At 32.9% G+C, this 67,694-nt stretch overlaps 5 protein-coding genes across 8 annotated transcripts; 2 read left to right on the top strand and 3 right to left on the bottom strand.

Moving 5' to 3' along the window:
- Positions 1-20,227: 20,227 nt before the first annotated feature.
- LOC129295586 (F-box protein At2g26850-like) lies at positions 20,228-23,271 on the top strand. Of its 3 annotated transcripts, XM_054934124.1 has the most exons (6): positions 20,228-20,857; positions 21,000-21,557; positions 21,709-21,788; positions 21,869-22,038; positions 22,260-22,334; positions 22,843-23,271. In XM_054934124.1, exons 2-6 carry the CDS (start codon positions 21,120-21,122, stop codon positions 23,040-23,042), a joined length of 963 nt encoding a protein of 320 aa, XP_054790099.1. In that variant the 5' UTR covers positions 20,228-20,857; positions 21,000-21,119; the 3' UTR covers positions 23,043-23,271. The 3 variants fall into 3 exon arrangements, with proteins under 3 accessions (XP_054790099.1, XP_054790097.1, XP_054790098.1); XM_054934122.1 differs by having other exon boundaries at positions 20,228-21,557; XM_054934123.1 differs by having other exon boundaries at positions 20,232-21,557; positions 22,855-23,271.
- A 7,659-nt stretch (positions 23,272-30,930) lies between these two features.
- Positions 30,931-36,980, top strand: LOC129295589 (rhomboid-like protein 20). Its single transcript, XM_054934128.1, has 8 exons — positions 30,931-31,131; positions 31,241-31,341; positions 31,908-32,048; positions 32,438-32,504; positions 34,738-34,889; positions 34,992-35,093; positions 35,324-35,446; positions 36,312-36,980. The coding sequence occupies exons 1-8, from the start codon at positions 31,107-31,109 to the stop codon at positions 36,480-36,482; spliced, it is 882 nt and encodes a 293-aa protein (XP_054790103.1). The 5' UTR covers positions 30,931-31,106; the 3' UTR covers positions 36,483-36,980.
- A 596-nt stretch (positions 36,981-37,576) lies between these two features.
- LOC129295588 (uncharacterized) lies at positions 37,577-42,656 on the bottom strand. 2 transcript variants are annotated; one of them, XM_054934125.1, is made up of 7 exons: positions 42,520-42,656; positions 41,553-42,056; positions 40,482-40,534; positions 40,022-40,086; positions 39,840-39,918; positions 38,558-38,860; positions 37,577-38,206 (listed from the first exon to the last, which is right to left on the bottom strand). In XM_054934125.1, exons 2-7 carry the CDS (start codon positions 41,987-41,989, stop codon positions 38,052-38,054), a joined length of 1,092 nt encoding a protein of 363 aa, XP_054790100.1. In that variant the 5' UTR covers positions 41,990-42,056; positions 42,520-42,656; the 3' UTR covers positions 37,577-38,051. The 2 variants fall into 2 exon arrangements, with proteins under 2 accessions (XP_054790100.1, XP_054790101.1); XM_054934126.1 differs by having other exon boundaries at positions 38,615-38,860.
- A 3,233-nt stretch (positions 42,657-45,889) lies between these two features.
- On the bottom strand, positions 45,890-50,706 carry LOC129295590 (uncharacterized). The gene is made up of 6 exons (XM_054934129.1): positions 50,287-50,706; positions 49,655-49,747; positions 49,199-49,432; positions 48,564-48,666; positions 46,868-47,097; positions 45,890-46,433 (listed from the first exon to the last, which is right to left on the bottom strand). Exons 1-6 carry the CDS (start codon positions 50,664-50,666, stop codon positions 46,211-46,213), a joined length of 1,263 nt encoding a protein of 420 aa, XP_054790104.1. The 5' UTR covers positions 50,667-50,706; the 3' UTR covers positions 45,890-46,210.
- A 1,148-nt stretch (positions 50,707-51,854) lies between these two features.
- LOC129295585 (CDPK-related kinase 7-like) lies at positions 51,855-56,352 on the bottom strand. Its single transcript, XM_054934121.1, has 11 exons — positions 55,258-56,352; positions 54,655-54,785; positions 54,482-54,523; positions 54,233-54,341; positions 53,794-53,872; positions 53,410-53,706; positions 53,203-53,318; positions 52,911-53,018; positions 52,779-52,841; positions 52,518-52,685; positions 51,855-52,342 (listed from the first exon to the last, which is right to left on the bottom strand). Exons 1-11 carry the CDS (start codon positions 55,738-55,740, stop codon positions 52,205-52,207), a joined length of 1,734 nt encoding a protein of 577 aa, XP_054790096.1. The 5' UTR covers positions 55,741-56,352; the 3' UTR covers positions 51,855-52,204.
- Positions 56,353-67,694: the final 11,342 nt, after the last annotated feature.

The raw sequence follows: 67,694 nt of genomic DNA, 5'->3' as shown, positions 1-67,694 counted from the left end.
TTAATGGAGCCTGTACTTGTCTTTTTTACATTTAACCATATTAATATGTAGAGATCTAGAAATAATAAAACATGGGGAAAATTGTAAATAACCGTGGAAGTTCGATTATTCCAATGTGGGGGGAAAAAAGAACGGTCTGACATGAGCTAGCTGCAACGCTCATTTATATCCTGAGATTGCTGGGAAATATTTATATTTCATATTACTTCTTGATGCATGTCACAATTGAATGCATCGCATATTATAGCATAGTGAATTCTTAACAAGGAAGAATGCAAGGGCTAGCTTGCCCTCTTTGCATGTTAGAAACACGCATCTATGGCATGAAGAACAAACGACATTTAGTTTTTGCCTCCTAGATTTGCCAGAATCAGCTTAGACTGCATTCTAAAACATCTTTCACCATCGGAATTGTGTGTAACCTCGGAAGTATGCGTGATCCTGAGGAAGAGATGCTCAGCTGATGATTCTGGAAACAACACATCCAACGAAAATGGGGTCCACTATTAGGAGAGGCAATTTATAAGGAGTGGCAACGGCATATAACATCAGCAAAACAACATAAACCTCTGGGAAACGATCACAGTGGATCAGTGGGAACTATCAGTGGTGATTGGCCACGTCTCTCTCTCGGTTCATATTGGAAGACTCTGTCAGGCTTAGAGGTTCATTAATTATCAAGTCATTTCATGAAAGCTCTGTAAGTTCTCTCTCGAGAGTGGCAAGTTCTGGTTCCCGGCTCAATTTTACAGGGTAAGATTGCTTTATTTCTTAAAAACTCTTGATTTTTATTCTTTAAAAAGAATCAGCAGCAGCACAGTCTCTGTATGTATTTGATGTAAAATTAAGTGTTTCAGGGCACTGTTGTTTGTATCTTGTGGCCATGGCTTAATTAGTTACGACTCTGGATCAGATTCCTTTCACGTACGGTAAGGAACGAGCGCTTCTTCTCTGCCAGACTTCAATTGCTGTCGCAGAATTATATTACTAGTCATGGTTTAATTTGGTCTTTAAGATGAATATATACAGATATTGACTTCGGATCGATCGGTGCAGAAAAAAAGGTGGTGGCTGAGAGTTATTGGAGAAAAACATAGGACGGGATATGGTGAGAGCACCACCTATCGAAATTCCTCCAAATGCTCTTCATGTCTCTGATCTCAGCAATTTGAAACCTGGGGATCACATTGAAATCCAACGTAGAACATTTATACAAACATCTTATGGTACGCCTTCCTCTAAACTATTATGTTTGTTAATTAAAAAATAGATCATATAACTTGCAATATTGTTTTTGATGGGAGTCGAGTTAGTTGATAAGAGAATAAGTTAAACTGAGAAAGATTGTGGCATAAATAAACAGAGGTCCATGAACCTATTCTTTAATTTCTCAATTCAAGATCTAATATGTTTCAATCTATATATAAATTACTTTTATTGTCTTACCAGAACTAACGAGATGTAATTAATTGATGACATTCAAGAAAGAAATTCCCATAATTTATAACCCTTATTAAAATGCATAATCTTAAAATATTTTTACTCTCACAAGTAAACTTTTACTCTGGTCATGAAAAATTATGGATGAGTAAAATTGAAAAAAAAAAATAACACTCATTTTTTGTCATTAATAAAATGGACAATAAATTTGTCTTACATGACTTGTATATAGAACTGGAGGGAATATATGATTTACAACAGCTTTTCTGCAAATCCTGTTATGATAAGCAGATTGGGCGTATGCTACCATAGGACACCTGGAAACATGTGGTGATGAGAACGATAATCATTGTGGGTGCGACCGGAATGGTGAGATTATATAATGGTTTTGTGGTTTTTAAGGATTGCGTACTTGAAATGGTGCTTGGGCATTATTAATTACATAGTTAAGTGGGACAGACTTGGTGGTGGTGGAGTTCAAGCAGTACGCTCCCACGTCCTCGACTGAGACGCCGAGTGCTCAGCAGAAACAACCACCGGGAGCACGATGATGGATTGGGTTACTTGTATGGAGGAATCAGGAAGATTCATAGCCCAACAACACATTGATGCCTGGACAAAAATCTTTCCCCAACATCACGTACGTACAATGTAGAGTTTGACTTCATCCTTGCTTATCTCAAATTCCTAGCTGGATCTACTCCGGCAAATATGCTTCAAACGTGTGGTTTCAAAAGGAGGAAGAAATTCCATAGTCATGTTTAAATAATTTTTGTCGAGAATTATTTTTTGGGTGCTTATTGTATTAGTATATATACAGTATGATAGTGGCTAGATTTGATACAATGTTAATTCCTCGTTACTGATCTATTTGACAGGTGTCTGAGATTGTTTTTATAACGTGGGCCTCCATCGCCGCCGCGGTTAATGATGATCCCCTGAGCTAAATTATTTTTCCATTATTGTCGTTTTTTAAAATAGACATGATTTTTATTATCACATCATTTGCTTGCTTATTAGCTATTTTTTCCTTTTTCTTTTCATTACTTATAAGCATCTCTCTATTTAGAAAAATAATATTCAAGAAATAATTCAAACACTAAATATAGATACTTTTTTTTATAAAAATTTGAACTTGGTTCATCAAGATGATTGAGGGACTAAACCCAATCCCAATTAATTTTCATCGAATGTCAAGCACAAGAAATATCCATCACAGAGGAAGGTGGACTGCTTCTTCTTGCTGCTTCTAATCAATATTAGTTAAATTCCATTTCAACCAAATGTTAGCTCGATTCATGTGAATGTATCCTAGGCCTGTTTTTTTTGAGTGGAACTAGAAGAAAGGCGGCTGCATACACTTGTACCTGATTTCAGTAAACAACCGTACTATAGATTTAGCTATATTAATTTTTTTATAAAAAAGTCAAACACGTACAAATAGTTAAACATTAGAAATATAAGTTAGATGATAATAATATTCAAGAGAAAAAAGGAGCAGTGAAATATCCAATAAACACGTGTAGCTGCATCATGAAATAGATTTTTATGCGTAGCTATACTAAATAGGATGATTGATTTGAATTAATGCATCAAACTAATGATCAAATCTCATGTTTGGTTTCTGGGATAAGCAATGGGGTATTCTAATTAAAGTAACCGGTATCCTGTAGTACGTGTTTGTTTGAGCCCAGTAAATTTGGTCATCCAATACTCCCTCATTGAAAAAATAAAAAGTATTTTAAAAAAAATTAAATATTTAAAAATATTAAGTATTTTTAATCTTTTAAGTATAATTATTATTTTTAAAAACTATTAAATAAATTATTTTATATTTATTGTAGGGTGAAACATTCTATTAAATAGGATAAATATATAAAAATAAAATTAATTTAAAAATAAGTAATTATTTTATTGAAAGGAAGGGATTTGATTAAAAATGTTTTATATTTTTTAATAGAAGGAATATTAATATCAAAAAAATCACACACACACACTTAGAGCTTATTTTCAATTAAAATAAGACATAAACTCATATTATTAATATTATTAGTACATTAAAAGTTACTAATCTTGATTTGATCAGATAAAATATACTTCCTTTATTTAAAAATGTAAAATATTTTTAATTAATCTCACCCCATAAATAGTTACTTATTTTTAACTAACATTATCTTTTCATATTTACTTATATTAAAGACCCTATAATAATATAAATTTATTATTAATAGGGACACTTTTAGACAAAAAAAAAAGGTAATAATTACACCTCAAAAAACTAAAAATGTTTTATATTTTTGAACAATAAACTCTTCAAAAAATGTCCTACATTTTGAATGAAGGAAGTATTAAATATTCAAAACTAAAGACTTAAATCTTACTCCCTCTATTTCTATTTATAGGAGAAAAAATTATATTATAAAATTTTAAAAAATTAATTAACTATATTAATTAAGATTAAAAATAAAATAATTAAAACTGCAATACCTTTCATTAATTGTATTAATTAGTCTTTATTAATTATTTTTATAACTATAAATGAATAAAATTATGAGGGATAATTTAAAAATTTTATAATAATACTTATTAAAAAATATGATTTTATTTATATAAAAAAAACATGTTAAAAGTGATAGTTTTTTCATAAATAAAAATAAAGGAAGTATTATCTGGGTATTTTATTATTTTATGTACAACTCATATAATATAATTTGGAGCTAGGTATTAATATTTTGTTGTCCCAAATTATTAGCATTAAATATTCGAACAAAAATAAATTTTATTAATACTAATTTTTTGCTTGCATATTTAAAATTATATTAAATCAAAAATATTATTATAAATCTATATTTTTATTTTAAAAAAGTAAATTTATAAAGTGTGATTATTAAATTTTATTAATGTAAAAAAGGAAATATTTCTTAGCTTTTCTGGTAGGTCAACATAGCTGTAGTCATTAATTCCTAAAAAAAAAAAAAAACATAGCCGTAGTCATTTTCACAGCCTTGATAGGAATTGATTAAAAGCAACTTTCCGACTTATCCAAAAAAAAAAAGAATTAATGGAAAGCAGAAATTAATTCGATGTTTCCAGCGACGGACCGCACCAACCGAGGGAAGAGAACAATGATTTCATTGATATTCACGTTGCGATGATTAAGGGAAAACAATATTCGGTAGCTGATCAAATTTAAAAACAATTAATAAAAAAATGGAATACTGTCTTGGCTTACGGTAGTATATGATAAATTTTTCACAATTTATTTTTATTAAATGTATCGTTTTAAAAAAAATATTCTATCTTTTATATACAACATTTTATTTTATTTATACAAAATGTGAAAAAAATGAATTAAAAAATAATCAATGACCGTTCTTTTACATAAGTAACTAAAATTAAATAAAATGTAAGAAGACCAAAGTATGAATTTCTAGAGAAATCCTTAGCGTGACTTGATTTTTATTCTGTTTAATTAGAATACCCTCAAGTTATTTAAATGAAATTTATATGATATTATTTTAATTAATTTTTATTCTTAATAAAATATATATTTAATGTTTTTATTTTCTCTCTCTGTTGTCATTGATATCAAAAATTTATATTTAATATTTTTTAATGTCATTTTTTTGACCAATCACAAATGACATGATGTACCTAATTTATTTAAAAATTTCTTTCAGTTTCTATAATAACTTTTAATTGGCAGTGAGAATTATCATTGTTAGGAGTTTCTTACATCTTTTATTCTATTATTACCTACTAAAGTTAGCATGAATAATAGGAATCTTGTCATTAAAATAAGCAAATGGGATTGACAATTTGAAGTTTAGTTATTGTATATGTACCAATTTAATTGGAAGATGCTTAATCCTTGTCTTTAGCACCTTGTGGAGTTAATATCTATTATTGGCACAGCCTACTCAAAAGTTCCTGAATTTATAGGGATATGTAACAATGTATAAGTCATCATGCTTGTATACAACTATTATTATTTCAATAATTACATATCTAGTTTGATCTATAGACGAATATGCAAGCATACATTTTATGCTTTTTTGGATCGAAACAATAAGATTATCCAACATTAAGAATATAGTTAAAATTTTAGAAAAAGATACCATTTATTTGATGAGAAATAAAAAAAATCCAAAATTTAAGTGGCTAAAGTAGGAGCAACTACTTTTCAAGTAACATGAAAAGAAAAAAGCAATGATTGCAGTGAGAGAGTCAAAGTTGAAAAGAAGGTCCCTCATTTCTTTTTTCTGCTTATTTAAAAAAACTAATATATTCCATCTATTTTTAAATATAAACAAATTTTCATTTGGTTTTTTTTTACCAATGGTTTCGTGTTATTTTAATAAACAAAACTACAATTTTAACAGCATTTATAACATCTTTCCTAATTGTCTTTGACTAAATGATAGTGTTCCCTCTGTCTCAAATTATAAAATATTTTTTAAAAAAATTTGACAAATGCTTTGACAAAATTTTAAGTTTTATTGATTATGCTTTTCTAATATTATCCTTTTCATTAGTTTTTTTTAATATTCTTTCATAAATAAAGCATTAAATGAAGAATATTTTAAAAAGTTTATATTTTTATTTTGAAAAAAATAAGGTTATAAAATATAATTAATGAGCTCTATCAGTATGTGCAATTTTATCTAAAAATATCTTATAATTTAGACAGAGGTATTATTATTAAATTAGGAAAAAATGAAAGATTAATCACAGTAACATTTTAGTCCAAGTTTTTTTATTTCAGATATAATTATTAAAATTAATCAACTTTCTTAAATTGCATGAGTTGATTAAAATTTACTTATACTAAAAAATGTCATCAATGTATAGTGGAATCAATTTCGTTGAAAAAATAAAACGATCGAAGGAAAAAAGGACGTCCCTTGTCATATTTTGACAACCTTGCCATGATTGTTCCAAATGAAAACAATTAAAAAAGTGACCACTGGGGCTAAAAAAGAAACAGTGACAATATCATAAATCATACAATAGTATAATACCATGTCATTGCTGGTAGCGTACGTTGTAGAGTGAGACATGAGGATGGGGGAAAGCTGATGCAGGATTTGTCTGCCGGATTTGCCAAACTCAACCTTGTAACGTTCTCCAGCTCACGCTAAAATATGAATTTTCAATTTTTTATATGTTAATTTTTATTATTAATTAGCTAGATATTTTATTCCATGCCATTTAGTCGTATACGGCTACGGAAGTAATAATTTAAAAATTTCTTAGAGTCTGTAATTATCCTTCTAACAATTAAGCCACGTTAAAATATAGAGAGAAATTATTAAAAAATGAACACGAAAAAGTTGTATAAGCGAATATAGCTATTGCAAGAAAAAGTTAAAAGAATAGTCTAACATGAACTGCAACGTTCATTTATACCCTGAGAGGATTGGGACTCCTAATATTTTATATTTCATAAAACTTGATGATTACACTTCATAATTGAATGCGTTAGCAGTTGTGAATTCTAAATTAAGTTAAGACAAAAAATTTAAGGTACATTCTCTATTCGTTAAAAGCTTTGAAAGAATGCACGGGTTGTGATTCAATTCCCTGTTACGTTCGTTTTCCTCTTTACACGCTATAGTCTCTTAGAAACTCGCTTTGAGAGAAGTTGCATCTCATGAAGAATGAAAAGGCAAGCAATGTTTGCCTTCTGGATTTTCCAGAGTCAAGCTTAGACTGCATTTTAAAACACTTCATCACCATCAAAATTGTGTATAACATCAGAAGTATGTGTGATCCTGAGGAAGAGATGCTCAGATGATGATCTCTGGAAACAACACATCCAATGAAAATAGGGTCTACTGTTAGGAGAGGTGGTTTATGAGGAGTGGCAATGGCATATAACTTCAGCAAAAACAAGATAGCTCGTTACGGATTGATCAGAATGGATCGGTGGGAACTTTTAGTGGTGATTGGCCATTTCTTTCTCTGGGTTCATATTTGGAAGACTCTAAAAGCTTAGAGGTTCATTATCAAATTATTTCATGAAAACTCTATATTTTTCACTAGAGAGTGGCAAGTTCTGGTTCCTAGCCCAAATTTACAGGGTAGGACTGCGTTCTTTCTTAGAAACTCTCAAATTTTTTTTTAAAAAATTAAGAAACCTGCGCACGCTTCTATATTTGATGTAAAAGCGTTGCAGGGCCGTGGATTGCTATCTGTCTACCATGGCTTACTTAGTTACGACTCTGAAGCAGATTCCTTTCAAGCACGGTAAGGAATGGCAACCGCTTTCTCCGCCAAACTCCATGATCCATATACAAGAATTGCTCTTTATATGTTTTTAATGTTTGAGAATTATTAATTTCATGATTTGGTCTTTAAGATAAATAGTGAATATTAAATTTGGATACAGAAACAACATGGGGTTGGCAGTTAATGGGAAAAACATAGGGTGGGAGAAGGTGAGAGCCGCACCGGTTGAAACTCCTCCAAATGCTCTTCACATCTCTGATCTTAATAATTTGACACCTGGGGACCACATTGAAATTCAATTTAGAACAGCTAGACAAACATCTTATGGTACGCTCCTTTGAACTACTTAATGTTTATTAAATAAAAAGTTGATTAGAAACTTGTAATTGTTTTGCTGGTGTCAAATGTGAGTTATTATGAGAACTAGGTTCCATGTTAGATAATATTGAACTGGAAAAAGGCATAAAAATGAAAAGGGTCCGCCAATATATTCTTGATTCAATATCCATGATATGCGTGACATCAGATATCAGAGTTTTGATGCTAATTCTTAATGATATACAGATTGGTAGTATGCTACTATAGGACACATGGAAACATGTGATGAGAATGAGAATCATTGTCGGTGTGACCAGAGTGGTGAGACTATAGTCTGTCCTAGATTGTTTTTCTGTGTATATATTAACTGTTTAGTGTACATGTGACAGACATGGTGGTGGTAGAGTTTAAGCAATACTCTTTAGGATCTCAAATGAGACGCCTAGTGCTCAGAAAAAACAACAACTGGGAGCATGATGATGGAATAGGTCGCTTATATGGAGGAATCAAGAAGAATCATAGCCAACAACAGATCGACATGTGGAAAAGGCTCTTTCCTCAACATCACGTACATACAACTTATCAATTTTTTTTTTTTTGTGTACTTGTTGTATTAGTATTTAGTACATATCATACAAGATTTGATTGCATATAATTCTTTGTTATACTCTATTGATAGGTGCTTAACTTCGTTTTATCTATGCCCCCAGTTGTAGCAATGTTCCCGATCCCCTGAGGTAATGTTTTTTTCTCCATTGTTCTTTTTTCCTAAATAGATATGATTTTTGCTTCTTTACTCACTTACTATTTTATTTCTCTTTGTCCATGCATGTTCTGGTTTTCATCAGAGATATCAAACACAAAGAGTCAATCAAAGAGACAAGTGTGTCATCTTGCTTAGATCAATCACTATTAATTAGTTAAATTTATTGTAGTTTTGTGTGTGAATGTGTCAAAAAAAATTAAAATAAGTCCATGCATTGACACTTAAATGAAAGGATCTCCTAGTACATAAATACTATGGTGAAAATTGGGTCAATTAATAGGCCAAGAGGAGGAGAGGTTTCGCTAGTACAATAGCAAAACCATGTCTACTTACTTTGTTAAGATTAATTAATGGATACTTTTTTGCTGTTTTCATATTTAAAAAATACAAAATAATTTAATTTTAAATTTCTTACAAGAAAATCTTTATTTTTTCAGGAGTTGTGTGATCAAAAGGCTTCCATTTTTAAACATTGGTGCATGCCTTTGTCTTACTTTTTGATTAATCCTCCATTAATCATCATGTGCTACCCAACTTTTAGAAGCATCCTCTTAATTTCTTTTTAAGGTTTTACTACAGGGTAAGGTTTAGCAAAATGAGTCAATCCCTTATAATGTAGTGAATTAAGATTTGAATCCTCACTTAAAAAAATGCTCACATTTAATATCGTCTCTAATAAAAAAATACCTGTAAACAATAAAAAAAAATTTCATTAAGGCTTTGCACACTACCACCACATGCTTTCAAGCTTTCTTCCTCTCTCATGTTCTCCTAATTTTTTCTTTTCATTTGAATATTTTTGTTATTGTTTTTCTCCCTATTTCCAGTGAAAGGGTTTGTCGAATCTTTGGAAGATGTCACATTGAACTTATGCAGCGGAGTAACTTTTAAATATAGCATTTTGTACACAACTTCAACCATGACTTTCATTGCTATTACCAACAAAATTCCACTATTTCAACCAAATGTTAGCTTGGTTCATTTGAGTGTAATTCTTTGTTCATATGGCCTATTTTGCGAGAAGAAAGGAAGTTGTATGCAGCTGTATCCTCTTTTTTTCTTTTTTTTTTTAAACTACCTTAGCTAATCTTTTCCTATGGGGAAGGGGGGGTCCATATACAAGCACACAATACCCCACACGTACCTAATAATATTTCTCCTACATCAATTGGGTATTTGATTTGGGGACCCCTTGCTTGAAGCGGTATGCATGCAGTTGTACCTAATTTCAGTGAATAATATCACACACACATGTTTGGCTATGTTAAATAAGCTAGCATTCCATTTCATGCATGTTCGTCACACTTTGGATTTGACTGGTCATGTTAAATAGTTTCGTTTTAAATCATAAACAAGTCAAGTAAATTGTTCTCAAGTAAATAATAAACTAATAAACATCTTCTATTCACTCCCTCAAGGTTGCAAGATGTCACGGGCTGAGAGTCTGGCGCAGCACACGGCGCCCGTGCGGCGTCCTGGAGGACCCCATAATTCTCAGGACAAGCCTTACCACATACGAATCACACTGGTTTCGCCCTGCCATGGGCTCATCAGGGAGGCGGCACTAGCCCCCGACCAGTTGTGCACTCAGTCCGAAGACTGAGGCAGAACACCCCCAATGCCAATGTCGTCCCCTTTACCCATATTGTGCGAGGCTAACCAGCGGATCCTTCATTATCTTGGTCTTTACACGGTCACGGAGATATCATCCGTGACAAAGAGCCCGTGAATATCAATGATATTTCAGAGAAAATGTGATAAGGTTGGTTAAATATAGTACTTATATCTGAAATTAAAAAATTTGAACTAAATTATTCCCATAATTAATAAAATAATTTATCTAATGAAGATAAACATTGACTTTATGAGAGACAATTTAAAAAAAATATAATAAATTCTTTTAAAATTTATAATTTTATTTATAAATAGAGACAAAGGGATACATGAGTTTTTTTTTATATTTAAAAACAGAAAGAGTATTTTATTAATTGGAGTTATTTTAGGATCTGATGAGTACATCTTAATAGTAAGTCATAGCAATTTAACTATCCATCAGAGTTAATCCCCTTGCACTTAATAAAGTCATTAAGTAGAGTTAATCCCCTTGCACCTTGATTAAATAATGATAATTAAATGAAGGATAAAATGAGAAAGGTGCATTGATTACATTACTAGCTTTTTTCAATTGCCTTAAATGAGGGCAAAAGAATTATTCCTTTTGTTGAATATTATAAGTCATTTTCAATTAAACTCTAATAAATTAATTAATTATTTTTAAAATTATATATATTTTATATTTATTCTTATTTAATGAAATATTTAATTAAAAAATTTTATTAAATATAACATTTAATAAAATATATTTAAAAAATATTATTAATTATATATTAAAATTTAAGATATTTTATATATTTTTAATAATTTATTTATTAAAATATTTTATATTTTTTTAATGAAGTGAGTATGATTATAATTCAAAACCAAAGATATTCTCTTATTATTTTAGGTATGTTTTTCTCAACTTAGCCCGCACGTCAAGATAGCTGTTGTCCTTTTCAGCCATAATAAGGAGTTGAATATAGAAACCAGTTCGATGTTTGCGAGACCGTAGAGCAATGATTACATTGATATTCACGTCGGGATGATTTGGGGAAAACAAAAATAATAATGATAATAATAATAATAATTTTTTTAAATTATATAAATAATATTTGAGCCTTCCAAATATTATAATTCTCTTAAAATCTCAATAATTTTTTTATCATTAAAAAATTAATATAAATAATTAAATTATACTTAATTCAAACTTGTGAATTAGTATTGAATTACTATGATTTAAAAAAATTATAAATCTTAAAATAAAACTTGTGAATGATAATTGATATTTACAACACATGAGAAATATTAAAATTTTAAATATAAATTTAAAATTTTTTATTAAATTCTTATAATTTTTTAAAAATTGTGAATCTTAAAATAAAAAATTATAAATTATAATTGATATTTGAATTAAGGATAATTAATTATTTATATTAATTTTTTAATAAAAATTTTAAAGAATTATAACATTTTAAGAGATTAAAATATTATTTGCATAGTTTAAAAGAATTTTATTATTATTTTTGTAAAATAAAATTTCACATTTTACAGGTGGCGGAAGCTGACTGCCGCAATCACCACCAGCTCTTATCAACAAATTAAATTAAACATTTCCTCAACTAACAAAAACTATCATTATTTAAATTAAGTTATAATTAACACAATACTTAACAAAATGATAAATTAAGTTAAGAATTATTTATATTTTATAATTATACTTTTTGATTAATGAATTTGAGTTAAAAAATCGCATTAAAATCAGATCAATAGATTATGAAAACCAAAAGTATAATTTCCTGCCATTTTAAACTAAAATTTCGTCAAATCAATTCAGCTGAAAATATAATTATAAAGGTGCAAAAATTTTTAATTTTAATTTTATTAATTAAAAATTTATAAATTATTTTGATAAATATGTTCATCATCAATTTATATAATATTGGTCTAATTTAATATTATAATATTTATAAATTGACTATTTATATATATTCTGGATATATAGTTCATATTCAACATTAAATTTTTATCTACAAGTTCTAAATTTAAAATTTTTATTTTTAGTTTAATTTTATATTTATTAAAATGAAAAATTTATTAAAAAATTAATATTGAATCTATATTATCCAGAGTACATCTAAATAATTAATTTATAAAAATTATAATATTAAATTTGACCACTTAAATTAATTAGTACTGTCCAAATGATGAACATATTTGTCAAAAAATTTATAATTTTTTATTTTAATAAAATTAAAAAAAATCTGAGCCATCCACGATAAATCTGCTGGATGGCCCGGATTTTTTGTGGGTGGTGAGCATCTCTTGCTCAGTGCCGAATATGGATCCATCCCTCATCATGTTTTGACATCTTCGTCATTGCCCCAAACGATACTAACAATTAGACCCTAAAAAACAGTGACAAGATCATCATACAACAGTACAAGTAATATATACGAACCATTAACTTTGGAAAATGACTGCATTTATCTGAAGATCACGCCGATCTGGATGGCAGGTACCCACTTCACAGGTCGGGGAAAATGGGAGACAATATTTGGATGGGATGCCTAGCGGTTCATGTTTCTCCATTCTGCTCTTTATGCCACCGATTCCATTAATTCATGACTTGAGTCCTACTGATCATGTTGAGATTCAATATAATGGACAAGTAGTTACAAATGCTATTTTGGTATTTCTCAAAAATAATACTATTCGAAATACAACTGAGTATTAAATATAAATGGTAGGAGTTTATTGGTGCTCAAAATTATATTGTATTTCAATTTCAATTAATCCTAATTATTTAAAAATGTTTTCTACATTTACGCGCATATTCGAATTTTAAAAAAACCACGGTCCCTTCAATTTTTTCTATGACCTTGTTGGTTGGTTGAACATATACTTCGGGAGGCATTGTACAAATTTTTAAAATTACATATTTGCAGCTGATCAATCAGCTTGTTCGTGCATGCATGTTACATATTCATAATACAACAGAATGATTACTTGGGTGTGTAGTGGATTTAGATTGGTGGTATGCTTTAATTAGTCACCCGGACACGTGTGATGGGCGTGGAAGCAGCTGCCATTGCCGCGACAAAGATGGCGAGAAAACTCGTTGGTTCTCATTAACGTGGGAAAGCAACTTCCATGTGTTCCGTGAAATTGCAAACGTGTATATACAATTATAACTATTTTCTCCAATCTTATTTATAAATTACTTTTAAAATGTTTAATCAAAATTTTAAAAAACTTTAAAACTCATTAAATACTTATCTAAAAATTTAATAAATTTTTAAATTTACCTTCAACATATATATAGTTTAACAACCTATTTTTTTCATTAATAATATTTAATGAAAGATTAAAGGAAATCTTTGTTATGAAAATTTAAGGACAAAAAGAAATCCTTTTTTCACTACCTTAGAAATATAACTGAAGGGAGTATTGCATATGTGGATCAATTAGACGTATTTGATCGTCAAGAATTGAAAGACTCCATTGGCGGCAATTTGTAATGTATATAGAGATGATGTATACCAAAGCTGTGTATATGATGGCAATGATACGTGTGTGTGTGTGTGAGGGAAAACTAGCAGTGGCGGGTTGATTGAGCTTCCGATTCAGTCGCAGTGGAGAAGGGGCGAGCAGTGAGCAGAATGGTTTGCGATAAGGACCAAGGCAACGAACGAGATGGGTTTTAATTATGGACGAATCAGAAAGCTTTGGATCCAAGACGTGATAGCCAGGTGGAACAACGAGATTCTTCCCTTAACATAGGACGATATTAAATTTTTGATAATTTGTTATTTTATATTATCATAACTAAGGTAGTTATAATTATTTTATTTTTTATTGATCTTTATTTTATTCTCAAACAGATTTTGATAAATCTTTTTTCTTTATAAAAATATATCTCATATTTAAATTAATAAGATAAGTTACTATTTTTATAATTTGTATTACCTTTTTCTATTTCTAATCCTCATTGACCTCAACATGCATAGGTTGATATTAAACTTCCTCAGGTATATCACCCACCACCTTAACTTGCTAAGAGGGTGTATGATGAATGATTTTGGCTCTCTTGTAGTTTGTTTTTTTTTCTTTTTTACCAAACTCTTGTAGTTTGTTGTTAGTTTCTTGTTTTCTCATATTGTAAATGATATTTAGTTTTACTCAAGGAAAAAAAAATTTCCTCAAATGTCAAAACTCTAATACAGATTTTAGTTCAAGATGCTAACAACTAAACATTGGAGTCCTGAGGTTAATCTATGTGCAGTATGTTACGTTGTGAATTTATATTTGACGAGTTGAATTTATGCATTTAGAAATATGTAATTTCTTATTTAAAAAAAATAAAAATAAGAGGTAGTTTTAGGATGGGTCTTCCCTGGCTCGAAAACAAATGGAACGAGTTTTTGTAGGACAGAACAGAATTTAGAATCACTCTTGAGATGTACCGCCTCATCCTGGATATAATATGCACATGTTTTTTTTTTTTTTTTCATTTTTGATTTTAACCTAACCATCCCAAGCTCACAAGTCACACTTACAAACTCAAAATCAAATTCAGGCATTCCATTATCTTCCTTCCTTATCCCTTTGTTCCGTCATGGAGGGATGGGATGGGAGGAGTATTGTTGCCATTTTTCATCATATATTAATGGGAATGAGGCCTGTGGCATTGTTTTGGAATTCGAGGGGATAAGAGGAAGAAGGAAGTGAAATTAGCCCTTATAGATCTCGAAATGATTCACTGATAAAAGATCGTTGCAGCGTGAAGTTGTGAGGAAAAATAGTCTATTTCTGGGCATGCCCACATGATTTTCTGTCTAAATATTTTGTTACATCTATGACATAGATAATGAATTTTGAATTTATCTTCAACTTGATCTTTTTAGATGTTTAAATTTATAATTTAATCCAAGTTTACAAGGACATTCCAATTCTATCATAATTTCAAGTAAGATAAAATGGGATTAGATACTGAACTAAAATTCAATCTCATTCATTTCTCAAGATAAAATATTGAGATAATACTGTCCTGATCCAGTCTCTTTTAATAAACACTCCTAACCAACAGCATGCTTTTATACATGAACTGTTTGCTTGAGGTTTTAAATGCGTTATGTCCTTCCAACTAACGCCATCGTCTAATCAATTGCTTGCGTGCCCTGACTTTGTTCAACAAGTCCACAGAACCTACCCTACACAGTCACATCCATATCCATGTCACCCATCCCTTGGCAAATTAACGAGAGAATTGACTGCTAGATCCAAAAAAATAATTAATGATAGTTAGTAAATTTTTGATAATTTTTTTGAAAAATAAGTTAAAAATATTAATTTAAATTATTATAAATTTAAAAATTTTAATTTAAAAAAATATTTAAATATTTAATGTAAATCTTATATTGTAACAAAAGTTTTATTTATAACTATTTAAATTAATATTTATAATTTATTTTATAAAAAATTTGGTTGAACACCTAACTATCATTAATTCATTCATTTCAAATTTAACTGTCGTTCTCCCCAAATTAATTGCACAAGCAAAAGAGCAGTACACCTAACCCTAATGAATTAGTGTTTGGAGAACTTGAATTTTTATAAATTAGCTTGCAAATTGGAAGTTGAATAAAAACTAATTATTATAATATGATTTATGTTTAAAATTTTTTTAAACATAATTTAAAAAATTAAAAATTCCTTAAATAATATATTTTAAATGCATGTTTGAATGCAAATTGAATAAAAATCATATTTGTTTCATAATATATATATATATATATATGTAATTTGATCTATTTAAGAAATGAAAATATTAAAAATTTAAATTAAAAATATTCAAAATGAAAAAAACCTCTTGTGATCACTAAAAAAATTACGAGACTTATACTAAATTTGAATTAAAAAGAAATTAAATAAAAGTATAAAACCCAAAGTTTCTTTTAAACAATAAAACCTAAATTTAATAAAATTATAGCAAAGCCCATGACATGCGCGCAATGGCACTTGATAAATATTTTTTTAATTCTATTTATAAATTATTTTTAACATATTTTATCAAAATTAAAAAAATTTAAATCTCATGAAATATGTCTTAAAATTTATTAAATTTTTATCTTTATTTTTAATAAATATTTTTAAATATTATTATTAATATTTTTATTTAAAATATTTAATAAAGATAACAACGTAAAGAAAAGCCTTGTAAAATAACAAGTGTTTTATAAATAATTTTTTTTTCTGTTTCATAAATTGGACAAGGGGAGTACTACTTTTCTTGAGTTCTTGACTTCTTTCCTCTTCACGGCTCCGACTCACTCTTTCACCTGCACACAATCTCACGACAAGGCGTGACTACCGAAGCATTAAATGCAAGATTAGAGATTAAAAAAATAATAATGCAACATAATGCAAAAAGTAAAGATGCTTTTACATTTGGCATAAAAAAGGCTGTTACCATCTAAACGAGTGATTAGTTCTCATGTATAGCAATTATATTAAGAGAGGTTTACTTTTTTTTTTTTTTTGCCATATATCGAAAAATGATAACAAGATAAGTTGTAACTTGTAGATGAATGTCTTGATATATTTTCATAATCTCTTATTGAATCTGTCTCTTGCTAAATACTGTTAAGAGGTTCAAGTGCCAGTAAATTTAATTTGACATGAAAAATTTGACTTTGAATAAAGTTGAATTTAATGATTAATTATAATAAAGAAAAAAAACCAAATTTAGGGTGTTAAAGTTGAGATGACATGTTGTTCCTTGTATTTCGTCTTTGCCTAATTTTTCTCTCCTCTCATTTGCCCATTCTTGTTGAGGCATCCACATATTATATTGCTGTCCCAATTCCAACAACACGCTGGCTTCCTTTCCAACCATACTGCAAAAGTATGCTCTTCGACATGCTCCATTATCAAGTGCTTTAGTTACCTAAGCACAGAAATTATATTAGTGCTCGCTCCATACCCACACATGCTGGGAGCTTTCATTATATAAATGATTTACTAAAGTGCATAAAAGCCGATCACCGGTCTGTCTAGGAATCCATTAGCACCAACTATAGTGTTCGTCATTAACATTTTAGCTCAGTGTCATTGGCAGAGGTTTTATTATCAAATCATTTAGTTCATCATCGGCACGTTACTGGACAACCCACTTTAGTTATTCTATATACTTTATTCACTGTGGGGTCTTCTGAATAATATTAGCTAGCAGCCACCTGTACTTCATTGCCTGTTTGTCGGAGTGGACGGCCCTTCTTTCTTACATTGATTAGCTCAGCAGTTGGATATTTTTTTACTTAATTGATGCCACAACTTATCTCATTAAGAAAAGGATTGGAAATAAAACAAAAAATGTAAGACTTAAAGTCTAAGGACCTTTCCTCTGGATTCTATCTCTTGGTAATGACTATTTTTGTTGGAGTAAAAGATTCTTTAGCGTTAAAAAGCGTTTTGTTGTGTAAAGATTATTTAGAGTTTCTTGTTATGAAATTCAAAAAGAAAGTGACGATGCATAGCAATATATATATATATATATATATATAACAGGCTCAACTCATGACAAAATATTGCCGCCTTCAATCCATTTTCTGGGTAAAAAAGTTGTGCGAAGATAATGTTACTTGAAGCTCTCTTCTCACTTTGTGATATGAATAACTTTTGAGATACGGAGCACCATAATGAGGTTGGCTTTCCCACCTGACCCACTCTGTTTTCTCCCAATTATTTGGTCCTTCCGTCATAATGTGAACAAATCACACTAGCATGCATTAAAATAGCTGCCCTGGTGAAAGCTCGAGGACCCGCACTTGGCTGAGGCCTATAGCCGTTCAACAAGAAGCCAGCTACTCAGCTCAATTCCAAAAACTAATGCTAATAAAAAATTGAATGACTCATTGGATAAACTCACCAATCAATGCCTTCTTCAAACCTATTTTTACTGAGAACACATCTCACACGGCTCACCTCTCTCGGCTATGAATATTTAATACATTGGAAAAGAAGCTAGCCCATGATGTGGATAAAGCGAACAACCGTGAATTATATGAACAACTTAAGGATATATGTGAGCAGCAAACTCTATATCCTTGGCGAGATTAATGCTTTTTTATCATATCAATAGCATTTTGAAATTGGGATCGGACTGGGCACTTTGACCATCGATCACACAAAAAAAATGGTTTGGCTCAACTATTTGGACCACTTTTACATTTAGATCAGAATTGGATTTGACTTGGATAGAGAAGTGAGTCAACCCGATTCAAAACTAAAAAAAAAAATCTAAATCCCTTATATTTTTAATTTCTCTTCTCTAATCTTTAATGCTCTATTTGGATAGGAAGAAAAGTTGAGAGGAAGAAAATGATGAGAAGAGAAAATTAAAGAGATCATATTATCACCCCTTTTATTTGAATGAACAAGAGAAAATAGGGAGGAAAGAAAATAAACACACGATATAATGTCAACAATACCCTTATATTAAAATAGGTTATTATCTAAAAATAAATTCAAGGAAAAAATAAGACCATCTCAATATTTTAATATCAAATAATTTGCAAGATATATTTTTATTTAAAAATCAAAACAGATAAAAAATTAAAATAAAATATAATAGCCCGCAAGAAATCAAATTAACGTTACTATGCTTATTTTTTAAAACAAAAATGGAGAAAATGATAGTCATGAAAGTGGAGATGAATATGTGTGTGATGTTGCTAGTTTAAAACAGTGTTACGAAGAAAGTTTAGAACCAAGAAGATCAAGAAAAAGGGAGGATAATATTAGAATAAGGATTTTCTTCTCAAAATCTCTCCACATGTAGAGAGAAAGTATGAGAGGAAAAGGTGGTGAGATTCACTTTTTATTTTCTTCTCAACTTTTTCTTCTTTTCAATTTTTTCTTCTCAATTAAACGAGAAAAAATATGTTTTCTCTCCTATTTTCTCTTTTAATTTTCTTTTCTCTCATAATTTTTTCCCAACCAAATAGAGGATAACTTTCTTCTGTCTTTTCTTTCTTAACTTTTGATCTTTCCTTCATGGTTTAGACTCAATTTTTGATCTCTACTCTAGCAATCTAACTTCAGACATCAAAATTGTAAACTTATGAGTCATGACATAACAGTATACTTTTAGCTCTAGCATTTTGTTTTAAGATTGTGAGCTTGTGCTGACATACTTCTGCCTCCAACTCCAACAATTCAGGTGTCTAGTGTTTGGCATTAAGATTTCAAGCATCAATGATAAATTAATATTTTATTTTTATATTTATATATATAAATATTATTTTTATTTAATTTTTACGTTATTGATTCGACCCTCGGTTGAGCAACAAAAATTACAACCCATTGCTTTCTAGTATGATACTGATGCAGGTTTCAAAACATTGCATATGAGGAAAGCTTCAACTTGAAGCGTCTTTCATGCTTTGCCATTTTCATAGACTGAGTTAATTTTAGGCATTAATATTCCAATGCTACTCACTGGTAATAATGACTGAAATACTAGAGAAACAAGTCACTGTCATTTCTCTACAAGGGAATTAAGTACAGTTAAAGAACGAAAGCGACGTGGGAGCTGCGAATGCTTAATGCAGTAAAAAAACGAAATGGAAGGCCATTGGAGTCATCATTATGCGATAGACAAAGGAAAAGAGCGGAAATATGGGGTGCGTGGCGTGGCATTAACGCGACCAGAGCAATAAATGTTTATGGGTTGGTATCACTCACTTCAAGGGTCACAATTGATTCTTGCAACGTTGATGATCTGGGTCCATGACTGTTGGAGTTTGGTGGGAGTTAGGCAACAGAGCAGGGAAGAGCAAGACTTTTATGGCATTATGACAAGTCACGTTGACACTCACCTAAATGAAATCTTCTTCCTTTAAAACCCTCTCAGAACCCATCAATTGGATTTCAGTCCCTTTCTTCGGATGCCCCTGTTTCACACAAGGCGAGCTGTGAGTGGATTAGACTTTCAATGAATTCAGGGGACCCGCTTGGTCTATTTCTCATCGTCATCTTCAATTTAAATCAATCTCTGCCTCTCTCTATGCGTGCGGAGTTTTTTTGTTGTTTGTTTTGATCCGAGTGTGTTGTGCTGTATTAAGAGTTTAAGACGCTGAAATTGGTATCCAACTCAAATCCACCTCTTTTCGGGCGTTTTGGTTTTGATTCTTGCGGTGTCTTTTTTTCTTTTCGGGTGTGATCTTACCAAACAGTGCTTGTGTTTCTGCCTCTGAAAACCTCTCCCCAGTGAAAATCTAGTGACAGCTGCATCCAACTGATCTCTCATTTTGTTGGGGAATTCACTGTATGGAGATGCCAATGGCAACCAAGAAGCGTTCTTGATGTTTGTTCTCTGCTCATGTGGAATTGCTTCTAACGACCAGCTTTCAAAGCTTGTGGCCTGCAGACCATACAAAACTTCTTCTTACTTCTCAGAAATCATTTTATAAAGCCATTAAGCAGCAATTTCGTCTTTCGCAGGTGGATCTTAATTCCTTTTGTTGTTCCGATTTTCACTGCTGTTGCATTGTCATATCTTGAAACCCAGCTTTGATTATTCTCTTCTTACAATACAATGTTTTACTTCCTAATATCCTTTCTCTCCTTCCTCATCCTTTCCAAGTCCTTTACCAGTAAGCCTCTCTCTCTTGGATTTTGGTTGAACCTATCGAGTTCATCAATTTTTGGGATTAAAAAATGCGGTAGCGGCTTCAGTCTCTATAAGGTCCCTTTAACTCCAACTATGCCGTTGAAGAAGAAGATTTCAGCGTCGAAGTTGGATGATGAAGGTGAGGCAGGCAAGATTTCGCTCTTGGATTTGCCTGAACTGCCACTGGAGAGTATCCTTGAGCGCCTTTCACCGGCTGAGTTATGTAGTGTGTCAGCGGTGTGCAAATCTCTCAGGGATAGATGTCAGAGTGACTATTTGTGGAAGAGACTCATGAAGAAGAAATGGGGTAAAATAATTGGTGATTCTGCTTATCGACAATGGCTAAGCCACATAGCTTCCATAAACACACACAGAATCTTGCACCAACGCAATCTATTTGGTTCCTTTTCATGGATTAAACCGAAATCTCAAAATGGTGGCCTGGAAAGGAGGAGGGATTCTGCCATGGCCTTGTATATTTCTCTCACAAGTGGCAAGTTTTGGTTCCCGGCTCAAGTCTATAACCGTGAGGTAATTGGCGGCACAAAATCTTCATCATACTTTCACAAGGTTGCATCAAGTTTTATTTATGCATGAAGTTTCACGGATACAATCCTGCTTTGTGGATACTACTTAATTGTTACTCACTGGGGTGGTTGTATTACATAATCTATCATTTCAGAATGGTCATGCTGGGTTCATGCTCTCATGTTATGACGCCCAACTTTGCTATGACTCTGGAACTGACACCTTTCAAGCAAGGTGAGAGATTAAGAGCTTTGAGAAACATGCATAAACTTCATTCTTGGTGCTTGAGCCTAAAATGGGGGTGCTTTGTGTAGGTACTCCCCTCATGGCCGATGGGCTGAGGAAAATATACCGTGGGAAAGACTGAGAATGCCACCTATTGACATTTCTCCTCATGTTCTTTATACCTCTGACTGTTTAGCTGACTTGAGACCTGGAGATCACGTTGAAATTCAGTGGAGAAGAAACAAAGAATTTCCTTATGGTATCTTTCATTGCTTTTGTGCTTTTTTTGGTAATAAAGTGGGGATGCTGTTCTTTTGACCAGCTTTTCTGCATCCATGGGTCCACAGTATTCTTATGATTTGTCACTTAAAATGAATACTAGCGGCAATTTGGTAAAGAGATGTATTCCATTATATGCTTCTACTACTCACATACACACATACATATATTGTAAAAAAAAAAAAAAATGTGCCATTACAGGTTGGTGGTATGGCGTTATTGGTCACTTGAAATCATGTGCAGAGCATGGGAATCATTGCTGCTGTCACCTTAGCGGTAAGAGGATCACTTGTACCATTTAATTAAAAAAAAAAATTGTTTGGTTTCCAAGTTCTGTAATCTGTTGTACAACATAGTAAATCAGCTTTCTTATGTTGATCTGACATGGGTGTAATTGGATTTACGCTGTTATCTTCTGGGGCAATGAGTTCATAGGTTGAATTTAAAAAAAGGTTAATGTATGGAACTTCACCGTCAAGTCTAGAACAGTATTGCATGTAAATTAATTTTATCTGGTTAGAACTGTTGATACAGCATACAGGATACAGCACTTGTTATCTTAATGAACTAAATTGATTAACCAAAGTCCAAAAGCCTATCCTTTCCCTTGATAATAATTATCCAAATTCCTCCTCCTCTTTCCATCTAATACACATTCTGCAGGGCATGTGACTCTATAAAGGACATAGGCTAGAGATTTGAAATGCATTTATATCTCTCTTTAGATTCAAAGCTGCAATTCTTGAACGGTCTTTTAAGATGCGATTACCTGACAAAAGAGTAGTGTGGGTGACAGATACGGTGATATTGGAGTTCAAGCAGTACAACGCTGGATCCCGATGGAGACAAACGGTGATAAACAGGAAGCATCACAGAGAAGAAGGCAACGAAGTGGATGGTTTTTATGGAGGAATCAGGAAGATACACAATGAGGACGAGATCGCAAGATGGAACAACCTCTGGCCAATCAGAACTGTGGAATAGATAGCATGCCTCGTACTGATGCTTTATAACTTTGTAAATTTACCCGAATGTGGGGCACATTGTTCAATGAAGTTTTTCCGATCATAACTGATACATAGACTTCATAATTTTGTTAGCTCTCGCTTTGAAAGAGTTATCTGGGTTAGGATTTATAGCTTGCAAACATTGTGATGCAGTTTATGTACCGTCACCTGACATAACAGATTAGTGTATATGTTAGTTACTCATAGTCGTTTATCTCTTTCGTAATGAATGCCTTTTCGGACACAAGCAATTCTATCTTAAATTAATAATTAATGGAACATCATCATTGCGGACACTTGTTGAGAGAACATGAAAAATTCATTGATGTTCAAGATTTGATCAGTTTTCGAGTTAAAGGATTTTGGTGCTAACAAAGGAAAATACCCACTCATCTTTTAAATGTAAGAGCTAGTTAAAAAATTTGTTTCAATATAAAATGTAAAATCTCAATTCACTTTATCTCTTCAATTTATATATTTTGTCTTCAAGGGAAAATTTCATTAAACCCTTTGACCAAATTTATTTACTGTCAAACATTTAAAATTCTAAAATATCAGTTCAGTTTTTATGGGTCTCATTTATGTTAAATTGAAATTAAGTTTTAGAGGGAAATGACACAAATAATCCCAATCTACTTGAATAAAATCAATTGAACTATAGAAAATAAATTACTGATGTATAAAACTCATTATTTTTTTTAATAATATCTAATAATTACTTAAAAAATATTAAAGCCCCATGCACATCATTGATTTCTCCTTCCACTAATTTCTCCCTCAATTGCAAGGTCCTAAAAATAGCCAACCCATAATGCATGTATTCATTGACTTTAAATTGTATCAATATTTTTTTAAAATAAATATTAAAAGTTGGACCCTTATTTAAATTTAAATAAATTTAATGATTATTTTTGTGCATGAATATAATGCAAATATCCTCACAAATAAATTTTATTGATTTTTTTCATTTTGCAATAACCTAAAAATAATCAACTCATAAAGATTAAGTCCACTGATTTTAAATCACATGATTTTTTTTACATAAACTTTAATAAGATAGAATCCATATTTAAAAATTTAAAATTAATGATTAACATGAAAATATAAAAAATAATCTTTATTTTATTTTGTAAATAAATTGCAGAATCTGCTAATTGTTGAGGTAAAATAGCTTTGCATCCACATTCTTTTTATCTTTTTTTTTTTCAGCTAATCAAATGAGTTCAACTCTACCTCTCCCTAATTTGAAATTTCATAATGAAATCAAATTTTAAAATCAAATTGCATTTAATTGCAATGATAAAGTATGACATGGCTACCATTGTTCTATCCCCCCTCCCTACCTTCATATATTTTTCTCCCACTTCTATTTCATCATTTACTTTGGTAATGTTTCTCTCTCTATCTTCACATTGCTCTCCAATGGTTGTAGCTCCTTGATCCTTTGATGATGGGTGGTCTCTATTCATGCTTCTTGACATCAATGAGTTGATCAAGATCACTCTTTTAAATCTGGTAATGACTTCCTCAATCAATAATTTTTGATGTTCCATTATTTTATTATTTGGAAGAGTAAGATGATATTTTTTTAATCACTTGATGAGTCCCTTTTTTTTTAAAAAAATGTTATAGTTAAATTTAGTTGTTTTAATATTTAAGGAATTTTTTTTTTGTCTTTTATGTTAGGTTATTGGTTTCTATATAGTACTTATAGAAGTTCTTTTATATAAATATAGTTTTTATTTATATTAATATATGAACCTTATATTGTTTAATTTTTTTTTAGCATACAGATGATGCTATGATGCTACCCAAACTCAAATACATGGGTTTTATATCTTTTGAATCATGTTAAAGATAGGTTTTATTCTTTAAAGACTGTAAAGTAGAGGTTTTGGGGTTTTTTTTCCAACCAAAATCATGACTTAGATCTAAACAATTGACTCTAAATCAACATCCAAACATGCACAAAAGCTATTAGAAATCAATTACTCTCTCCATTAAAAATTGTAAAGCATTTTTAGCTGAATCTCACCTTTCAATAAAGTAGTTACATACTTTTAAACAAATACTATCTTTTCATATTTACCCCTATTAAACACCTTACAATAAATATAAAGTCATTCATCAATAGGGGTATTTTTAAGAAAAAATGTAATAATTATATCTCAAAAGACTAAAAATACCTCATATTTTTTAACATTAAACTCTTCAAAAAATATCTTACATTTTTTAATGGGGGAGTATATTAATAATATCACACATAATTATTTAATTGCAAACACATTATTTTTTTAAAATTTAAATTCTAATTTTGAACTTAAATACATTCATCATGCAGCTAATTGAAATTTGCAAAATTTTTAAATAGTCAATCAATGGTAATTGCATTATTGATTTTAAATTATGTCAAAGTGATGGGAAATAAATTTCCTTAAATTGAATTGCAAATAATTATTGGTATATAAATATATTATTTTTCATTTTCTGTATTTTTTAATTTTTAATGCATTTTTTATTTGTGGGATTTATCTCATTGTTTATTTGATTATAATATTTGTGTATCTATCTCATTATTTGGCTGATCCCCTAACCGCTAATGCTTATAAGAATATGTACTTTATTGGGTGGATAGTAACCCTATCAATTTCTTAACTTTGTCTAATGATTTGGCCATGGATATCATGGAGGCTAATCTGGATGTGAAGATATCTTCCAATATGAGCAATAGATTGGGTGTGGAGTGATTTTTGCTACTTTGCTTTGTTTTGTAGTTCTGCTCTTTTGATTTTTACAAACTCTTTTGTATGCGTGATGATTTCATTTTGAATGAAGTATTCTCTTGGCCCAAAAAAATTACTTTGATTGAAATGAATAAACAAGTAATTAAGCTTTAGCCATCAAATAGGTCAATGTTTTTCTAAAATAAATTTTAATAAGATTGAAAAATATTAAATTTTAATATTTTTTGAGTAAAACACTCTAATTACGTTTTAGTTTAGGTTAATTACACATGCATCCCCTATATTTTAAAAACATACAATTTAGTCTAATTTATTAAATCCGTTAAGAATCTTTCATATTGCAAGAATATTCTAAAAACTTGTTTTTTAATTAAAATTTATATTAAAACAAAATTTATCTAGCTTACCGCTCACTCGAATAAATCCCTAAATTAATTAAAAAAATTATTTTTAATTATAATTTATGTAAAAACAAATTTTATTCACTAATTTAACCCACTCTAATATATCTTTGAATTATTTGTTATTTTTATGGTTACATGAATTTCATTTCGTTAAAAAAAATAACAGAATTTAAAAGTTTTTATCATGTTTGTTTAAACTTTTAAAAATTACTTAAATTTGGAAAAATGTCATTAAAAATGCAGGACATACAAAGATATTAAATTTTTTTAAATAATTAAATCATAAATTATTTTTATAAAATAAAAATTAATGAAGATATCCAAAAAAAAATTAAAGATAACTAATTAATAATAACTTTTTTTATAATATTAACCCAATATAAAATATTTTTCTTTTTATAAAATACTTACAAAATTAATCTCTTTTTTATAAAATCTCTAAATTATCTAAAAATGATTTATTTTTTAAATCTTATACAAAAGGATGTATAATTTGACTCTTAACTTCCATCTACCCTTTCCAAAAGACATTTTCATGTTTTATTGCCTTTTGCTATAACCATAAACAAAAGCTAGGTTCAAAGTATACTTAGCATTGTATTATATTTACCAATACTTGTTTTTACACACGGCCAACTATATATTGTTATATCTTGTGTGTGAAGGTCAACTATATGTTGTTGTATCTTGTGTGTGAAGTAGGCAATAGTTGAAGATGTTAATTATTGGTATAGATGGTAAATCTACAAATGTTATTTGACATACTCCCTTTAATTTTATTTATAAAGTAAAGAGAAAAGATTTTTTTATTTATAAATCATCTTATTAAATTTTTATCTCAAATATCTTCATTTGACCTTCATTGAATGTTGAAAAAAAATGTTATTAAAATATGTATATTTAATAGGGATAAAGTTAAAAAATTATTAAATTTTTAGACAGAATTAATGAATTTTAAAATTTTTGTTTGTTCCAGTGAAACATATTGAAAGTATTATATAAATAGGATTAAAGGAGTAATGTATACGGAGATTTTTAATGATCTAACTTAAGTATGGTAGCTACCTATTCCTTGAGGTTTTGTACTTTTAAATTTTTTTAAATTTTTATCTATCTTTATTCTGCGTAACAAATTGCTACATCCATTTTATTTTTATGCTTAAAATTTATCCAGAATCATGTTATCCCCTTATTTTTTTTCTTTATTTGGGTTATTACATTTTATTTATTGATCAAGAAGTTATTTCTTTTTATTACTTTACTCATATAACTACTTAATATGTATTGATTATCGTTATTTAACATTTAAAATAAATTGTAAAAATAACATCCCATGCAATCCATGCAATCCAAGGATGATCAAGTAGTTGACATAAAAAAAGAACAACTGATGTTTTTCGTGTCATTTCCTTAAAAAACTGGATTTCAATTTTGGCCAAATGAAACGTACAAGTATTGAATTGATGTTTCAAAAATTTTGGGAGTTGACTTTAAATAAGTTTGGTTAATGAAATTTCCCCTTTCTTCAAATTATTCTTATTGATTGTACGTATTAAAAGGGATTTTATTAATGGAAAGAGTTTCCAGTGCAAACAATTAAAAAGAGTATTTTACAGAAATCGACACACTTTATTTTACAAATAATTAATTTTCTTAATCTCTGTAAATTAGTTATCTAGCCTTTAAGATTTAGGGAGTATTTGTTTACGGTCTAAATTATTAAAGAGCCATTTGGTTATCACAGTAATTGAATAATTTAAAAAAATAAGAGTAAAAATAAATTACATTATCAAATAAGCATGGTAAAACTCAATATCACGTGTTATAAATATAAGAATCATGATATTCACTATAAATCTCATCAATCATGATTTATAATCTCATAAACTAAATTATTTTTCACCCTTATAAATATGATTGACCATTATATTTTTATATTTATTTCTTCAATTCATTCCATTTATTTCATTCTATCAAGCCAACAGGGTATAAATTATAGGCACTGTGGATCGCATAAAGTCTGAAGGGAATGTTTTATAGATATACTTTTTTGTAGATTTTATATTACATGTTTATTCATGATCGCATTGGCTCTAAAGTGCCTATTGACAGGAACGGTCTTTTACTATCTTATTCATGATTTTTATTTTAGAAAAATGGATAGTAAAATAAAAGACTGTAAGTTAGTGTGAGGTTCATTGACCAAAAAAAAAAAAATTGAAATGATCTCTTATAACTGATACTACATACGGGGAAAAAAAAAGAATTTAAATTTTCAATCACTTGCCTAATTAACAAGAAAATTCACGACTAACACTAACTTGAGTTAGTACTAATATTGTAAATTTCATTGGACAAAGCAAATCATCTCACCTTATTATATATAAGATAAGATTTATTTCATATGTTATTTTTTGGTCAAGATTTGTTTCATTTATTAAACACAAGTTTATAGGCCAAAATTATTACTTCATTTGTCGCTATATATAAAATATTTTTAACTGAATTTTACATACTAATAAAAATTTATTATTTAATTAAAATTGTATCAAATTACAATAATTTTTTTAACTTTACCCTTAATAAAGTTAATTAATATAATAGTGATGGCAAGTAAAGCACATAATTAATATCTCTTTTCTTTTTTTCAAGACAAGGCCAAAATTGTTTAATTACTTAAAAATGAGGGATGGAAGGAGCACTGCTAATATTAAGGGTGTTCATGGGACGGGACCGGGACACCTTTGCCTCGTCTTTCGTCTCAAAAAAAAAAGATTGGGACTGAATTTTGATCCCGTGTCCTATTCTGTCTCGAAAGTTGTCTCGTCTCATTAAGAGTTGGGACGAGACCGAGACAAAATCAAGACATCCCGCCATCCCAATAAATCGGATAATATTAAAGAAAGATCTGAATAATAAAGTTTATTAAAGTTTTAAATCATATAATTTATTGAGTTTAAAATTAAAATAATACAAGTACATAAATCACAACAATTTAAAGTCAATTATTGAATTACATTATTCATAACTACACATTATAATAGTAAATATAAGTGATCTTTAAGCTATAAAAGTAGCAACAATAGGTAAGTCAAGTACAATATTAAATTATTATTCTTCTACTTTAGTGGAGATGTACTAAACTAATTACTCTTCTGAAAATAAACAAGAAATAAGATATAAATAAAAGTTATTAACTAGATAGATATAAGAATAAATTATATTAATATAATTAATATATTATAAGAAAGATATTGTTATGTTTAGTCCATGTTATTAAAATTATCAATATAAAAAAAATTTAGTTTTAAATAAGAATTGCAAGTATTGAAATTATAATTGATACAATTAATAGAAGTATAAATTATATTAATATAATTAATATATTTAAAATAAAAAAAATATATATATATATATATATATTCAGGACAGGACGGGACATCACGGTGGTAATTTCGTGTCTCATCCCCTCCCGATCCCTTTCCTGTCTCGTCCCATAAAATCTCATCCCGATTATTTTTGAGTCGGGATAAGACCCGTTCCAATATGATCAGGACGATATCGGGGCAATCGAGACGGATTCAAATTGAACACACCTAACTGCTATAATGATTCAAGGGCTTAGAGTATATTATATAAGAGACTAAAGAACCAAGCATCCTATGTCTTTGCATAAAACTTAAATTTAAAGTGAATAATGTTGCTAATAACTTATGAATCACATAACTTTTTACGTATTTTAATATTTAACAATATATATTAATATATTGATTAGCACGATGCTTGAAACCATTTATTTTAATTAATCTTCAACTTTTAAGAATTAGAAGTGCCGAGAAGAATGGCTCCACTTTACCACCGCACAATAAAACTAGATTTTACACTATTGTGATACACATGAAATTTAATCCTCTAATTGATCTAGGAGGAAAGAAGAAGAGGAGGAAGATGATTCTAATAAGGGAAATTAATAAATTTTAAATAAATGAACAAACAAGATTATAAAATTTTAGTAAAGAAAGGGTGTAAAATTGAAAGTGTAACAAAATTCAATTATAAACTCTTAACCTGAGTTCTCTGTATATATATTTTTTAAAATTGTCGGTATTTCATTCATATCTTAAAGTACCAAATATATTATCAAAACTAATAAAATTAAAATATTTAGTAAACATTAAAATGATAATTTAAAAAATAGTACATAAAATGTGTAAAACATTTATAGTGAAAGAGAGATAATCTATTTTATTTTCTGAATTAAAATTGAGAGAGAGAGAACTATTAGAATTAGAATAGTTTAAAAGAACATGAAAAAAGTTCTGCACAATGTTTCCTGGCCCTACTTTTGTTTTTGTTTTTTGTCGTCAGATCGGCAGATACCTCTACAATGAAGTAAGAAAGATAATACAAGATTAAAATAAATTATGGGGCTTTGTGGGAAAAATAACGTAAAAAGAACAGTAATTCAATGCAATTTATAAAAGTAAAGATTTTTTGACATGCAATTATCCAAAAAAAAAAAGATTTTTTCACGTGCAGATTTTTATCTTAAATCACAGTGTGCACACTTTTTTTTTTTTTTAAATCAAGTATGGCTTTCTGCGAGTTGAAATTTTTCTTTTTTATATTTAAAAAGATTCCCTGCAACAGTGAGGTGAAATTTTTCTTTTTTATATTACAAAATAACTCAGGTACGCTGAGGAGTAATTAAACATCTGCGTTAATGAAATACTATACGAATCTGAAAGTGAAATATACGAAGCGGGGAAAAGAAAACGGAGAAGAAGAAGAAGGGGGTTCAGTGCAAGAAAAACAACCGAGTCGGAAACAGACCAAGACATAGACTCGGGCAATCAAGCGGCAAAGGCCATTGCTTTCTGCTTCACTGAGAAGATGAACGCCGGCCCATCTGGTTTTAGTGCGTACTGTCTCTTTTTTTTAACCCAATAATAATCAGGGTGCACTTATTGGAAATATTTTTCTCTTAGATTCATAATCAAATGCTTAGTTGTCTGTGTATGTTACAGCCAATGCTCCTGTCACAAGGACTTTCATCATCGCATCAGCTCTTTTTACTATCTTCTTCGGGATCCAAGGCCGTTATAATAGACTGGGATTGTCTTATCAGGTGCCCTTCCCAATTTGTTTGATCTATTTTTGTTTTCTCTGATTTACTATCTGGGGTAAAAGAAATTCCTTAATAGATGCCAAAGCAATTGTACGTTTGAATCGATAGTTTTAATCTTTGTTAGAATATTAAAACGAACTGGCCGTTGGGTATTTCAATATGCAAATTAAGTTTGACGCTTGAGGATATTGTTATTAATCCTTAAACGTGCACTTTAATTTCTACTTCGATTTCTTTTAAATTGGGTCACTGATACTTTTTGCTACCATTATTCAAGTTGCAGAGCCAGATTACCTGGCACGCTAATTGTGAATTTGTGATACTAAGGTCATGCAATTGATCTGACATAATTTTCATTTGCTATAAATCAGAGCTTCATTAGTAGACTCCGTTTTCCTTGTAAATTGTTGTCAAGATCTTGCTAGAGATGAACATGCCTGGAGGAAGAATATTTACAAAGAGAATTATCTGACTGTTGTTGTCAATAAAAATGAAAGGAAAAAAAGACTGGTGAACCTCATACAATTTCTACATACTCTTACCCTATATTGCTCACTCCCTGGCAGGACATATTTGGAAAGCTTCGCCTTTGGAAGTTGATTATGTCCATATTTGCCTTTTCATCAACCCCGGAGTCGATGTTTGGACTGTTTCTGCTATATTATTTTAGGGTCTTTGAGAGACAGATAGGTTCCAATAAATACTCGGTAAGTCAGTTGTGAGTTTATATTCAAGAATTTTTGAGCAATCTTCTAATATATTTCCAGGACCAAGTTTGGCCTGACCAAAGGTTGATGAATAGATTAGAATATGTTTATTTAAGATTGATGCCCTTTGCTGAACCATTTTTATGTTGCTACTGTCAATGCTATTTGTTACCTCGCAGAAATTGTCATTAGTCTAGCACAATCATTTTGTCATAAGATTTCAAAAATAGCAATTACTCTATCATCAATGTTTGCAATTTGTGTGATTTATTTCAATGCCATCATTGCCTCAAGCAACCTGCTAAGTTTATTTTGTTTTTCTTTCAGGGGCATTACACTATTTTCTATACCCTGTATATTATTTTGAAATATCTCCACTCCTAATGCAGGTCTTCATCACATTCTCCATGTTAATATCACTACTATTTGAGGTGCTTTCTGTAGCAATCTTAAAAGGTATTCATTCTTAATATAATATTTTATCTTGCCTTTCAACTCCAGAACCTTGTTTGATCAATCTGTTTTCTAATGCATGTTTTAATGATAGCGTTTGCTTCATATTTTGCTCCTGCATGGTGCTTATGTTCTTGCGCTTAGTTTCCTTCTTGACAGTTTTTGCCTCTTCTTTTCTTTTATAAGGTGCCTTCCCAGCACCAACATTACAAGTTGTTGTTGGTCATGGTTTCTGTCAGTGGCCTGTATCAGTAAATGGAACTTTAGGATGTTTGACATAGTGCAAGATGACCTATTGAATTTATCATTTGTTCCTGAATACCTCATGTGGTCATGACTGTGATAATAAGTTGGTTATAACCACATTGCTTGCATTATTTGAATTTTGATGACTAAATATTGTCAAGCTTTTGTCATGTAATGTTTTAATTCATAATTCCTATAATTAACCTATTATTTTTTCCGCTTTGATGGTGGGTTCTTTGAGTTGGATCATGGATGCCCTTTAGGGGTTCTAAGCAGGAGTTGGGCTGGTTTCTTTTTCCTATTTCAGCTTTGAGTTTGTCTTTGCTTGCTATTGGTCCTATATATTGACATGTCTAAGGATGATGCAAATAAACAAGTAACATAGGTATAGCTTGCCATTCTTGTAAGTCTATCATTATTCAAACTGACTTGTTCAATGCATTTCCTGATGACAAGATGTAGGGCTTTCCCTTTTGATTTTGATATATTGGCCCTTAGGCCTCTATATTATTGCATGGCAGGATAGTAACTGCTTCCTCATGCAACAAGCACTGAGCTTACCTAGCATGTACTCTGTTGTAAGTCTATCTCTTGAACTGAGAGTTTTAAATGAATGATAACAGAATACCAGATCCAAGACTTAATTTGATAAATTGAGTTCTATGTTTTTAGGAGTGCAGAGTGCCAATAGTGGGGTAAAGTAGTTATATAGATGTACACAGGGGTAACATTATTCTTTTTTAAATGTGGAGTGAAAACTAAGATCAGAAAATATGTTATATGAAAAGGAAATTATGTGAGAAATGCTACTTGAGCAGATGGCTGTTGAGTTGCTTGTCTTTGAAGCATGTCCATAGGCCTTCCAGAGTTAAATCATGTACAGAATTAAGTGGAAAGTGTATGTATCATAACTCTACTCAAGTCTAAATTACCCCAGAGTCAGCTTTTCATTATGTTTGTCTAACTGCAAACTGCATGGATACATCTGTACTTAGCCACTGGCTCGTGGCTAATATCAAAAGCAGAATGACAGTTGACAATCACTTAGATTCTAGATCATCCATATTTTTCTTACTGTTTTGGAGGCCTAACAGTACATATGTTTTTGGTCCAACCGTAATAATCATGGAATCAAACCCTTATCTTCCATGAGCGTACTTAGCTTTCCAGTTTCAAGGGTGTGAGCGGGTGGAAATGGATCCTGTCTAGTCATTTTCTTCTATATCTCTTTACAGCTAAATCTGATCATTCATTAATACATCCAAGGAATCGTGTCAGTCCATTCCATGATCTCATCTTATTCCTATTCATTTGTCCATTATTTACCAACAGAAAGAGCCACTTCCATTATGACAATAAAGAATAAAATACTGGATGATTGATTGGAAGCAAAAAAAAAGGAAAAAGAAAAAAGAAAACTTTTTCAAATGTTGGTGGATGGGACAGGAAGCTAAGGAAGAGAAGTTTTAAGAAAACTGAGAACAAGTACCCTCTATAGAGATATAGATGAGTGTTTGTGTTTCGAGACATTAATATCCAGGTTTTTCTTTGAGCTGTCCAATTATATTGGATAACTCATATTAGGCTGCAAAGAGGTATAGATGCCTTGAGCAGGTTTGTTTAGTAAAATCTAAACAACAGATCTTGATGGCTAGAATGAAATTTCTATGCCATGTAGAAGAATAAAGAATTCTAGGTCATCTCTTTAGTGTTTTTTTTTTTTTAGCTTTAGTTTTGCCTTGTGGCATGCTAAATGATATAGGCATGTCATGCCTAGTTCTTTCAAGGGCCAGATGAGTAAAATTATCATGTGAGAATTTGATAGAACAGTTCACACTGAATCTTATGAAATACTCTTTTAAATTTGCATATTATAGGACTGAAGTTAAAGATTTATAATGTGATTAATTCATGTTGCTCTGTGCACAATGCAGCAAAGTAATTTATGTTTCTGAAATTCTTATTGTCCAATTGTTGTCACTCTCTGCAGATCCTGCGGCAAACTTAGTCACCTCTGGACCCTATGGTCTTATATTTGCTTCATTTGTGCCCTTTTTCTTTGACATTCCAGTTTCAACACGGTTTCATGTAGCTGGTTTCCACTTCTCTGATAAATCATTCATATATCTAGCTGGTCTACAGGTAAGTTACAGGTGAATTATATGTTATTGTCTGTGTTTTTATAAACAATAGCTGTATATTTCATGAACAGTCAGCTGCTAAAGCTAGTTAATTTTATTGCAGCTTCTTTTATCATCGTGGAAAAGGTCTCTTTTACCAGGGATGTGTGGCATCCTTGCTGGTTCCTTGTACCGTTTAAATGTCTTCTACATACGCAGAGCAAAGGTAATTTTTAGTCTGAAGATTGAGGGTTTTTTTAAAAGGGATCAAAATCTTGTGGCGCTGCATGCCTGCGTTTATGATGATGTTCAAATCAGTTCCAGAGAGAGAGAATAATGATATTCAAAGACTGTAAATATAGATTGTTTTAATATGCAATTATTTGATTTGATCACTTGCTAGTAATTGTAAATTGTAATTAATACATGATTGTGTTCTGACATTCTGCATTACAGTTCCCAGCGTTTATTGCCTCCTTCTTTTCAAGGATTTCTTTGCCATCCATGGGGAGTCCACGTTCAGCATCAACAAGGAACGTAGTGGGAAATATGCCATCCTATCCAGCTCGCCAGATGGAGGTTATTTTTTTTTATTCTGTGCTCACAACTGTTTCACTATTTTGGTTGCATTATAATCATGATATCAATAACTCAATCAGTTTTTATGGGATAGTAATATTAACAATTTTGGCTATTTTATGCTTGATGCTGCTAAATATCCCTAGTGGTCTCCCTGACAACACCTACAAAAAAAAAAAAATTATGCAGTTTTTTGCCATAAAATTTATCATTATGAGTATGCTGTTTCTCTTGAATCTTTAATTCAGACTGCAATTATCACAATGGGTTCAGTAAAATTTTCTATATTTCATTTTATTGTTTGAGAAATAGCTGATAGAAGCAGGAAATCTGTAGACTCACTTGTTAGCTTGTAAATCTGATTCTTTTGTTTTGGCTGAAAACAAGTTAGGGAAGGGGGGAAAAAGAAATCTAGCTTTATTTCTTTTGAGGTTATGAAGTGGGTGATTTGGCGTAAGTGCCATTGAGCATTTTGGAGTATCCCTGAAAGCTTGGAAGGCTGTTACCTGCCATTGGTTTGCTACCGAACATTTTGGAGCTGTGCACAGATTATTTAATCAACATTTCCATCTTGTAAAAAATTGTATTTTAGTTTTAGTCATAATGGCGTCTTGCAATCCATGTAGCCGACCCCACCTAGTGGGATAAAGGCTTGTTGTTGTTGTTGTTGTTGTTGTTGTAGTTTTAGTCATGCATTGTTGAGAAGGGTAGCCATAAAATTAGACGCAGTAATTTATGACTATTTGTAGTTAGTTGAACATTTATTGGCCCATCTTTAGGATGAATTATATGGAATCTATTTGAGTCTGAGTAGCTGACAATTAGAATTATGTTGGCTTACTTGAGAACTTTCTGTTTGTTGCAGAGGAACTACCCTGCTCCTGCGCAATCTGTCCCAGAACCATCCGAGGACTCTATCTCTACACTTACCTCTATGGGCTTTGATAGGGATTCTGCTAGACAGGCACTAGTGCAGGCCAGGAACGATGTTAATGTGGCCACAAACATTCTGCTGGAGGCACAATCCCACCAATAGAGTCATTGCATAAATGAAAGCCTAATTGTTTTCATTTTGACATATGGAAGCCACATCATGAAGTCCTGGAGGCTCGATGATTCTGATGTGAGGATGGTCATGGTTATGGTAACTTCAGACATTTTTTGATGCCATCCTCAACCGGGGTTCCTCCTTTTCTTTCCATGTCTCCTGTTTAGGAATGTCGGATGGCTGAGAATTAGGAACCTGTACAAATTACTTATACCATAAGAAAAACATGCCCATCATTTTACATGTGAATCGGATAGCTGTAGTGACAGCCTGATAGGTTGTTATATGCAGATTGTTCTGGCACATTCATGCTTTACTCTACTAGGCTACGAAAAAGGCATCTCATGCGGTCTGCGTCAAGTCTATTGCGATATTCCCAGTTTATTCCCTCACATCTTCAAAGAGAAAAAAAGTTTGTTACCCTAGGAGGAGAGGAAGGTGCTCCTCGTTCCTCAATATGATAATCACATTTATTGATTCTACTTCTCTCGAATTTTCGTCTGGGAGGTATAAATGCCGAAGGATATGACGGTTAGTTTGAGATAAATCTTTATTTAGATCTTTTTAATGTCATAGATTTGCAAAAGGGCTTGCTCCTTCTTGTTTTAGAACATTCGAAAATTTTGCGTAACAAATAAGGAATCTGAAGAATAATGAATTGCATGTGCTATAATTATGATTATGTCTTTTTTTAATAAGAAATTATTTAAATTATATTAGTTATGAATGTAACTTCAAAAAAAATTAGAAAGCATTCCATTTTATTGTTTGACAACTAGAGACCACATGTATTCTCAGTTCTTACCATTTAACTAGAAATGTCTTCTCATATAATATAAAAAGTGAGCAGTGTAATTAACTTAAAAACATCTTGTTATGAATTGTTAACATCTAAATTCAATTATTACTATGTGAATAAATTATAAATATCACAAGAACATAAAAATTGCAATGATCCCCAGTTGTTTCTGGGCACGAGTCATTTCATCGTTCGTATAGAATAAACTCGTAGTTATTTACTACGCTTGAAACCCATTTTCTGGAGAAACAATCAGCCTGGCATTTCCGCGGCTATAAATATATACAACTGGCAAAGACTAATTAAGGCAGGAAATGTACCAATCTTTAGATCATAGATGGCTCAAAACTATTCCACAAATAATCCCAGAAGCTCCTAATAAATTCAAGTATCAGGTATCTTATTCTTCACCCTCGACGCAATCATATTCATAAAGATACCAACCGAAAACAGGGGGCATGAACAAATCCCTTCATGCATTAATTACAACCCATCAACCAATCAAGCCCACATAAAGGGAAAAAACCCAACTCATGGTGCTGTATTTACTAGAAATATTCGAAACCTTTCAAGGAGAGCTTCTATTGACTAAAAAGTCTTTCCGTAAGGCAAGCAGTTCAAGAAGGGTTCAATCGCTTTCAATTCCATTGGCTTGGGAAACTTGAGCAGAATATACGTTTTCTGACAAGATATGTCGATGGTCTCCCAATGAGGACACGCATGAAGCTGCGTAAAGTTGGTGGACATAAAGTGTAAAGTTAGACAGGGCTTCTATCCACTCGGCACTTGTGGATCTGAAAGGCAGGGGTTATCCAGCTTCCACAGCTGCATTGTATGCCAAACCAATTGAAGTTTCCCAACCGAGCGTCACAGTGGGCACAGCTCAACTTCCCCTCCGATGCACCTTCCTCAACTGAATTAAGAAATATATCAGTGAAACAAAACTTTAGAATTTTTTTGCTGAATACATCTACATATTGTAAATGACCAAAGGCACCTTAATTTTTAAAATTTGGGGGTTTTCTTATTTAAGGAAAAAAATCTCTGAGAATTGATGAGAACTCAAAAGAAACACTAGAGTGAACCCATCCATATAACATTCAGAGCAAGCTTCAAAATTTTAGCGGAAAAAAAGGTAAGATTTTGCAAGCATCATAAGCATGTAAATATATTTATACTAGTTTGCTACCTCACCGTCATGACCTTTTCCTTTTGGTTGGGGGTGGGGGTTGGGGTGGGGGGGATTGGTTGAGTGATTGTTTACCTGCTTTCATCCACTGTAGTGGCTCAATAAATATAGAAGAACACTCAGATTCATTACATTTGTTATAGAGGCTGTCACTTCTCCACTTATGCCACTCGCTGGATGTCTCCCCTTCACCTGGAACATGGTCTACAACATGGTCCTTCAATGCAACTACACGTCGGCACTTCCTGCAGCGATATGTAGGACTACAATTATTTTCTGCTCTTGGAGCTCCTACCTCTGAAGAAACACTGACAGGTATGCCAGGATCAGCTCCAAGTTTAGAACCGTCTACTCTGACTCCTGAGTTATAATTCTGACCTGAAAGGATGAGATTAAAAAAAAAAAAAAAATCCTCAGATGACACAAACAAGGAGCGACCTTATTAAATTTTGAAGACTGAAACAGACCAAAAGATTCATGATATGAATACCAAAGCATGCATAAAACCGAAACAATCAGAACAATCACTACTCAGAAAACAGTCAATATTAACATATAATAATGAAAAGAAGAGCCATCTGTCACCTACGTATGATGACATGAACACTCAAGGGAATAAAAAAATTAATGATAGAGATTAGGAAAATGTGAACAAGGCATTTATCATAAATCATTTTAGACCTCAACTCCCCTCTCCCTCATCCAAGTAAAGAGAAAGATAAAAAGTAGTTGTAGCCAAAAATCTCTTGATTTAAGATTGGAGGCACAGGTGAGCGTGAATCATAATTAATCTTTCACTGTTGAATGCCGTGTCTTAGGTAATCATACAATAGAATTTGCGACAGGGAGCAACACTACCGTCTACCCTTGACCTACACTCAAGTTTGGTTGCATAGGCTTGGTGGTTGTTGCCTTATTTACTACCTTCTTTAATTCTTTTATTTCTAATTCTAATTCTATTTTTTTTTGAAAAAAGAAAATTCTAAATACAACATATGGCCTTTGGACTAGGTATTATGGGGAGAGGATAAGCAAACAAAACTGCTTTTTCAAGCATTTGAAAAGATTAATACCTCTCTCCACCAAAAATAAAAAGATCAATATCAATAAGTGGTAACGAAATATAAATAGTGTCTCTCAAGTAGCACTCTATTAGGAGATTTGAACAATCATGACTTTTAAGTTTGTCTTCTACATTAATCTATCCCTTGGCCTTCTATTTTATTTGATAGGTGAACTTTAGATATTTTTCACAATGAGGAATAAAGCCTATCTATTACATGTCATGCTACCATTAAAACTTACAAGGAAGATAAGAGATAACAAAACAGCAGAGCAGACAGAGTCGAAGCCATACCCAATACTCTCAAACGAAAGCGCCTGTATATAGAGCTAGAGCGATCCACCTTAAAGCCCATCTCCTCATACATTTTTAACTGAAGTTTAAAAAAAAAATTAAAATGATGTCATAATTCTGATTGGTAGGAGATTAAAAAAAACAAATGAATGAACCATATGTTGTGAAGTTTCATTGTACACCTGCTCTAGAAAACCGTCATTGGGGCAAACGAATTCACAGCTCTTCCTTAATGATTGAAGGGCATCTGCAGGCACAGGAAAATAATTATAGAAGACAAGGAAAAAATGACAATTAAATCTAAGAGACACATACTTAAATACATTCAGTTCAAAAAAGAAGGGAAGAACACTAGGGTGTGGTAAAGAATTCTCTAATTGACAATTGAACTAATAATAATAAGGCGGAATAGCCAATACATTTTTTCCCATCCTTTTCCATTTGGAATGGGGTAATGTTTATTGTGAGAATCAGCTGGTTCAGTTACCAGTTCCTTGAACTGTTCTTTAGCAGGGTAAAGACACAGGTCGATTTTGTTGTTAACAATATCTGCTACTATAATTAGGTGTATTGAAATAGGAAGCTACTTGCATGTACCAACATGTAATCCCTGAAGACTTTATACAATGTGGCGGTTCACACCTTCTTGAGATAGATGTTCAGATCTCATCAGATATGCTGTAATGATTGCTGCACTGTATGAACACACGCAAAGAAGGATGTAAACCCTTAAGACTAGACAATTCACAAAAGTGGAAAAGCAGTTACAATTTAAGCTCTTTACACCATTTCTGAAATTAATAAGTAAAGAGACATAAAAAACAAACTGTAAAAGCCCAGTTTGTATATACTATAGCACTATTAAAGGGTCATAGAAAAAGACCTAATAATATATCTAAGTTACTGTGATAGGAGTTAAATAGAGTATTACATCAGAATAAAATTTTAAAAATGATTTCTCCTCCCTTTTATTTGTTTATTTATTTTTATAATGGGAGACAGAAGATAGTTAGGAGGCAAGTAAAAAATTATCAGACGTTAAGCACCAGAATTTGCTAGAATTATCATATATCTATAACTCTTATTCACAGTGATAACCTCAAAATCTTCTGAAGTTGTGATATATTAAATGAATTACCAGATACTTCAGCAATATATTAACAGTAAGATGGCACAAGTTCCACAAATTTCCCTTTAGTTCAGAACTAATTCTTTCCTTAGCCAAACTGCTGTCTTTTGTTCCAAATCACTGCATGTGAGAAATTCATGTAAATGGCTTAATGATGCACGACTAAAAAAATTCTATTGATGATGTTATTACACTTTCATATGTCATTAAAGGTTTGTATAAAACATTCTATAATTCGCTCCAATTTGTGTACCAATCACACTCACACCGTCACCTCATATCCCCCCCCCCCTCAAAAATAAAATAATATATATATATATAATCAAACCCACTCCAATTTATTTGCTTGTTTATCAGTTATTGACACTACCACCATCCTGTTCGACGGCATCATCATATTCTAAACCATTAAAACTGTAATGCTAGGACCAGAGAAGCCAGGCATAAGCTCAGAAGGAAAATTGACACATGCCTCTAGACTTCTAGCAAATTCTCAATTAATTACTTTCACTGAGCAGGAAGAATCAAGGCAATTAACTGATGAAGCAAATTGAAGAAAATTGGTTATATAATACAAATGATACCTTCTTGATACTCCAGCAAAGCAGTGCACCAAAACAGAACCATCTTTCCTACTTCGATCAATAAAATTGACGCAAACATCCAAGTAATCCAATAAATCTTCATTTTCCGTATCCCTCAGAGGAACAGCCATCCTCACCAACTTCAGATCCTTACCTGCATATTCCAACGAGTACAGAAGGCTTTCCAGTGACAACGGACTTCTTGATATATCACCCAAGTCATCATCAGAAGCACCACCGTGACCACCACCCACATATACCTTCTTAATTTCCTTTGCCGGGATCGTTAGGCTACTTCGCCACTCGGAAAAGAATGATATTGAAGCAGAGCTAAGGACCGATAAGATATGCGTGATTTCATCGCTACCATTTTCAAGGATATCCGCAGCGTCACTGATATCACCAATAAATAATTTCTCTCGGACAAGGTAAGGCATGACCACAGACAAAGCAATAGATATCCAAACACCGTCTCCTCCTCCAACTTTCCGCCTTCTTCTTTCCCTGTCAAGTGTAATAATATACATAAAACTGAGAATGCTAGCCTACACTGATTGCTCAAAAATTAAAAAAAAAAAAAAAGAACTCAATAGGTATGACAGTATATAAATGTATCCAGTTTGGCGCCAATATAGAGAACTTTTCTTTTTTTTTTTTTTGGGGGGTCCCACCCCCCCCCCCCCCAAGTTTTTCTATGCTCGACTCCCCAAAAATCATCTAGTTCACTCAGCAGCTACCCGATTTCAATATAACACCTCATAAAATCATGGCCCAAAAACAATACCCTCTAGCTCTTTTTATTTTTTATTTTTTTAAAATATCGCCAACCAGACCGGTTCAATACCAGAGAAATACAGTGGAAGTACACCATCCCAGAAAATGAGAGAACAAAATCATAATCCAGGATTAAATACCATAAAATTACAATCGAGGAATCAAACAATAAATTAGATATTCGTTCTATTACCTGAAGAATCGAAAAAATCTGGGGTGCGATATGATAGATCTTTCAGTCTCGTTGCACTGCTAAGGCAATCGTCAGAGCCTGCCTGGCGTTTAAATAGCGCTACGCACGTACAAGAAACTGCAACAGGCAGCGTTGGCACGTGCCGCTCTCGCCTACGGGGTTGGGATTTTTGTTTGACCTGGGGGCTTCCCACGTGTCAATATTTCAGGCGAGGTCCTTTTAAGTCGGGATGTGGGCCCATTAATGCACTTTTTGGTAATTCCAAATTCAAATCCTGTGCTACGTGGAAAGATCGAGTCCCTTGGTGAGCTTAATTGAGTGAGTCCGATTCGGGCTTCAGTCACATCCTTCCTTTTTCTTTTAGGTTTTGGGCTTTGCAATGGCATTTAATCAGTCTGTATTTGGGACCTTATAAAAAAGGTTGCCAAAAAACAGGTTTTGAATATAAACAAGCGCGGATCCAAAATTTAAGAGTGCGAAATCAAGATTAAAAAATACATATATAAATACCTACACAATACAAAGAAAGAATTAAAATCTGAATTGGTCATGGCTCCAGTCTCAACGTCTTTCCATCCTGGGGTATAAAGTCAAAATTTATGCTATGAAATGCTAAAAAATAATTGGGGGTGATAGCTAGGTATGCAGTGCTGTTAATGATGATATTGGATTATTGTTACATTGATATTGATTTTCAGAGGACGATGGTCATCTTCAGTTACTGAACGTAAGGAAGGAGAGGACTGAGAGGCGGACGGATTTGAAGCGATTTGCCAAAAGCAACAAGCATATCCATCAGGATTTGGAGATTTGGTGAGGAATTTGAAGTAGAGAGAAAGATAGAAGGACTAGTCACAGCAAGATATCATCGTGGCGGTTGTGGCCGTCCACGTTGCAAGCGAAGCTGTGAGTGACAGTTCATTGTGGGGAGAGGCACCCTATGACATCATCACATGTGGGCTCCCCATGTCAATCGGCACCCTCCCATTCTAACCATCTCTTCCAATTAAAGTTGATAATTCAGACAAATTAAATTTATTTGTATCGAATTTAATTTGTGTTGTGTTTATTTAAATTAAATTTAAAATATTATATTTTTTAAAAAAGTTTATACAGTTAAATTCAACTCTACATCTTCAAGTTTCGAGCTTATTCAAACCAGTCAGAATGTTTAAAACTTTTTAAAAATATTTTTATTTTTTTTACACTAATTTTAATTTTTAAATAATCCTATTAAGTATAAAATATTATTTTAACTTTAAAAGATATAAATAAAAATAATAACTTATCAACTTGGTACTTAATTAGCTCTGTTACTATTTTGTTGGATATAATTTATTCATGAATGTTTTCTTTACTTGTAAATCCTATATAGGACTCAAATTTTTTTAAAGAAAAATTGAGTCTTAAAACAAAAAAATAATATTAAAATATATTTTAAATATTATTTTGAGATATTTTATTAATTAAAGATAATGAAAATATAAATATTTTTAATTTTTTTAAAAAATAACTATAGTAATGTGCGTTCAAATTTATATTATTTTAGTATAAAATAACATAAAACTTAAAAATTAATTAATATTTATTATATTTTATATATTTTTTTAAAATTATTTTTTTATTTGGGTATTCGGAACAAACTCAAACTTAATTTGCCCAAATTTTTTTGAGCCTATTCAAGGACATTAAAAAATAATATTTTTTTGGGCTTGGCTCAATTTTTTCAACGAACTCAGGCTAGTCTATCGAGTTTGATTCAAATTATTGACTCTACCTCTAATTCAGTTAAGAGGTGTGTCAGACACATCACGCATTAATGTGTTATCATTCTTCATTATAATGCAATTGGTGCACCCATTCGGGGCCTACACACCTGCTTGTTGCCTTCTTTCCTAATCAAGCAATCGGCATCACATGGATGACAGAATTGATGAGAAATATTTAGATAGATCGAGTGCACCACATAATTTGTAATTCGTCCAATTAAAATACTTTAAATAATCTAAATAAAATCTTGTATGACATATTTTTAATTGATTTTATTTTTATAACAGAATATATACTTCATCCATTAAAAAATGTAAGGCATTTTTTGAGGAGTTAGATGTTAAAAAATATAAGACATTTTTAGTCTTTTGAGGTATAATGATTATCTTTTTTTTTCAAAAGTACTGAATGACTTTATATAATTGTAGGGCGTTTAATATGGGTAAATATGAAAAGATAAGATTAGTTTAAAAGTAGGTAACTATTTTATTGGTAGTGAAATTCAATTAAAAATGTCTTACATTTTTTAACGAAGGAAGTATTTGATTTCTTGTAGTTTTTTTTTTAACTATGATTAATATCAAAATGAATTGATATTTAATATCATCTAAATATTATATTTTTATTGAACATATTATAAATGATATAATATATTTAATTTATTTAAGTATTTTTCCAGAACTGATAATGATATTATGCCTCCAATGATGACGGAGGTAAGTGTCCAGTATTAATTAGATTTGGCCTTTATTATCTCAAGACGCTTGGGAATCCAAGCCACTCTCCTCTCATTGTCCCGTTTGTGGTCCCCCCGCGGCGGCGCCGGGGGGGGGGGGGGGGGTTTGTCTGCTTTGCGTATGCAAACATATTGATATAACAGTATAACTATATATATCGGATAGTGCTAACATTCTTTTCCTGATATCATCACTAGATTGATAAGGTTTTATCTGTAATTAAACAGAGTACTAAGGTTTATGTTGTGAAGATGAAGAGCACAGAGAGCTGAACTGAAGGTTTCATTTATCCGAAAATGTAAATCCTTGCGAATTATTTTATCACAACCCAAACCCAGATAGTTTTACTTGAACATTTTCAGGGACTACACGATTACGATACAAGTATTCAATTACAGTTTACCGGAACATATTCAGGGAATAATAGCAGTGGAGGCGTACATAAAGGAAAAGAAGGAATTTGATTCGGAAAAATAGAATACTCGCGTTGATATGGGAACGTGGGTTCCACTTGGCTGAACCGAGTCGAACAATGAAGGAACATCTGACAGCTTTTTCCATTTACTTTCCAAGTGAGCGATGCCAGTCCCATAATATGTCAAATCTCCATTATCATCACACTATAAACACTCAATTGTATTGTTGTCTCATAGAAGTGAGAGAACCGTTGCGTCTGCCTGAAAATGGGCAAGGTAACGCCTTGACAGAGAAAAGCGAGTCTGAAGCTTTTTTGGGAGTTGGAAACTGCAATTGACAGCCACTAGTTTTTGCTATGTGCTTTTTACATGGCGTCATTTTTTGCGGGATATAGATTTGATCACTCGCAAATGGAAAACGGATGTTGTTGCCTTACTGATCAAGAATTGAACAAGCAGACAAGTGTACTCCATTAAAATAAGCAGTGGACTCTCCACCATCACAGTAGTTGCGAATAACGAATGAGTTGTTACCCTACTGATCAAGACTTCACTAGAAGACAAGCCTACAGCTTAAATGAAAAAGACAGTGCCGCACTGTGATACCTTTTTTTTTTTTTGTTGAACATACGAATAACGAATAAATGTAATTTTGCCGACTTGTGAAAATTTACAATTTTAACTGATCAGCCTATAATTCGCAACACCCAGAATTTCTGCCTGAAATTTTAATTACAAAGAAATTTCAGTATCATGTGAGGGTTAGCGTTAGCATGTACTTTCATCCTTGGTGTAAACAGGTATCTGCCAGTTTTTAGTGTTCTTTTTCGGGTCATCAGTAAGGCTTAGATCTGTCTCGTATTCCTTGTAAGTTTTTATGAACGTTTTAGCACCCATCAGGACAAGCCTCTCGATCATGAATAGCTGGTAATTGTTCTCGATCAGGGGAGCCAGCATGTGGCTATAGTTTGATGAATATGCCAATTTATACCTGCAAAATTGAGTCACCATCATGATAAAACTATCAGGCTTTGGTAAAAGAAATTCAAAAATGGCAATTCATTTTATTTCAGCCATTAAGACAAAAGTTTCTTTCCAAAAACTGTTGCTTCGTTTAAATAAACACAAATTCAAACTACTATAAACTACTGGGATGATACGTACAGCCAACCTCAAATAGGTTGAGCAGCTTTTCAAATAGGACCACAGACGCAAAAGAACAAATTATGAGAAACAAAATTAACATGTTATACTTTATTCTGCTCCCTTAATTTCATTAAGTAATACAAATTAAGTATAGCCAGATTCAGAATAAAATTGGCTTTAAATTCGATCAGAAGGTGGTGATGAAACCTAATTTCATATACAAGATAGCTTCCAAAATTTCTACTTTTCAGAACCCCGTATGAAAATGAGAATGACTACCTGACAGAAAGTGGTGAAAAAAATCCAGGAGTCCTCTCATTCGAAGCAATAAACAAGATTCTTCCTGCAGGGACCCATTTTGCAATTCTGCAGAGAATAAACTCAGGCCGTGTATCCCTATCAAGGTGAGGACTCAAGCTCCTCTCAACCCCAAATCTGTCCTTCCTCGTCTTTAATTTATCACCACGACGAACATGGATGGCATCATAATCTCCAAGGTCTGCTTTGATCTGTGAACAAGCATGTGGTTAGATACCAATTAATGATAAAGAGGCATCAAAGCCCAGGCATTTGATATATCCAGCATATAAGTATCAGAATTACTATAATTTTTGGCAAAGTAAAGTATGCAAAGCCTCATCTACTGATAACCTAAAATTTTCATTGATTCAGTTCTGAACTACCATTGTCAAGAAAGTGATTTTACCCCACTATCACCGCAAGAAACAGTGAACTACACAACTCACAGGTGATTTTTCCACAAAGCAGGATGTCAAAACATCCAACTACACATTTAATAGCTAAATAATGTAAATTTACTATGGTACCATCGAGGAGCATGCTAATGAAACAGAAGTACATGCTCACAGACTCTTGACAGAAGTAGTTATTTTTAAGCCACATTCAATTACTAAAACTCAAATATTTGACTAAAACATTAATCTCTTCAGTAAAATCATTTTAGAATCAAGGAAATATCCTCCAACTCCTACTCATCATTTTCCCCAACATGTGATGTTTAGGCTTTTTTGCATATCATCATCAACTTTTTTCCTCTCCCCTCCCTACCCCCACCAACCTTCAGAAAGGAAGACAACAAAGGAACTTGGAATGAAAAATCATATCAAAAGGGAAAGAGATCATTTTGCTAGCGTAGTCAACACTTGGATTTAGCAAGAGACAAATATCACGAGAGGAATAAAAAATACATTCCAGCAATCTGTTTGCAATTAAACAGACACTCCAAATTGTACAAACCAAAACACACCATTTTATCAATCCATGTGAGTTACAAATCGACAAATGGGATGAAATCTTACCATCTTTTACTGAATTTGCCCCTTATTAAATCCAAACTCAGTGCAGTCATGGTCACAATCAGTTCTAATTTTGATAAAATGCCACAACCGATTTTAATTGAACAACTACCAATGACTCAATGAGGGCATAGTGACATATTTACCTGAATTCAGGTCCAGGATACATGCTCTCTAAAGCTCAAAAATCAGTTGGCTTTCAGCAGTAGGAACCTACCCTACACCCCTCATTCTTCCTTTTCATTTTCCATAGTATAATGGGATCAACTCAATTGACTTGCTTGAACGAATCCGCAAAACACCATATGTGCTAAAAAAAAAATTAAATTACTAGTACTATGTAGTGAACATGCCATGAATAGGCTTGCAAGTTTCAAGGTTTGGTTGTATACTCCTTTTTATTCTAATAAGCTATCAAGCGCAGAGATTAGAAATTTTCATGTGCCTGCAACTACCCATGACATAATTTTTGTTTTTGACAAATCAACATCTCCAACTCCAATAATGAAAGAGCTAAAATATCCACACAATAAATTCTTAATCATTGCAATCTCCAAGCAACAAAGTTGAAATCTATTTTCCATGCAAATTTGAAATACTACATGGGAAAATCACCAAATTAAATGGGAAAACTTAAAGAGAGTACATATCAGATGGACCTTTTCAGCTGCATCTCTAAGCTTCCTTGCTGCCATTGAGGGCAAAAATGAATATGGCAACATTACAGAACTTCGTTTGTTACGCTCCTTGCATTCCATAAACCTGGAAGATCATCACTAGCGACTCAGACAAAAAGAAAAGGGGAAAAATGTAAAATTTCAAATGAACTCCTTTAACAAGAAAATGTAGGTTAATACAAGTGGCAATATGACTGAAAGCTCAAAATACTGAAGTAGAAAAGAATTTTCAAAAAGCTTCATTAGGCCATTATAATGAGATTATTGAACACTTGATACCTAAAAAACTCCCATCTACTAACAAGGATCAAGATCAAGTATATGTTCACCAAGTATCACATATAATTACACCGTATAGAAATGAAAATTTTCAAATCTTAACTATCCCCAGTTAACATTCAAATGCTGTGTTCCCACATATATTAGATGAAAGACAATTCTGATTCATATTACATCCAAATAATTCCCTACTCTCCTTCCTGGAAGTCAACCTTGATTCATGATATAGTCATTTAAGAAGCTGCAGTCTCTCATTCATGAATCTGATTCTAAGAAGCCAGGATGATTAAGTAAAGGAAATATAGAGGAAAATGAAGAGATATGGTTGGACGATTTACCAGGAAAGAGGGCTTGCAGTCCTGTTTATGAGCAAGAGATTGAAGAATTTATTATTTTCTTTAAGATCAATGCGCCTAACTCCTTCCACATGACCAACTCCTTGTGCTCCCAACTTCATGCTTGTTAATAGAACCCGATACCACTCTTTTGAATTGTCCAAAATAACAGGAACAGTCTCAGATATGAGGTCCGTGTCATATAAAGTGTCCATGGGACAAGAACTTGCTGCCCAACTACAATATAAAATACAGCTAGTCAAGTTAAATGATGTAACAATTTTCCGTTTTAAACTATAAAAAAGCATATGCTAGAGGCAAACAAAGGTATACATATACTTAGAAGAGGCTATTGTTCATTTGAATCAAATTATAATCTAAAGCAGAAAAGAACAGCTTCTACTGTTCTGTTTCTATAACCACTTAACCAGCAGACAAGAAAGCTTCAAAGCAACTCACCTTGCCCCTGAACTGGAGGTATTGGACAGATGAAGGATCCCGTTCTTATTATGCATTGGATTAATACACATCCTTGATGGCATGACAAAAGTTCTGCAGCAAGTGTGGTCGAAATAGGTGAGAAACCTTTCTCTCTCTCTCTCTCTCTCTATATATATATATATATATTCAACCGGAACAGAATACACAGCAAGTTTAGCTGGTGAAAGCCGCAGCAGATTGGAAAGTTTAGGTTTTGAAAACTAAAGACACTCCATTCAACGACCATATCAAGATAGAGAACAAACAAGTGAACCAGAAGTGTATTACGAACTCAAGAAATGATCTTATGTGGACAGGGCCATGAAGTGTGTGCGCGTGTGCGGAGAGAGTTTTCTTTCATAAGAAGATTAAGGTTTGGGACTTTCTCCTTTTACACGCCCAGACTTGCATTGCGAGTTTCTGTCAGTTCAACAGCCAGAGATCATTAATTTAGGGAAGTTACATCCTTTCTTATCTGAATTCACCATTGTCGTTAGTATGCATAAGGTAGTTTTACTTCAGGAACAGGGAAGGAAAGGTTAAGCAACAGAAGACATAAGAAGACCTGTACAAGAACCCAATGAGGAGAACACAAAGGCATCGATGCGCACCTCTGAAGATACATGGCCTCTTCAAGGGCACACCTGAGGCTGGACTCCTGATGACCCAAACCTGCACAAGTGTCGCAGTGTTTTCCAGGGCAGTCAATTCTAGTGCCCCAGTACAAGTACCTTTCATGGCGCCTCTGTTTCACCTCGTTTTGAAGGGATGTTGAGATGAGGAGTGAGGATCCGGTTGTGGAAACCAGAGAGCGAAACAGGAACAATAGCGCGATTGCAGTGATTGCCAGGGCAAGCAGCAGAATTGGAGATCTGGATTTTGGTTTAGCATTTGGAGTGACGTGAATTGCCATTCCAAGCGGTAAAAGGAGGAAACGATTTGGCGTGCCGCGAGGGATTAAGTACACCATCCAGATCAGCACCAAGAACATGGACCCATGCTTTACGTGTCGTCAAATGACACTTTCAGGTTATCAACAGATCTCGTTCCTTCTGTTCTATTTCCCTCGGTGTCCTGACCGAACTGTACCCTTTTTTTTTTTTTTTTTAAACCTGACAACTGTGCCTCCGCTCTGTTGGCTTTTTTGGAAAATATCAATCAAGTTTTTTTTTTTTTTGCCAGAATTCACTCAATTGGGAGTAAATTTTAATAATATATTTTAAACATATACCATCAAATTTAAATATGTTTTATTCAGACATTTGATCCATGAGCAATGAGAAGCCATCTCAAGACCGAACTGTAAGATGCTGGCAGAACCAATTTATGATCCAATGTTTAAGCCATCTCAAGACCGAACTGCAAGATGCTGGCAGAACCAATTTATGATCCAATGTTTGGTTTGGGCGCACGTGGCAAAGCGAACAAATTCACAAAATTTATGCAGTGGAAGGGAAGAAACTAGTCACCCATGAAATTTAAATATAATTTTTTCTTAAAAATGATATCTACATTTGGTGCTCAATAATACTTTAAATGAAATTAACTTTAATAAAAAAAATAATTATAGATGACCACGCAAAAGACTTAAAAGAAAAGGGGAGAGAATTTTTATACATTCATGTTCATTTTATGGAACTACTCTTCTTTATTATAAGAGAAATTGTCACATATTTTATTATTTTTTAAACTATCCCTTATAAACGGATTATATCATTAAATTAAATTAATAAAAAAGTAAAGAATAAGTAGTTAATTACAAAGATGTTTTAATCTAATTTTAAAAATTTCAAACATAATTAAACTGTACAAGTTAGTTAAAATTTACTTTCTAACGTCTAGATATGGAGAGTATATATACACTAATGAGCAATAATTGAAAAAGGTTTTGAATGAAGTGGTGCCCTGTGCACAATGATAACGTCAACAACCGTGCTATTATTGAAGTGATCACTTTACATTTGATTGCTGATTATCTGAATTTTGACCATTTATATTTAAACCGGCTTAATTAATACATTAAAATACAACGACGTGCCAGCTGTATCACTTGCTGATAATTAAAATTTTTATGATCCACCGCATCATTTGACTTAACTATGAACCGTTGTACCTGAAAATATGTAAAAAGCATAAAGAAAAGGCAAAAATAGTGTCAAGTATCATGGAGTTGTTAGAGTTGTTAGAGTTGGAAAGATTTTATTGGTAAGTGGAATGGGTACACAAGTGATGAACCTGAAAACACAACTCAGTTTTGAGCAGTTCCTCTAGCACCAAGTACAATATGTGATCTACATTCCTCTGTACAATCCTCTAACGTTGAGCACTAACCAACCATAAAGAGAGTAGGGAACGAGGTGAAGGATTCTCGTGCATACAAAAATTAGGAACAGTGAGCTCAACAATGGGAGATGCTGAAAATAGCTTCGTCGACTGCAGCCTTTAGCTTACCCAAACCATCATTGCAATGGAGATTGACCATTGCTGATGAAGTTTAAGTGATCCATATAATAGCAACCAGGTGTACTCTTACGCCTTGTGAATTGTGCGGGGAGAAGCTCCGTGCAAAAGTCTGACAAATCCTAAGAAACTAAGCTTCCCATCGGAATGTCTTATCCAATCTTGTAGGACCACATGAACAGGTACTGACGGGCTAAGCCCAAGTTCCTGGAATAATACATGAAACTCCAAAAGCTCAGTGACAGAGAATGTAAGGAGTCGAGGACACTAAATCTAAAAGAAGTTCAGTGAGTTCACATTAACTGGTTCAGATGGTTCGGATAAATATGTACGTATTCATTGGCAAGCTATAGTCAAATAGGTATGTGCATAAAATGATTACCGAGGCAAGTTCTTCAATCATAATTGGCCGATTTCCATCCTTTTCAAACAGCTCATAGGCACGCCTTGCATGTTGCTCCCAGGTCTCCATTCCCTCTAGTTGGTGCACACTTATAGCAGCAGAACAGAATTCCTCAAAATCTAATTTCCTATATTGGATAGAACTAACCTGCAACACGCATTGTGATGAATTTATACTCCAGGGAAGCAAGCAAGGTCGCAAGAAAATGCACCAAGTAGGTATGATCTCTCACATGCTTACCATGTTCACGTAATCTAAGACCCGGGAATCCTTTGTGGCCTCAGTGGAGCTCCTTGAAACAGCCTGCTAACAAACATGTCAATGGCTTGAAAAGTATTGGTGAAAATACAATAATTTTGGACTTGTGCTGACCGTCTTAAAGTTGTGCATGGAGATAAATCCACTTTTGTTAGGCCCTAACTGAGTAAATTGTTCCGTTAGATATGCTAGCTGAGATACTGTTAGCGTCTTAGCGAGAGCCTGTCAATATGAAAAGGCTTTAATAATCAACGCATATCCATGGCTTCAATAGAAGATACTAAAGGTTACAAAGAGATATTCAGACTCAATATTGAGATATAAATAGGAAAATATTAAGCAAACTTCTAGCTGAGATAATAATAGTATGATGATATATAATCAGACACCAAAGGATAATCCATACCCCTAATGCTGATTTGCGTAAAGAAGATGAGGGTATGTAAGCTCTAACGAGTCTGAGGATTATCATATCGAAAGGTATCTTCAAGTCATCATGATGATTAGCCAGCCAAGGATGACCTGAGCACAAAATAAGGCAATACAAGTCCATAAAAGAAGAAAGTTAATATAACATTTATGCCACACATGGGAAAGGAGATGCAAGACATACAGAGAGCCTGAGCTGCAGTTAATCTTTTACGATAATCCTTATTCAACAGCCTCTTCACGAAATCTATAGCATCAGCTGATAAAGAAGGCCAAGGAGCATCATCAAAACTTGGATCTGTCTTCAGGACAGCGCGAAATATTCCAGATTCTGTCCGAGCCCAAAAGGGTCTGCTTCCACATAAAAGAATATAAGCAATTACACCAATGCTCCACATGTCAGCTTCTGTCCCATATGACCTATGCAAAACTTCAGGAGCTACATAATATGCACTCCCTACAATATCATTCAACCTCTCATCTGCAAGAATTTTACATGTTAGCCCTGACTGTTGTACTTTCTGCTAAAAATTTAGAGAATATGCACGGAGTATACAACAGGCCGAACCTGGCTTCACGTAGTCAGACAGTCCAAAATCAATTGCCTTCAATGTGGAGTTTTCATCCTTAGAAGTAAAAAGAAAATTCTGAAGCAGGAAAACGATCATCTATGTTAGGAAACCAGTAGAGTACCACAAAAATTTAACTTGGAATCTTTTACTGTAATTTTTCATTGCAGTTTAATTTTTTTTTCCCTTAATGCCTTCTAGAATAATTTTAAAATTTATTTTTAAGTATAAATATTCACAATTTAGGGTTCTAAACTAGAATTTTCCTTTTTTAAATAATAGATAATCAATGAACAAGCACGGATATAATAAAACCTGTCATTAATGATCTAAGGAAGCCCTAGGTCCAAAAAAAGAAACACAGTTAATATTGTCTAGCAGAGTGTTTGCACCAAAAATGTAATTTTAACAGAGTAACAAGCTTCATGAGTTAATCACCTCTGGCTTGAGATCACGATGAATCACGCCCTGCAGATGACAGAAGGCCACCACACTTAAAATCTGAATCATGACAACCTTGGCATCCTCTTCCGAGTACTTCCCGCCCCTATAAGTTACAATTGACTTTGTGCTGATTAGAATGTCATTAATTATAGCAATGGTACCAAAATGAAACTAGAATGTCCTCCTCTACTTTTCTTTCTCTCTTTTTTAGTTTGAAAAAATGGAAACAGGAGAACATCTCACCTGGAAAGAATCCTATCTAGCAGCTCACCTCCTTTGCACAACCTGAGTTGCATAAGTTAATCAATAACTCCGAAAGTTGTAATGGAGATCCATGACAGATTAACAACGGGAATTTTAAATATATATATTTATGTATGTATGTATAAGAATAACAATTAGAAACTTCAACTTACTCCATAACTATATAAACATTTTCATCGTCTTCATAGGCTTCATAGAACTGCACTAGGTTCTCGTGTCCTGCAAGAACCCGCAATATCCTGACTTCTCTCCGTACATCCTCTATAGCAATGGCTGTTGTCATCTGGCAATTTATCATCCAACGTCAGAACAAAATAGTACTCCAATGGTCTTAATAAACAATAATCAATAGCCTAAAGGCACCACAGATCACCATGATTCCTGTACTCAAGCATGCGATTTGAGAATATAAATAGGCCCTTCGAAGATGGAAGGTACTTCGATAAAGGGGGAAAGGCTATATTTCAGAGTTCACTTGAGCAAAGTAAAAGTTAAACCTGATTCTCTATATCGAATAAAAAGCATACAAGCCTCGCGAAGTGTATTTGATTACGTGATGACGTATGTTCCAGAAAAAACCGTGCCCACAAAGGGTATTTTCAGATCATGACAGAAGCAAATCATGAATGCAATGATTGTTAGGATGAGGAACCAAATTTTTGATCTCTGTGTTTTATCTTATACTATTCCCACTGCATAAATTCACAACAATATAAATACAGAAGGGAAGGTAGAAATTAGAAGGCTCTCAAGACCTTGGATTTTGGAATGACTTTGACGGCCACATCTTGCCCCTTCAAGCTGCCTTTCTTTCCCTTGGCGGAGCAAGTATACCCAAAGTGCCCACGACCCACCTCTTCTCCAAGTTCATAATGAGCTGCGAACTGCTTCGAAAACCCGAAGTTCTTATCCAACCCAATCTCGCATTCGCCTCCTTCGGGGATGGAGGCCTCGTTTGGCTTCACAGAACCATGCCGGCGAGCGAGCAATGCCCGAATGTGCTTCGCCGGCGAAGGAGGAGGAAATGGGCGTTTGAAAATGCGCAAGGGAGTTGAGCTCACACTTGAATTTGCTGGTGAGTTCTTGAACAGACTTGGCAAGGGACTTGGGCTGTAAAAGGGGAAGTTTGAGGATTTGGGGGTTTGAATTTTTGGAAGCCCGTCCTTGTCATCGGGATATAATGGGTTTTCTCCATGAGTTTGTGAGATTTCAATAGGTTTTCCATGACAGAGTCCCATGAAGTCAGAAACCCAATAACAGAGCACACTGGAATCCACAAAATAATCAAGTGCAGAAGCTCTAAATATACAAGAGGATAAAGAGAAACTGAATTGAGAGATTTGAAGCAGCAAGAAGTTCAGAAAAGGGAAGTCATACTGGAATGGAGAGAGAAAAGGATTTCGTTGGGTGGAAACTTTAAGGGGACTGAATTCCTTTTGGTTGATCAAGGATGACCATACATGCAGCACAGTATTTCCTTGAACTAAAATCAGGGGAATTTATTGGAATGGAAAATCTGAGCGGGAGAAGTAATCCTGTAAACTGTTGACGAAAGGAACTATGCTTTTATGACTAAGCAAAGAAAGCTCGAGAGGGGAACTTAGTGAAAATTAGCCTATGAAAGAAGCAATCTGTAGTTAGAACAACAAAGGAAATGATGGTAGAACCAAAGCAAGAAGAAAACTAAGTAAATATTTTCCGATATAAAGGAGGAATGTGGGGAAGGGGGAAAGATGAGGAAAGTGAGGAGGCAAAGATGCTTAGCAGGAGCTGCAAGAAAAAGAAAAGGAGAGAAAACCCAAGCCTTCTTTTTGCATGGTTTTTCAAATTTTTTTATTTAAAAAAAAATTCCTCTTCCATGGAATGGTTTGCAGAGACATGTATCACTTTATTAGTGGTGATATCCTTTCTTCTCTACTAATAATAAAGGTGAGTGGGGCATAGTTTGGATCCTTCCAGCCTGTCCTCATTGATCTCAGAAAAACAAGGATATATCCATTTCATATAAGACCAAGAACAACGTTATTTAGGAGTTCTAAATACAACTTCTGGCACTGTATCCATATTCAAGCTTTGACCTCCTTTTGTTGGTCTCTCAAAGGCTGTCCTTTTCTGCTATTATTTTCTGTGTCTTCCTTAGAGAATCTGTCTTGCCCACAAGTAACTTGGAACCATTTCACCTTGAGGTGAATGTAAGTAAACATGCGAGATCTGTGCACACATAGAATTTCTTCTCCAAATAATTAAAAAATCGTGAGCCATTTCCTTTATTCAGATTTGAGCAGTTCTATTCTGCAGACCAGACAGCTAACATATAAAGAAAGAGTTGGAGTGGAATGTAATAATAAAAGCATGATGATTATATTTTTAAGGAAAACCCATTCTGCAAGAATGTCTGCCGGCACGCAACTAAAATGAGTTACTTAGTCATCATTTGTAAACCAAACAACCCAAGTCCTCAGATTCAACCTACATCTTGTTAAGGAGAGATTAATTTTGATAAATAGTCTATCTGTGGACTCCCCTTAACATGTGCCACATGTGTCCTTTAGTTTGGTTTTGATTTAAAATCAGGTTTTGCTCCAAAGTTGGTGCTGCAACTTTTAAGCTCCACTATAAAGACCAGGGAAGGAGATCTAAGTTGACAAGAGAATAAAGGAGAAAAAGAGAAAAAATTTACAATCATAAAGGCTTTAAAGATCCATTCCCTTTGACTAGCATTATTGAGTATCACTTTATTCTTACAAGCTCTAATTCGCTACTTGTGGTAGGGGGTTTTCCTTTCCCCACAATCTAGGGTGTGTTTGTTAGGTATAACTTATTATAAAAAATTTGATTAATATAATTAATTTTGAATATAATTAACTGCGTCATAAGGCATATAATTAATTTTAATCAAAATTAAAAAGTAAAATTGAAAAGCAAAATTGACAATCAAATGAAACATGATTTTATGAAAATATAACTAAACATTTACATTACATGTTAAAATTAATTATGAATTTAAAATTATTGTTTTCAAAAAATATTCAAACACTCATTATGCATGCCAAAATTATGATTTTTTAAAAAAATATCCAAATACCTCCATACATATCCAAATTAATTATAAATTCAAGACTATGATTATCTCATAAGTTATTATTACTTGCTTCTCAATTCATATTTTCAATTATACTTTTTTAAAAATTTATTCAAAAATTATATAAATTATTTTACAAAGCATATTTTTTGGTTTATAATTGATTTTAACATGTATACAAGTGTTTGGATATTTTTAAGAAAACCACAATTTTAGCCTTTTAGGTTCATAATTAATTTTAATATGTATAATGGGTGTTTTGATATTTTTAGAAAAACATAATTTTAAATTCATAATTAATTTTTGGTGCATAATAGAGATATTTAAATATATTTTCAAAAAATCATAATTTCGACATCAAAAATTGATTCAAAATGTTATCCAAACATGCACCTTATATGGCTACACTTGTAGAGTATGCCACATATCATAATACTATAGCATGCCCAAGCAATCGTTCATCTACAAAGATTTGGGCATAACTATATTCAACCAACCCTGTCCAACAAACCAGCGTAATGAAGATGTCAATCATATGGTAGCTTAACGAAAGTTTCAAAAATATAAAGATGATAACTTTTAGAGCAACAATTCAAGAATCATATACCCTTTCTTTTTAGCTAGATCACGCCTACGAATCACAACCAAAGCTTTTATGACATTTAAATTGGATGTTGGCCATTTCTTGGAACCACAGACACACATATATATAAAAAAAGGCAGTTTATTTATGCCTATAAAGTTTTGGATGAGGGTATATATTCCACAAGCACAAAGGCTTTTAACCTCTTCCTCTTCTTTATTCCTCACCTTTCACTAAAATTCAAAGCACCAAACTTTAATTCTGATTTTGAACTATTTGTAATATTCATATATTTGGTCGATTTGAAAACAAGGAGACTAAAAGGTTAAAAAAGAAAGGAACGGCCTCAAAACCCAGGAAAGCTAAGCTTTAGAGCCTTGGGGCTCCAGTGATGTTACAGAATATATGCACTAGGTTAGTATAGGCATAGATGGCTACGGCCTATAACATGAATATAAGTACTAAATTATATATGTAACCGTATGATGAGGTACATTGGCGATTCCATATATTTGACCATATATGAAATGATTAAGTCAGGTTGGCACTTTGTAAGCCACGGTATGATTGCTGTTAATTTATTATATAAGCACAAGCTGGTGCATTCCCTCTGTGACTTGAAAATAGAGACAAAAATATTTTATATTACCAACTAGAAATGTGCATATTGAATCATTTTCCTAACTGCCATAACACCTTTTTTAGATGATTAAGAATCAAGAAAAATGATTACTGATCTTCATTCTGTCAGATAAACATACTATCTATTTTCTATTTTCAAAATCTGCGGAGTGCATCTCAATAACGAGAACCAGTGTGTGTGTTTGCGGGATGGTTTAATCTTCCGTGATGATTCAGGAGTTGCAAAATCCCAAGCTGGTCAGCTTTGACTTTCTCCTTTTGCCACGTGAACACTTATATGCTGTTAATTGAAGATTTTCAGGGAAATGCAAGTGATAGGAAAAACAACCAGGAATTGGCAAACGTGTGGAGTTTATGTATTAATCTCCTTCCCATTATGAACTGAGACTGGAGAGTCAGGACTGGCCCCGCACAACAGAGTGGTTGGGGCTCTGCGAAGCAAAGAGAGGTGGGGAAGCAAGAACATAGATTTCTCTCAGTTTTCTCTCTCTGGTTCTGAAATCCCTGTTTGACCCTCTTATGAAGACACAAGACAATCAAAGGCGGGCCAGTGGGGTGAACTGTCTTGAACCTATGACCGCAGACTCACACTAATCTTAAAGAAAAGAGAATTGCGTGCCACGAATAAAATCTAGGAAAAGAGCAGTTATTGTGGCCTTGGATGGTTCCGAGTGGACAGTGGCAAAACTCTTGAAAGAAATATATTCTGTGAGCGTGAGAATATAATTTAGATTTGGGACGTGGGAGGGAGGGGGCGCGAGATAGAGAAGAAAGGTAAAAGAAGGACTCCAATAGTGATACTTTTTGATGTCACAGTGGACTTGAAAGAAATTCTTATTCTTTGATACCCTGATCCTGCATGCCAGGCCGCTCTCCGTCCTTTATTTTTATTTCTTTCTTTTAAATTTACATAGAGCTGGTATGGATAAAAATGGGAGGAATAGAATAAAAGTAGGTACATTTTGTTCTCAGGAGCACCAAATACATAAAAATAAACAACAATAATGCTAGTGAACATGGAAGAACATGGGGCACAGATGTGTCCAATAGACGCGGAATGAAAAAAAAAATCCCGGAAGAAGAAAACCACATCTCCATTGTCAAACCATTTTGGTCAAATGTTTGTTAAGAACCCCGCTTTCATTGTTCAGAATCCAAAGGCCCCTGCCTGAGCGCTAATCACGACATATCTAGCTGATTCTGAATTATATGATACCATGATCTCTCTCTCTCTCTCTCTGTCTTTCAAAGTTGACAAGAAAGAGTAAGGTGTAATTAATTGGTGGGGATGAAGATTTTTCATGAGAAGTTGTTGGGAGAAGGACAAAGGGGGAGGAGGAGGTGGGACAATGCCTCGGGGAATGTTATTAAGGAGGGGCACATCCATGTAATGGTGAATTAATTAATGAGTAATAATGGTGTTATATATATAAGTTGGCTAGCAAACTGTGGGAAAGGGGCCTGGAAAGTTGGACACTAGTTTGGCTTGTTTTCTTGTGCCTGGGTTGGGGAAGGCTGTAATAATGCCTAGAGAAGTGCGTATGCATGAACGGTGATTGGTTAATCTACTTGAAGAGTGAATTCTGTAGAAAGATAGCGCATGTTCATGAGATTTGGATGTGGAAACTAGAGCATTTGATTGGATTAGCTTATTCTGGGGCTACAGTGAACAGTAATGTGGTGGTAATAGCTTGAGAAGCGTCGAGAGGGAAGAGGGGAGGAGGCCCCGCAAGATGTGGATCATAATATAATAGGAGAGTAGGTGACCCACCATGGAAATAGGAGAGATTTCTTTCTTTTTTCTTTTTTTTTTTTAAGATTGGAATCGAAATTGGAATTGCTTTGACCAGAGCTCGAGAGAGAGAGAGGGGGGGGGGAAGAAAGGGACGGTCATTTGGGAAGGTATTCATCATTGAGCACTTGTCGCGTTAATCCACTTGCTTAGGGAACGCAACACTGTTTTTGTGTCCTCCCATTTCCCTCCATTTTGACTCTAACTCGTCTCTCTTCATGTAAACTTTAGTACACGTTAAAATATTTTGATCCGGAGAAGTATAATATAAGATACTATAAAGTTGTCTGTAATTTAAACATAACAGTGGATAAGATTAAGACAATAATTTAGTGGGAGGAAAAAACGCGGAAGCCTTTGTCAAGAAAGGGTAGAGGAATATATCAGCCAAATTTGGTTATTTAAACTGTGTCCGATCTTTATATAATCCACTTTTTACGTAGAAAGGTGGACTATTAATTTTTCTTTTAACTTTATTCTTTTGTGATTTTTTTATGAATAGAGAGAGATGTTGCATTTGAAAGAGAAACTGTTTTTAAAGGTCAATGATAGAGCTGGAATTTGTTTCTTTTTAAACAATATTAATAATTTAATTGTCTCCTTAAATTTAATAAAATAATTAGAAATATAACTTGTATAGAAGATGAGAGAATAACCTTTGGTTCAAATTTCTATTGAGGATGGGAGATTTTGTGGCCATTTCCAACGTGGATGTTGATTTTTATTATGTGGTGGCAACCCGAAGGGAAAGCCCAATCCAAGACAAAACAAATGGGCCCGCTCTGATTTCTACATTTAGACTCCACGCCCGGATATTGCATGCCACCATTCATTGTTTACGAAATTTGACTAGTCCGACAAAAATACCACACGACCATGTTTCTCGAGAACGATTGAATTCTTTTGAGTCGATTTACACTTCATTTTCCACCCATCCCTCTCTCCAATTATCATCTCCACACATGCATATAATTGCAGGATCAAGCCTTCTTGGGATAAAAGTTGAGCCCGCCGTGTGAAGGATCTATGGGTCGGTAAATAGTCATGTTTGTCAAAGCATCGAACTGGGATGCTTCTGATGTCTCGCAAGAAATTGAGATCCTTAAAGATTGCTAATTTGCTCACAAGAAAAGAAAGAGATAATTTTACACGATGTGTTTTTAAAAAAATCATGTAGAAGTTAGGTACAGGGGAAACATAATATTTTTCAAGGAAAACTTTATAATTTTTACATGTTTCAATGCAAGTCATTATACATTTTTTTTCGTATCATTATAGGTCCTTCTTGTTTTTTTTATCTATTATCTTAGTCCCTTTATTTTTAAATACAACAAAATGGATGGCAATGTGACACTAACGGCGATAAATAAACTCACATGTCACAAACAATGTTGATGAGGATGTTAAAGTGTTGAAATCTAAGCAATTGATTTCATTCACCTAACTTGCACAATCTCCCATGTCTTTGAGATTTTAAAACTTTAGTATCCCCATTAGCATCAACAGTGACAAGTTAACGTATTTAACATCATTAGTGCACGCAACTTTATTATCTCTCTAAGTATATTTAAAAGTATAAGAACTGATAAAGTTGCAAATAGGAAAAATTAGAGGAACCTGGAACAGGAAAAAAAAATGTAGGTACCAAAACACGATGAGGTCACAGGGGTCAATAAAAATACGGGGTACTTTTTTTTTTAGGGAAACAATGGAAAAGCAGATCAGATAAAAAAACCGAGTAAATGAGCAACCCATGTCCAAATCCTGAAAAGCCCATTCCAAATCGAAACAAAGTTTAACAGACAATAACAAGGACTCCATTAAGGCCCAACTGAACACCTCGTCCGCGCAAAAACCGAACGTCTGAACTGGACGGATTTTGATTATCCAAAAGAAAGAGCTGCACAATGCACGCGCAAAATATGGGATATCATATTTCAATGAATTGCGTTAATCCAGATTTGCTTGCTAAATACATTTTCTTGTCAGATTAAAAAAAAATATCTTGACTCCACGAGTCACGTGCCTTTTCCACACGCACGCAGTAGGGAAAGAAAAATTAATTTTAAATATGAGATCAAATTATCGATCGAATTACGATTTTAATCATGACAAAATATATCTAAAAAAATTTTTTTTTTAAGATATCCTCACAACTGACAACTATGAGATTAATTTTTTAAAAAATTTAAGAATCATTTAAGGAGTTGTCATCTCTCAAAAAATTTTTTCATACACATATCCATAAATCAAACCTTAAAATGATGCTTAAAAGGCTCGGACGAGTGCTATTTGTGTCACACTCACTTGGTAAATTGTTATAGTTTTCAAAATAACACATTTCAGCCAAAAAACAATGCAATCAATTAAATAAGAGTAACATTTTTTATTGGTTTAAGCATCCGAAAATTCTAAACCTACCCCATTTCCACTTGAGGAAGTATCGTGGACCCAATTAATCTACGTTGACAATAACGCAGGATTAAAAAAGGTGCATGACAAAACAGCCTACCACTAAGAAAAAATTAACAACAGTGTGTCTTCCAATACTCGATCTCAAACCATTTTGTTGATACAATCTCTATCAATGAAACAAAGTGCTTTAGCGTACTTTAGTCATAATTAAAAATGTTATCTTCTCTGAAATTTAAAACTGTTGGATGAGGCCTGGAGCGGTAGAAGGCTCGACTGCAGTTGTTAACATGGGCGATTTACCTTGAAATCTCCACATCGACGTAAATTTATAAATGATATCGTTTAACAAATAGAAGAATGCATTGTGCAAAGAAGGTAAGAATGTAAAAATAGTCGGAATTAAACTTCTGCAAGGTGTTTACTTTGAAATAAGCGCAAGGATACGGTCATACGGGGTTAGGTATACAAGATTTGTGAGAGGCGAACACGGTGGAAGGGACACAATAATGAAACAGCGCCAAGGCGCAGCTATAACTATTTAAGTGCAGGAACTAAGGAAGAATAACTTGACAAGAACTGTGTGTATGTGTCTTGAGCGACCCGCCCGCACTGTGGTGTTTTTGTGCGGTTGAGTTGAGTTGTGTATGTGTAGTGCGTCAAGTGCACCGAAAGAAGGAGGTGAGGGTAAGTAAAAAGGATATGTGCATGTTCTGACTAAATACATACCCACCAATAATGCAATGGTGGTGGTGGTTGTTGAAAATCAGCAATGTTATTTCTCATTTTGTCTGAGTCGTCAACAGCATATTGTCCATTCGGAGTTGTGCCTTTTTGGATTACGTGTCAGCATGTGGCAGTGCCCTGTTAAAAAGCAGTCGGAAAAAAAAAACAAAGAAAAAAACATATATTTAGGTAAGGCTCTTTGGAATCTAGCTACCCAGACCCACGATTTTTATTCCCATTATAGTTCATTCACTCTTAGGCCCGTTTGGTATGATGGAATAGTTTTTGATGGAATTAGAATTGGAATTGGAATCAGAATTAGAATCAGAATTGGAATAGAATTGAATTATAAAAGTATGTTTGGTATGTCAGAAAAATTAGATGGAATCCTTGCATTACTTTTGTTTGGTATGCAAGACATGGAAATGAATTATACTTAAAAGACAAAATACCCCTATATAAAAATTAAAATAAAACATAATAAAAACTTAATTGTGTACCAATTTTCTTATGTATTTTTATATATTAATGAAATATTATATAAATCATAGATTATATCTGTAACTATTATTAACTAGCTTAGGCCAAACAAAAAGTTTTATCATCAGAGGAACATTTTCTTGAAAATAAAATTGGCAATGGTTCCCATCCTTTCTACTTTAAAATAAATACACTAACATGTAGATTTAGAAGAAAAATGTCAAACAAATCAATTCGACTTCTTATACCAAAAAAATATTATAAATATATAAATTATATACAAATATTATATATAATACTATCTTATATATATATATATTATAACGCTTTATATATAAGAGAAAAAAATATTATTCACCCTTTTATACTCCCTTTTTCTTTTTTTTTTTGCTAGCATATGAGGGTTTTTATTTTTTTTTTGAGGGCAAAATGTCTTCTGGAATTTGTATGACGGGAAAAGTGTCTTAAATATACAATTCCATAGAATTGCTCCCAATTCCATAGATTTACATAAGGAATCAAAATAGCTTTTTCCATAGACTTAGGATTTCCAGGAATTGTAATTCATATTACCAAACATCACTTTATTCAGATTCCTATCCCAATTCCATTTTCATCTTCACAATTCCAACCTACCAAACATGGCCTTAGTTCATGTCTGAATATATATCGAAATTAATCTACAGAGGCTGCATACATACTACTTATGCAAGCGGATATATGAGGAACGTAACAAAGTGATCATATGATTATTGATTAGTTTCAGATTATATACACTAGGACGAAAAAGGAAGTACCAGTTTGTGTGTGTGTGTGTGTTGAGAGAGAGAGAGAGAGGAGACAGAGAGACAGAGAGACATAGTACTGTGCTAGTATTATGGGGGGAGAGAGAGTTAAAATAAGCGGGTGTAATGATTGCAGAGATGAGAAAAGGGAGTGGGGTTTGGAGATTCAGTAAAGCACGCCGGGGGGAGGGGAGAGAGAGAGAGAATAAATGGCAGTGGGGGCAAAAAGGAGAATGAAAAGAAGAGCACGTCTCCGGCAAAACAAGCCATGCACATTACACTTTGTCTTCTCTTTTACCCACTCATTGTTGGCTTCGTCTCCATTTGGAATTCTGTGGATCTTATTTCTATACTTGAATTCTATAATAATATCTGGACCACCCGCATACTTCTTTCACGCTCCACCTCCATTATACTAGTGCTTTTTTATTATAATCTTTGTGCCTGCCTGTATATTATATGTCTGTTGAATATATGTGTAATGTATTACCACTAGTTGTGCAGGTGACTTTTTGTCGCCTCTCCTTTGTGCACGCTTCTCTCTCTCCTCTGTTCCCTTTCTTCATCCTTCTCTCTATTTAATTCCTCAATGTATATCTCTCTCCGTGCTTCCATTTCCCTTGCGTCCAAAATGACGTCTCATTTTTGTAGCCCCTCCACGAAAAGAATTTAAAACTTGATTATATTTCATCACATATATAGACTCATGACCTCCTTTCCTGTCAAGTGTCGCATTGTATTTTAATTTGTTTGTTTATGCGTGTTCCTCTTCTTGATAACACAACATCATCTTCCACACAATTTATTCATGACCACCACATATGTAGTTGCTTTGTTTTTTAGAAATAACCTAGGATCCAGAAGTAAGGTATATGGTTTAAAAGGGGGAAGAAAGAGATCACTTGATCAGTAACGTAGTGTCTGTTTTTTTTTTTTTTTGCCCTGAAAAAGGTGGGGAAATGGATGGATCCTTTGCGGGACAAAGATATAATCATCGACGAACAGAGTTTGTTGTATAAGGAAGACCTAAATGGTGTGTGTCAACATTTAGCACAGTAAGACGCGTTCGTTGTGGGTTAATATTAAACTCCCGACAGTTAATATTATTAAAGGAGTGATTGGAATCCAAGGTTGATATTGGGTGTTTGAATGTCACGTCATAGGATGAATCGTACAACATGGCTGGAACATCGCCCAGTTCTGAGTGTTGACCAGCATAGTGAAAAAATTAAAAGTCCGGTGGATTATGATTTCCTCCTCCCAAATTAATGATGAACTATATTCCCATTAATCCATCTTGTCGTTGTCGGTTATCATGTTAATTAATATTTTCAATTAAAGGTTTATACAAATCAAAGTTTTAAAATTTACATCATTTCTGCTCACTCAAACGTCAAGCAGTGAATCGATCAAAGACATATATGCACCCACATGAATTACGTTTAGGGGCAGAGACTCGACATTCCTCGCTTTGAGTGATTCTTATGTCCCCCCCCCCTCCCCTTTCTTATGATTTAATTCCGCAAATAAATTCACATTTCAACTTCACATTTTCCAAACCCCTCCCTTGTTCACCATGGTCCTTCCATGACTGCAAGGTATTATTGACTGACCTTTTTGTTTTTTTAAAAAAAGCAATATAATAATCAAGTTTTAATAGCACCAGGCGAACTGCGTAGTTATTTGAACTCTATTCTTTTTTTTAATCTATTTCTAGATATATTATATAAAAATTGATTAATTAAGGCTGTATAATATATGCGTGATTCACTGATTGCTACACCCACATTAGCTTCACAAATGATCCCGCGATCTAGATGGAAATTGAAAACATGGTAGAGAACTAGAAACTGATATATCGTAATCTCCATTCGTATATTGGAACGAAGGACGGACGACAGGTGTTTGTTGATTTGAATATTGCTTTTGAATGAAAGATCGGCTGGCGTTGAATGAAAATGACATAACATATAACGCAATATTTTTTAAAGTTTACTGTTTTGTTTTTTTAAAAATAAATCTATAAAGTGCCATTATTAGATTTCATTGATATGAATAATTTTATCTCAAATTGTTTCATAATTTATGATAGGAGGAGTAATTGATTTCATCTCGAGGGTATAGGATGACAAGTAAAACTCTAAGCACATGCAAAAGATATACACAGACACGCATTAGAAAAGAAACCAAAACACGATAAAAAGAGCTGGTCGTTCCTTGATCCTCATCCTGATCACCTGCTCGATATAATCATAATCTTCTGTGCCGTACGATATACCCGCTCTTGTTATCCCTACAACGAGAAAACAAAGACCAATGCAACGTTAATTCCAGTTTTACATACTTTCTAGCATCACAACACCACCGATGAATACATGTCTCTTGACAGATTTCTTTTTATAAATTCATGCTGTCTGTTTTTTTAATTGTCTCCTCTTCCAATTTCAGTGTAATTTTACAAATTATACTGTCAAAATCACTTTATTTATATTCAATATTATAATATTTCAATTGAATGTTAAATGTAATTATTCAATAATAATCCAACGGTGGTACGTTCTTGCTTTAAAAGAGAAAAAAGAAAAAGAAAGCCATCATTTCTGTGTAGAACTTTAACATGTCATTTGATGCTCGTCACAGTCAACGACGCTGCTCGTGTTTCAGCTTTATGCCTTGTTTATTTAAAACGG

Source organism: Prosopis cineraria, unplaced genomic scaffold (assembly GCF_029017545.1).
Source record: "Prosopis cineraria cultivar Desert tree isolate PC_DT_omini unplaced genomic scaffold, ASM2901754v1 PC150, whole genome shotgun sequence".
Taxonomy (NCBI): Eukaryota; Viridiplantae; Streptophyta; class Magnoliopsida; order Fabales; family Fabaceae; genus Prosopis; species Prosopis cineraria.
Note: the sequence above shows the minus strand (reverse complement) of the source record. Positions and strands in the feature narration are given on the sequence as shown.

What these genes read in the sequence shown, in the direction of transcription:
- LOC129295586 (XM_054934122.1), top strand. Translation starts at nt 20,952, where the DNA reads ATGTTTTACTTCCTAATATCCTTTCTCTCCTTCCTCATCCTTTCCAAG. An exon ending in ACTGACACCTTTCAAGCAAG is followed by an intron (nt 21,789 to 21,868) that starts GTGAGAGATTAA and finishes TGCTTTGTGTAG; the next exon opens with GTACTCCCCTCATGGCCGAT. An exon ending in TTGCTGCTGTCACCTTAGCG is followed by an intron (nt 22,335 to 22,842) that starts GTAAGAGGATCA and finishes ACAAAAGAGTAG; the next exon opens with TGTGGGTGACAGATACGGTG.
- LOC129295589 (XM_054934128.1), top strand. Translation starts at nt 31,107, where the DNA reads ATGAACGCCGGCCCATCTGGTTTTA. An exon ending in GACTGGGATTGTCTTATCAG is followed by an intron (nt 31,342 to 31,907) that starts GTGCCCTTCCCA and finishes ACTCCCTGGCAG; the next exon opens with GACATATTTGGAAAGCTTCG. An exon ending in TCTACATACGCAGAGCAAAG is followed by an intron (nt 35,094 to 35,323) that starts GTAATTTTTAGT and finishes TCTGCATTACAG; the next exon opens with TTCCCAGCGTTTATTGCCTC.
- LOC129295588 (XM_054934125.1), bottom strand. Translation starts at nt 41,989, where the DNA reads ATGCCTTACCTTGTCCGAGAGAAATTATTTATTGGTGATATCAGTGAC. An exon ending in TGAACATCTATCTCAAGAAG is followed by an intron (nt 40,087 to 40,481) that starts GTGTGAACCGCC and finishes CTGTGCCTGCAG; the next exon opens with ATGCCCTTCAATCATTAAGG. An exon ending in ACTACAGTGGATGAAAGCAG is followed by an intron (nt 38,207 to 38,557) that starts GTAAACAATCAC and finishes TTCTTAATTCAG; the next exon opens with TTGAGGAAGGTGCATCGGAG.
- LOC129295590 (XM_054934129.1), bottom strand. Translation starts at nt 50,666, where the DNA reads ATGTTCTTGGTGCTGATCTGGATGGTGTACTTAATCCCTCGCGGCACG. An exon ending in GAGGCCATGTATCTTCAGAG is followed by an intron (nt 49,748 to 50,286) that starts GTGCGCATCGAT and finishes CACTTGCTGCAG; the next exon opens with AACTTTTGTCATGCCATCAA. An exon ending in TTTTCACCACTTTCTGTCAG is followed by an intron (nt 46,434 to 46,867) that starts GTAGTCATTCTC and finishes TCAATTTTGCAG; the next exon opens with GTATAAATTGGCATATTCAT.
- LOC129295585 (XM_054934121.1), bottom strand. Translation starts at nt 55,740, where the DNA reads ATGGGACTCTGTCATGGAAAACCTATTGAAATCTCACAAACTCATGGA. An exon ending in ATCGTGATCTCAAGCCAGAG is followed by an intron (nt 53,873 to 54,232) that starts GTGATTAACTCA and finishes TTCCTGCTTCAG; the next exon opens with AATTTTCTTTTTACTTCTAA. An exon ending in TACGCAAATCAGCATTAGGG is followed by an intron (nt 53,019 to 53,202) that starts GTATGGATTATC and finishes TCATATTGACAG; the next exon opens with GCTCTCGCTAAGACGCTAAC.